Genomic DNA, 72089 nt, shown 5'->3' on the forward strand with positions numbered 1-72089 from the left:
TGATGCAAATGATTCTCTTGTCATTGAAGTTCAAGGAAGAAAACTGATCAACTTGGGGGCATAGATGATGTTTTCATTTCTGATTGTTGTGTCTTTGTGAGAAAAAGGAAGTCTTTGTGTTCTAGGAAGTGAAGTCTAGCTATAAAAATATGATTTAACAGCTCAATTCAATTATTTTTGTGTAGTTTTTGCAGCAAATTAAAAATTAAGCTCTAGGACAGAGTGTCAAGAATGTTTTTTATGTATTTAAGCATATGTTCTTGACCCTGGCAGGGTGGAGAGGGCAGCTGTGCAAGTTTGGCAGTCGCTAATTGCAGGATCTAATGAAGAATTTAATAATAAGTGTACGAATTATGCATAGTAGGGGTTTGATACACATTTGCTAGATGGGTGAAATCTGGATACTTAACTGAGAACAGAAGGTTACTGCAAGGCAAAAAAGACTTGGGAATAGGTTCAGAGACGTCAAAAAAGGGCTGGTACAATCCCCAAGTGGGACAGATCCTAGTCAGATAATTATGGTCCCCTTTGATACACTTGGAAACATGTGTGTGTGTGCGTGTTTGTGTGTATTAATGATAGAAAAGTTCCAAGTATTCAGAAGACCTGGACAGAAAGCATCAGGCATGCTGGCCTCCCCACAAAAGGAGCAAGCCTGGATTGGGGAAACTGTCAGCAGTAACTGATGCCTAAATTCTGGGTGGGTGTTATGTGATTTGACGGGACTTCACCCTGCCAGCACACTATCCTTGTCTGGTGGCATGGGAATCTCCTGATTATCCTCTCAATCTTCAGTCTACTTCAGGCTGTGGAAGTGGCAGTCAAGACCGGAGAATATAAGTGAGACAGGCACCACGAATGCCTTGGCCACCGAGTTACAGAATGAAAACATGTAGGGTGTTTTGACAGGAGTGGACAGTCAGTCTGGGGAAAATCTAGGAGTCATTTTTTTTTTTCCTTCTTCAGACCAAACCTAGTGGCAAAATCAGTTTGTTTTTCCAGTGGTAAGAGCTTCCAGTGACAGGGGATATTATAATTTTACTGTATTTCCCAAGCTTTCTTGGTTGAATGAGTGTATCTCATGTCACTGTAAGGTGGGGAACTGAAGGTTGCTTTCACGAATTGGGTAGTAGGGCTTTTGAAAACAAAATTGTCATGCAATCTTGTTTGCTTCAGGAAGTATATTTCCCCCCTTCCCTGTCATTCTATCTCATACTCTAAGGCTTGGAGGAATACCAGCAAGAACATCTGTTGCTCCAGGCCAGGTGTTTTTTGTGGAGGCCATCAGCTGGGGTGGCAGTAGTCAGGTGCCTTCAGATAGCTGTGGACAGAGGATTTCTAGGAGAAAGGTGGGATGGAAAAAGTTCAGACAGACTTGGTCCTCACCATTTGGGGCAGCAATTTTAGAAGACCATTCTGCATCACAGGGAGTGTCAGTGGGGGTGCAACACTGAGTGTGAAGAGGGAACACAGAGAAACCAACACTGGGAGGATGAGGGAGGAAGCCAAAAAACATGCAGGGATTGCAGGGAAGTTCAGGCACACCAGCTTGGTACACACTCAGCTGGCCTGAGGTCCTGGAGCCCAAGAGGTCCATGGAGGCTTGATGTTATGGGAGGCTGCTGTGTGTTACACTGAGGCCTTAGGGGCACATCAGCTCAAAAAACCTATAAGAAACTCCGTTACAGTGGTTTTAGAGCTGATGGGAACTCAGTAAAAGGGAACCTCATTTAGCAGATGAGGAAACTAGAATTCAGAGGTTCAGTGATGAGCCCAGGACCATCCCTTCAAGCTCCCCATGCGTCATAAGATGCCCTAGTTCTAAGTGACAGTTGCCTGGTGAAAATCCTTACTGTTAATATATAGTAGCTTGGTCTTCCAGATGCTCATGAGTACACAGTCCAGAACCTTCTTCAAAAATATAATAATTACCTCATTGGAAAAGAAGATTAGAAATCAGACTGACATCAGTAGGCACCAAGACAACCCTCTTAGAAGGCAAAATTCTAAGGTATTAAATAATATCTCTATCCTATTATTGCCAGCAGTGTGTATTTATACTTTCTTTTCATTGTGTAATTGGTTTTTTTTTTTAATAAAACAAAAATATCGGAATATCCCTGTACTGAATAGAAATATATGTCTTAAACTGGCCTAAACATTAAGAATATTAAAAAAAAATTTCCTAACAGGGAGGGCAAGCAACAGGCCTTCCATCATCAGGAGGCTTACCAAGGTCAGGGCCTCCTTAGTGGCAGGCTGCCTTCCTTGTGGTTACAAGATAGCTGCAGCAGGTCCAGGTGTCACATCCATTCTCTTCTGGTATGTCTCTTTTTAGGAATTACACAAATCTTTCCCAGGTACTCTGCCCAACCAGTTGTAAAAGTCAGCTATTGCCATAGTAATAATGAGTAACAGAGTACCCATTTGTAGTAAAGAAAAAGTATATATGTTTATACTTATAATTTAACTGTGGTTTGGCTCTTGTAGGCTGAGAAGATCTACTTTAGTTTACAGGGGCTTCTGGGAATAGCTCTAGGCTCTGGGTTGGCTTCAGGTCTGCTTCAGTGGTGTTTGTTTTGGGACATGGACTGAAGGACAGCTACTACTAAAGACACATCTCTTCTGATGGCGGATAAACTTGAATAAGAGCTGGGTCACACTGTACGTGCACATTTAAGCCCTGTGACTAGCCATCTACTGAATCCCACTGGCCAAAGCAAGTTCCATAGGCAAGTCTCACACAAGTGGGATGGAGATGTAAACTCCACTCAAAGTGGGAAGAGTTGGGTAGTGAATATTTAATGAACAATAATCCATATTATTACATTCTCTCCTCCCAAAGCTGATTTCGTCTCTTGGGATATAAACCAGAATTTCTAATTCCTAAAATAATTGCTGAAAGAGAAATGAGTATTATCAATAATGCTTAAACTAATCACCCTAGGGTTGTTGGGAGTCATGACCCCTGGAGGAATCTAGTGGTAATGTGCTCGGCACAAGCAGTTCATCAGTGCAATTCATCCATCATCACAGAGACTCACAGTAAGTAGAAACACAGGCACAGAGACGCAGTGGTGGCTGGCATTCATTGTGTGTCCTGTGGAAGGATGGAAAGTGCTCAGACATGAGAATTCTCAGAGTCTCTCTGCTCCTTGGCCCCAGTTCTAAGTTGCTAGTTCTACTGCTGTATATTTTCTGGCCTTCCCTTCCCTTGTTCTACGTTTTGCTATCACTTCCCACCTTTCTTTTGGGTCCATAATATGCTTTTGACCATGGAACCAGAAGAGTGATGCAGAGAGGGAAGATTGTGTAATAACCATAGTTAATGATAATTAATGTTTTCGCTGTTTTTTAAGTGCTAAGATATTTTTATCTCTACATCTTTTACTTCCCACAATGACATAATGAGGTAGCTGCTATTATGACTCTCATTTTACATATGAGTACATTGATGCTTCAGTAGGTCAAAGAAAGGGTTCAAGGTTACAAAACGAATAAAAAGTTGAGTTGGGATTCTAATGCAGGCATGCCTTTCTCCAAAGTTATTATCTTAACTGCTAAGAAATTTTTATATTAATAATTTATAAATAAAAATATGTTAGAATAGTTTGGAGATAAGAGAAATAATCTTATTCAGATAGTGAAAAATCATGGTTTAGTGGTACTGTATCTTTTTTTTTTTTGATAGCATGGCTAGAGCAGAAGGCTTTAAGTGAAAAAAAATGTCAAAGCATTATTTTTATGGAGTTGTTAATTGTTTTATGGTGTAAGCTCATAAAAGTCACAGACCACAAAACATAATTACAGAATGCACTTGACATCAATTACAGGAAGCGTCAATTTCATTAACTCACATTTTGTCCAGAAGCTATAAATTATGGGAAATAGGGAATGTATGTATATCTCCCTTCTGAATGGCTAATCATATGCCACTCACTGCTGCATGCATTATGGGGATGGGCTGAGCTGGCATATACCCTGTTACATGTCTCTCCCTTTAAGATCGAAGGAAACGTGTTTCTCTCAGAACTCACTCTTTGAAAGACCATGTACCTCTTGAGTAATCTTTGCTTTTGTTTTAATAGGACCTGTTTTTGCAGTAACTTTGTAGTCCTCAAAATGTCTTTCAGAGACCCATAGGGGTCCCCGAGACCTATTGAGGAAGTCCCTGAGGGAAAGACTGTGTTCTTCATAATACAAAGATGGTATTTCACTTTTGGACTCTCACTGTCTTATGGGTGTATGGTGGAGTTTTCCAGGGGCTACACACATGGTTATCACGACAGATGGAATGCAGAAGCACAAATGTGAGTCCAGCTGTCTTCTATTAAGCCCGACATTAATAAGATTGACAAAAATGTAAAGCCCAGCACCAGGTTTACAGTCCACCTTCAGCACAAGACACAAAGTTTGTCAATTAATATTTCCCTGAGCCTTATCTTACGTCTTGCTTATTTCCCTTGTAAAGATTTCATTACTTATTTATTTTCCACCCTGGTCTATTTAAAAATGTTGAGTCACAGCTTCACATAGGTTATTCTTGGCTTTTGGAAATGAAACTGTTGGTAGAAAGGATGCGTTAGTTAAGAGCATGGTATGGGGATGCAGTATTGAAGATTTTCATATAAATGTGCCTTCAAATTCAAATGCTTCTTAGAGACTGCAGGCAGGGTCCTCTTGGTTATTGTGGAAGCTGTTGCCACTCTATCTAAATGGACAGCACTTCCTTTCTGAAGGCTCTTCCTTTCTTTTCTCTAAATTACTCGTATCTCCTTAAGGTATGGCCTCTTTCCTCTCCTTCTCTCCAGGTCTCCTGCTTTAGTCCAGGAGGGTTTTTCCCCCCTTTTCTTTCTTCTGATTTACATTTACATTCTCTGTGACCTAGTCTTAAAACTTATTTTCTAATGCATTTCTTGAGTTCAGAATAAAAGGCTAGTGCTCGCAGCATTACTTCATCTTCATTATTAGCCTCTTGTAACTCTCTCTGATTTAAGGGTATTGTATAATACTTGCTCTCTCTGCTAATGTACATTATGTTGGCACTGCAATCAGCACGCATTTCAAGGGCTTCAGTCAACAACAGTACCCAAAGCTTTGAATTCAAATAAGTATAATTATTTTTGCAAATTGATGTCTAAATAGAGAGTGGGTACAATCAGTCTAAAGCATGCAATAAGGCACACCCTTTAACTTTAATATTCTGTGTGATATACAGATGACTAGTATGGGCATTCATTCATCAACTGTTATGGTTTTGACCAATGAATACTTTCGTTTCAGTTGAACTTCAGAATAACTTACTGTCTGTCTCTCTTCTATTTGAATACAATTATAAACCTTCAAAGGGGAAAATAAAACTCTGGTAATGTTAGACTCTTGGGACATTGTCTCTTTTTCTTTTTCATCACATTGTAATTTGTTTCTTCTTTACAAAAACAGCCTCATGAGAGGCCTCTGTTCCCATGAATTCACTGTGGTTGGTCTCTGTCACTGATTTATGTTGTCAAAAAAGTTAGCATTAGATTCATCTATATAGCATCAAAATAAGTTTAGATAAGTGAGAGAGACTCATCCATACTTGAGTGGAGTATCCTCAGGCTAATTTGCTCTCACTCTCAGCCTCCCTGAATTCAGCTCTAACCAACCTCCACTCCACTACAAAGAATTCAGAAAGCTTTCCCAAAAGGAACTACCCATTCCATTGGAGACACTGCCCTGAGTCTAACATTGTGTGTGTCTGTTGCTCGGGCATGTCTGACTCTTTGCAGCCTGCCAGGCTCCTCTGTCCATGGTATTCTCCAGGCAAGAATACTGGTGTGGATTGCCATTTCCTCCTCCAGGGGATCTTCCCAACCAAGGGATCCAACTTGGGTCTCCTGTATTGGCAGGCAGATTCTTTACTGTCTGAGCCACCAGAGAAGCCCTGAAGGAGTATGATTATATATGGATTACTGGTGATGGTGGTTTAGTGGGTGGGTTAGTCCCAAAGTCATGTCCGACTCTTGCGACTTCATAGACTGTAGCCCACTAGGCTCCTCTCTCCATGGGATTTTCCAGGCAATAATACTGGAGTGGGTTGCCATTTCCTCCTCCAGGGGATCTTCCTGACAAAGGGATTGGACCCAGTCCTGCACTGTGGATGGTCTTCTGCATTGCAGGTGAATTCTTTACCACTGAACCATGAGGGAAGCAAGCAGTCTCGCAGACAACAGGATAACTGTATTATTTTAAGTTTCCTAGCTAACTATATTAAATATTTCTTAGAAAATGATCCCTTGACTTATTACTTATGAAACCTACCAGTGAAGAGCTTTCAGACAGAGTGTACTTACGGCATGGAGGAAACAGTCCAAAAATTTGAGCCTGGTCTTTAAGGTCGTCTGTTTCCAGCTTTGTAATTATCACATGCTACAGTTCCATGCACTCTCTTCTGTGACTTGCTTGTCTTTTTTTGTGAAATACCTCAGTCCTCTTCTTCTCCCTGTTAATATAGAGCAGTGTCATCAAGTCCCACTGTTTGGCATCTTTGTGCCTAAACCCACTTACTGGACACTTACTAGCTATGTGGCCTTGTTGGATGGTTTCTAAGACTAGTTCATCGTTAATAATGTGAGAAAACAGCACAGACCTCATAGAATTTTTATCAGGATCAGATGACATGCTGTGCGTGAATACTTAGCACCATGCCTGACATGTAATAAGCATTACATAAATGGGAAGTATTATTTTTCCTTTTGATATCTCGATTGAATTCAAACCTTTTCAGTGAAAACTTCCAGATCTCCTAAGCTGGAATTGATTTTCCATCCCCACTTCTCATGGGATGCTTTTCTTTTCTTGTTTTCTCAGTTTTCCTAGGATCAGGATGAGTTGTGTACCTCCAACACTGGAGCGGGTGTGCCTCCAGGGCTGAATCTGTGCCTTACTGACCTGAGAATGTCTCACTCACACAAGAACACTCAGCAGGGTGCCTCGCCCATTGGATGAGCTAAACCACATTCTTGCCCTTGGCACTGACATTTGTGCATAAAGTACAGTTCCTGCCCTCAAGAAGCTTGCCATCTGTTACAGGATGATAAAGCTAAAACACACGGACTGCTTGAGAGAAGAGAGAACTCCGTGGAAACTTGCACTGTCAAGAAATGCTCTCTGGAGGAGGAAGAGCTTTTGGAGGGTCTGGATGAGCTAATCTCAAAGCAGATAAACATATTTCTGGAAGATGGACAGTGCTGATTCGAGACTCTTAGTACAGATACAATTTATGTACGATGAGATGCACAAGTCTTAAGAGTACAGTTGGATGGGTTTTGTTAAATGTATGTACTTGCCTGACTACCATCATTATAAAGAAAATTTCCATCATCTAGGAAGTTTCCTTCCAGTTCCAGTCATTTTCCCTCCCAGAGTACTCAGTTTTTTGATTTCCATTTCCATAAAACCAGTTGTTTTTTTTTTTGTTGTTCTAGGAGTTAATATAAGTGGGATCATACACGATGTATGTGGGCTTCCCTGGTGGCTCAACTGGTAAAGAATCCATCTGCACTGTGGGAGACCTGGGCTCTATCCCTGGGTTGGGAAGATCCCCCGGAGAAGGGAACAGCTACCTGCTCCAGTATTCTGTCTTGGAGAATTCCATGGACTGTGTAGTCCATGGAGTCGCAGAGTCGGACATGACTGAGCGACTTTCACTATACACTATGTATTCTTGTGAATCTAGTTTCTTTCACTCATCATGTTTTTGAGATTTATCCATGCTGTTTGTCAGTACTTCATTCATTTTTATTTTTATTTTTGGCTGTGCCGGGTCATTGTTAATGCACAGGGTTTTCTCTAGTTGTGACGAGCGGGGGCTACTCCTTGTGGTGACTTCTATTGTTGCAGAGCAAGGGCTCTAGGACTGGGGACTTCAGTAATGTGGCACGTGGGCTTAGTTGCCCAGTGGCATGTGGGATCTTCCTGGACCTGGAATTGAACCCCTGCCCCTGCATTGGCAGACAGATTGTTAACCAGTGGATTACCAGGGAAGTCCCAGTAACTCATTTTTTACTATTGAATAGTATTCCATTAATTGAGTATACTGCAGTTTTGTTTATTCATTTTCCTGTCGATGGACATCTGGATCACTTTTAGTTTTTAGCAGTTATGAGTCATGCATAATAAACATTCTTTGAAGTATTTTTGTGGATATACATGTTCATCACTCTTAGGGAAATACTAGATACACACATTTATAGATCAGATGTGCACTTTATGAGAGACTGTCAACTTTTTCTTAAGCAGTGGCACAATTTAATACCTCTACCGGAAAATTAAGAGAAGAAAAAATTCATTCATAATTATTCATATATTTACTATTCTTGGTGCTCTTTATTCATTCCTATGGATCTGAGTTTCCATTTGTTTTCATTTCTCTCAAAATATTTTTTTTTATAATTTCTTATCATTTTTGGTGATGAATGTCTTTATCAGTTTTCAGTGTCATGAAGTATCATGAAACATCAAAAAATATTTTCACTTAATATCAAATTCTAGGTTGATAGATTTCTCCCCTTTTCTCCTTATCCTTTAATTAAAAAGATACTCTATTGTCTTCTGGCCTCCACTGTTATTGATGAGAACTCAGTATTCTTTTTTATTATTTATTGTTTCCCTGTTCAGTTCAGTCGCTCAGTCGTGTTTGACTCTTTGCGAGCCCATGGACTGCAGTACGCCAGGCTTCCCTGTCCATCACCAACTCCCAGAGCCTACTCAAACTCATGTCCATCATGTTGGTGATGCCATCTAACCATTTCATCCTCTGTCATCCCCTTCTCCTCCCGCCTTCAATCTTTCCCAGCATTAGGGTCTTTTCCAGTGAGTCAGTTCTTCTCATCAGGTGGCCAAAGTATTGAAATTTCAGCTTCAGCATCAGTCCTTCCAATGAATATGCAGGACTGATCTCCTTTAGGATGGACTGGTTGGATCTCCTTGCAGTCCAAGGGACTCTCAAGAGTCTTCTCCAACTCCACACTTCAAAAGCATCAATTCTTCAGTGCTCAGCTTTCTTTATAATCCAAATCTCACATCCAACATGACTACTGGAAAAACCATAGCCTTGACTAGACAGACCTTTGTTGGCAAAGTAACATCTCTGCTTTTTAATAAGCTGTCTAGGATGGTCATAAATTTTCTTCCAAAGAGCAAGCGTCTTTTAATTTCATGGCTGCAATCACCATCTGCAGTGGTTTTGGAGCCCCAAATAATAAAGTTAGCCACTGTTTCCACTGTTTCTCCATCTATTTGCCATGAAATGATGGGACTGGATGCCATGATCTTAGTTTTCTGAATGTTGAGTTTTAAGCCAACTTTCTCACTCTCATCTTTCACTTTCATGAAGAGGCTCTTTTTTTCTCTCTCTGAATGCTATTATGATTTTTTTACCTTTGGTTTTCAGCTGCTTAACTATGATGTTTATATATGTGGTTTAAATTTTTTAAAAAATTCTGCTTGAAAGTCTATGAAATCTTGGAATAGTAAGTTAACATTCTTCTAAGCAATGAAGTTATTGGCTGAACTTATAGAGGCTTTGTTTTATTAAGATGGGTATGTTTACTTTTGCCCTTTGTATTGATAGGGTTAATACTTCAGAGACATACAAGTCAATCCTAAGACATGTCCTCCTTGGATTTCAGTGGAAGACCAAGGTATTTATTACCAAAAGCTTATAACTTGGAAACACTCCAACTTTAAACTCTTCCTGCTCTTCAGTGAGCAGCACCAAATATTCCTGCTCATCACCAGCCTTCCAGCTGTTGCTTTCTGCTGGATTTCTGCAGTCTTCCTGTGTAAATGTAACAGAGTCAGCCAATGATTTGAGAATAGTGTATATATCAGATTGAGGGATTCCTTTCTTTGATGCTTTCATTTTCTGGATTTCCTTTCTTAATCTCCAGCTACTCTGGAGACCCTGGACTCTGTTCTCAAACATCAAGTTCTACCTGCACATCCCTTGGGCCAAGGAGTTCACTTAAGAGAAAAGCTGTAAAAGGGATGCTCTCTCTTGGTTCAATTCTCCCATTTCAAGGGTTTACTGCCCTCCAGTTGATGCATACTTTTAGTTATTCTCTAGGGCCTACAGATCATTTTCTATTTTTAATAATTTTGTCCAGAGACTTTTAATTCTTAGTTGTAGGAGTCAGATTCTGATGTAGGCTACTGCTCCATGGCCGAAACTGCAGCCTCTCTGTGTTTGTTTCCCAGAATGTCTTTCTGATTAGAGATGAAATTCTATGTGCAGAAAAATTGGTTTGGCTCTGTGGGCTGGAGTATATAAGGCCTTAAAGGCCAGGCAATGGATATTTTACATGATGGAGTAGACAATAGGGAAAGGGTCATGTCTGAGTTATAGATAGCTTTTGTTTTTAAATATTAGAATGAGGCTGACATTTATTATAATTCATGGAAAGACTTGACATGTATTCAAATGAATTTGTATGGTATTTTCATCATTTACATGAAGCAAATGTCAGAACAGAAGTAAGACCTTCAATTTATCCTTGTAATTATAAGTCCTTCCCTCTGCTTATCTTCCTGTTCTCTTTTCTCCTCCATGCCCCTACCCCCTTCCTTTTCTGGTCTTTTCTCTCTCATTTGCCATTTTCTTTATTTTCTTCAAGTTTGTGATGAATGTATGAAAAAGGTACTAGAGCTATTTAAATTTATTTCAACAGTTGAAGTTTGATCTTCAAAAAGAGTCAAAAATATTTTACTCAGTAAAAAGCATTTATTTTTATTTTTTAACCTTATTATTCTCAGAGCTTAGCAAAATATTAAAACCAGAGAAATTATTAAATTATAATATATCAATTCAAAAAAACCTTTGTGAAGCTCCTGCAATTACACTTGGTAACTCTATGTTACAACTTGGAAAAGTAGTTTTGATCAAAGCATCATATAAAATTAAATGTATGGTGTAATGGAGACTATAAAATTAGGAGGGAATATACAAAAAGTTAATAGCTGTGTAATCAAAGGATTATAAATATTTATTTCCAAGCTATGCTCTTAAAATTCCTTTCTTGTTAGAAGAACTTCAGTAGGAATACATGGGGCATTTGAACATCAGGATTTAGATTTTAATTATTCCAGGATTCAGCAAAGTTATACCTTCAAAACTACAATTAAAGTTATACCTTCAAGCCTCTCCCCTGGCTAATATAGGTGCTGGTATAATTCTGGTTACCTAGTGCCATGGACGGAGGAGCCTGGTAGACTGCAGTCCATGAGGTCGCTAAGAGTCGGACATGACTAAGCGACTTCACTTTATTTTTTAACTTTCATGCATTGGAGAAGGAAATGGCAGCCCACTCCAGTGTTCTTGCCTGGAGAATCCCAGGGACGGGGGAGCCTGGTGGGCTGCCGTCTATGGGGTTGCACAGAGTCAGACACGACTGAAGCGACTTAGCAGCAGCAGCAGCAGCAGCAGTGCCAACCTAGGGATGGCTGGACAGGCAGGAGGCAGACATGCATCAAGATGTCTAGTAAAACCTGAGCCCTTCTGTGTTTTCAGATGGTGAATCACAGGTTCCAAGGGCACATAGGGAAAACATGGAATGCAACCTCAGGACAGAGGATTAAGTTTTTTACTAGCTGGCTGGTTGATCCTGCCCATCCTCATGCTCTTTCGTCCTCACTCTCAGGCTGATTATGCAGTGCCACATGGAGGATGAGGTCAGAGGACTATGATGTACCATACTGATGGGCTCCTTGTGGGTTCTGTAACTTATGGTAAAAAAAAAATGTTTCTGTTGGTGGAGGGCACGAGGCATCATAATAGTCAGAACTAGGGTTATCATGACATTTCTAAACATCTAAACTAGAGCCTGTTTTAGAGTTGGAGGGGATGCTACCAGCTGGAATAATAGGCACAAACTGTGATGTGCCAGGCAAACTGAAGCATAAGGGCCACCTACCTGTAGCCCAGGTGACTTTTGGGCTGCACTAGGATAGTAATGTCTTCCAGGTTGTTTTTTGTCTTCCTTTGACCCCAGATCTTGGGACATCACTCCAGACAGAATGAAGGAATTCTGTCCCAGATGGTACTTCCTAACTTTGGCTTTCCTCTGAGTAACTGAGGATTTTGAGCAGGGACTGGAATGAGTAACATGATGTTTCATGCAGAAATGCCTGGACCAAAGAATGTAGGATGGATTAGAAGGGCAAGACTTGTGAGTCACTGAGACCAAGGAAGAGGTGGTGGCAGTGACTCAGCTATTTTGTATAAGCAGATGTAAAGCCCAGTTATCAGCATGTCCTTTGTGGAGGGAGGGCAGTGTGATGAGAGTATCCATGCACTTCCATTGCCAGATACCCCCAAATTTATAACCCAGTGTGCCTTTTAAACAAGGCTTTTCCTTAATGGCAAAGATTTAGGGAGTCCAAATTATTGTTTGCCTTCTTAATCATTTAGAACAACTATTCATCTCATGTGATCTGCTGGCCTTTAGCAGTTTGAGAAGATTCTAAATGACCTAAAAGCTTAGTCTTATTGTGTCTATTTATCACTAAGAGCCTGACAGTGTCCCTGCTGTCACTTCTGGTGTGAAATGATAATTGACTTTTAAGCACTGTTAAAAGGTAGACCAGGTATTTGTATTTTGTTCAAGGTATTCCTTCTATTATGTAAACCCCTGGTAAATGTTTTCATGGTTATTTTTGCAGGTAGCTATTCAGGGCACTTGTTTTTCATGTTGATATAACCCAGTCAGTATTGCCTTATGTACTGAGGAAACCGGCTTGCAGCCTCTCACCTGGGAGACAAATGAAAGTCTTTGTCATTGCCATTGTATTGTGTATGTTTTGTAATGCTTCTTCTGATGTTCTTGCAACCCTTAGGTCCATCATAATGTTGAAATAGCAAGTATGTTAACCAATCTCTTTATACTTTTAAAATATTTATAGGAGGCTTATTTTACTTTCGGAATCTCTCTTTTGCTAGCTGTGTTTTGGTCACGATTTAGCCTCCTGGAGACTCAGTTTCACCGTTATCAGTAAAACGAAGGGACTGAGTAAATGACCAATTAGTCTATCTCTTGTAAAATTCTATGAATTTCTTTCTTGACTTGGTGATCATTCATACAGATGTGACAAGAGAAGCCACAGTCTTGGATGAATAGCCACAGGAGGATAGAACTTAAAGTCTAGCTATCAGTTAGAGAAAATGTAGCATAATATTTGTAGTGACCGTATTATCTGACCCAGAAACTAACAGATACAAGTACTCTTAGAGCAATGAAGGGACCAAATGTCCTCAAAACCAAAGCTCTCCTGGAAAATCTGCGTATGTGTCATAATTATAGATATGGAAAGTCCACTTAACTGGGCTTTGGTTATGGGTTGGAAATAGGTTATGGTTCCCAGTCTGTCACAGTAACTCCCATAACTTCAGAGTTCTTGTTTGAAATAGAGGGAATTGAAACAGATGGCTATCAAGCTCCCTTCCTGTCCCTAAACAGTAATTCTAAACTTCCTTGAAAGAAGCGTTTTATTTAGAGTTCTTTAAATCCCTGTGCTGTCCAAGAGAGAGTGTGTTTAGGGCAGGAAATGAAAGCAAGGAAGAGATGATTTCCAGATAGAGACATATTGAATCTTTTCATCTTTCTTGCCTGAGTTAGCTGAGAGGTTGACTGAAAAAACTCTTCTGATGTTTCTGATATATCATCAGATTTTGGTTTTAGAAATTTACCCCAGATTTAGCGTATCACCTACTATCATGCTAATTGTAGACAAATGCCATACAAATGCTTAAGCTCATTAGAGAGAGTCGAGGGAAAGAAGAATGCATGTCATCTATCCAGTCATCCCAAATGATTTATTATTACTATAGACCCCCTCATAGAGGTATAAATGTGCCACAAAGCCCTAGTACCTACCACCTTGTCCTCTGATCTAGTGAAGCCCTTTGCAATCAACAGATGTTGTCTATTCCATTGCCCACCCACCTCCCCTCTCTCCCAAGGTCCTTTGTGCTCTAAGATCCTTCAATACTCAGACAAAGTTGTTCCTTTGTCTTGATGCATTTAGTGAACCTTCTGATTACCCCTTTGCCTCACAGGATGGATGTGGAAATTAAATGAAGAAAGGATATATATTGATTCTCATTGTTCTTGGCAGGTGCTTTCTGTAAAGTGACATCAAATGCTGAATTAGCAAAGTCTGAACTGCTGCTCCTAAAGGAAATAGAGTTAGGTGCCTGTGAGCTCCTGGTTCACATTTCTGTCAACCGATCAATTCATTTGTTTTGTGTGGGTTTCTGTTTAAAGACACATTATTTAATACATAGTGTTAATTAACATTGAGCTCATGACCAATGGCACCATAACTCATGCTTGAATGGAATGTCTATAAAAAACATATTATCTCTGAAGGCATATCACAGCCTTTATGCCCTTAGAAATACTAGAAAACACTTCAACATCATGCTTTTGGGTCATTTTAAACAGTGAAATCACCAAAAAAGTACCCCAATATGTGAAAGATCTGACATTAAATTAACTGTGAAAAGGATACCTGTCTACATACAATATGAGTGCTGAAAGAAGGCAAAACGTCACTTTGTTCATCCTCAGCTGGGAACGTGTGCCCTGGGTGACTCAAATTTTCTTCCATTCTATGTAGATCTGTGAACAACCACAAAATTGTTCCATGAGTATTTATTTTGGGGTGATAAGTAAATTTTAGTGAATAGGTGGATTCATAAATGTAGAATCTGTGAGTAATGAGAACTGACTATATTATTAAGGACTTAGAGACTGTATAGCCATTTACACTTAATTAGGTATTCAGTGTCATTGTTAAAGGATTAAAACCAACTAGCTTTTATTAATTGTCTTCCAAATATCAGGTACCATGTGTGGCACTTCCATGTAATTTCTCTTTTTTACATAAGTCCTTGCAAGTAAGAAAAATGGAAACACAGATTAAATTGACTAAGGCCACACAGTTAATAAATACTTAACTGTCCCAGAGCCCATCTCTTTAGTTGGACAGCCATGGGACATATACTCACATTGTTCCTATCACTTAACTTGCATGAGTTTTGATTGGATAGGAGTTGGAGGAGACAGAAGGATGAACCTGGGGCTTACCAGAGTTATCAGGATCTCGGAGTGTGAGCACTTCCAGGAGGGGGTACGTTAAGAAGCACACCACTGTGATGTGTGAAAACCAAGTCAGCTGATTCTTAGCCTGGACCCTGGAGGGCCTTGCCTCAGGCACAATCAAAAAGAGAGGAAAGAATAGCTGAAATTATGACCATTAGCAGCCCAAGGAAGGTGTGATGAGCTTTGGAGTGACTTCTCTCTGATTTCTTCTTGTTGGGCATCCCTGTTTCTTAGTCTGTCTCTCTTTGGAGCTCAGCCTGGGTCTTCAGATTCCCACAGAGCATACTGGCCTAGGGAAAGAGGGTTATGTTTAACACATTTATATCTTTTTATGAAAGTGAGTCTTACCTCAACAGTTAAATTGTAAGGTTGCCAAATCTAGGAGTCACATGCTATGTTTCTATAGCCTTTCTAATACCTGGCATGCTGTCAGGCATGCAGTAGATACCGTATTTAGTAAAACCAAGGTTGACTGCCATCGTTCCTTGCTGGAGGTTTTATGGCTGTGAAGTTGGTGTGATTTGGGAGTTTACGCCATTGATTTTCAAAAGTGAGGACACGATCTTCTCTGGCCACCTCCTAGCAGCCCTTCTCCTTTAGCACTCTCACATTTGTCCCAGTGTGTTTTTCTCTTTCTGCATCTATGCCTCTGTCCCTGTGCTGTAGTCGATGGTGTCCTTCTGAAACATCAGGTCCTTTTGTCAGCCGATCCTGTCCTTGAACTGAACAAACCCCTCACAAGATGGCCACGAGTTGAGTCACTTACCTCTGTCTCCAGAGGAGTTGATCTCCCCTGACAAGGTTTTGTCTGGTTTTCGTGGCACAGTTAGTGACAGCCCATGCATGTAGCAGTGTGTGACCCGACTCCTTGCCTCAAACTGTGTAGTCGTCAGAACTGTCACAGCGTCAGAACAAGTTAATTCCACGCCAGCAGAAGGGCAGGCTGTAATAATATGGAGCCTCGGGAGATGGGGCTGTCAGGTGGTGTGTGAGCTGCAGCCGCCCAGCTGCTCACTTCTGTGGGCAGAGATGCACGCTGACAGGCGGCCTGCTATTCCCAAGGAGCCGGCTGGGAGCAGGCTTGGTGATTTCCTGTCGGTTCCTTGCTGCTCCGGGTCCTGCCAGCTGTAATCTGGAAATGACAGTTTCAACAGGGACCATTTTCAGCTCTAAAAAACCTGTCTTTTCCTGGCAGAGGCTGAAAAGTGCTGTTGACCCTTCTATCTTAGTTCTTCCTTTTGACATTATGGCTAATGAGAATGATGATGGGGTAGGTGTGTATTTGTGAGTTTCCCAGGAGACGATTGCTCATTAATGAGCATTTTCCTCTCACTGTCTTTAAGAAATCCTTGGTTTCTGATACTTAGGGGTTGGGGAATGAGCCTGTTTCTTGGAGATAGGACCGTTAAGAGTTCACCCAGGATAAGAAGGGAGAACATGTGTTGCGGGTATTTATCCATAATGGAAGTTTGAGGGTGTGAAGAAGTGCTGATGAGTATACAGCCCGGGGACTGTAGAGGTTCATGGCCACTCAGACACAAAGCACAGGCATTCAGTCAGCTGAAGTTGGAAGGCCCGTATTCCTGCTCAAGGCAGGAAGTCATAGTTACATCTTAGATTAAGGGTTACCAATAAATGTGGTTTTTCTTTTTCTTTTAGAAAGAGGAGATGAGTAAGGTGAAACACAGCAGACTTTGCTTGCAATTAAAGAGTAGTGAAAACCAGAATCACTTCCCTCCCCCCACCTAATGTTATATATGATACCTGGGGTTGTGTGATTCCTGTTAGAACACTTGCTTCTTTTGAGCTGCTGTAGTTTCTCCTGAAGTGATTATAGGAATTGGTGAGCAAAGGGCAGTCTTTCCTCATATATAAAGAGTTGTCTTGTTGAAGACCTGGTGCCAGATTTACTGACTCAACCCAGCGCCCACTAGACCAGCTCAGTTCAGAGACCAATCTGGTGTAAAGAAACAAGCATGCGATACATGATAGCCTGTTGTTTCTACTGTGTGTGTGTATACTCAGTTGTGTCTGACTCTTTGCGACCCCCTGAACTGCAGCCCCCAGGCTCCTCTGTCCATGGGATTTCCTGAGCAAGAATACTGGAGCAGGTTGCCATTTCCTACTCCAGGGGATCTTCCTGACTCAGAGACTGAACCTACATCTCCTGTGTCAGCAGGCGAATTCTTTACCACTGAGCCACCTGGGAAGCCCGTTGTTTCTACTAGTAGCTAGCTCTTCTCTAAAAGCGAAGATAGTCCAGAGAGATTCTAAAAGAAATTCACAGTGTAATACTAAATGGTACCAATGAGGAAGAAAAGTGAGAGGTGGCTAAGGAAACCAATATGACTGGTTTAGTTACTTTCCTAAAAAAACAAATCTGATCACGTCACGTTATTATAACAGCTCATGAATTTACATGGGATGTTCTCTTCTATGCCTTTCACATGTTCTCTGTACATTAAACTTCACTCAGCTTTTAAGATTCAGATCCAAAGTCCCTTCTTAAATGAAACAGTCACCCCCAGGAGAGTCTTGGGGCTTCTAAAGCTTGTGCTTATATATCATTAATATATTTATTAAATAGCATTTAATCCTAATCATTGTGTTAATCAGAGCATTTTAAGTCCTGATTTTTTTTTAAATTGAAGTATAGTTGATTTACACTGTTGTCTGTTCCTGGCATACAGCAAATTGACTCAGTTATACGTATCTATTCTTTTTCATATTCTTTTCCACTATGGTTTATCATAAGATATTGAATATAGTTCCCATTGTTATACAATGGAATCTGTTGTTTATCCATTCTATAAATTATAGTTTGCATCTGCTTGTCCCAAATTCCCAATCTTTCCCTCCCCTATACCCCTGGCAACCACAGACTGTTTTCTATGTCTGTGAATATGTTTCTGTTTCATAGATAAGTTCATTTGTGTCATATTTTAGATTCTGCATATAAGTGATAGCATATGGTATTTGCCTCTTTCTTCACTTAGTATGACATTCTCTAGGTCCATCCATGTAGCTGCAAATGGCATGTTGCATTCTTTTTTATGGCCGAGTAATATTCCATTGTATATATGCATGACATCATCTTTATCCATTCATCTGTGGAGGCTGAATTTTTTAATTGCCTACAGTGTTCCTCAAATGTTTGAACTCTTTTTTTCTACTTTATGGCATAATGTAGCACGTAGCAGGGAGCTACTTACAGAAGAAAGGTTCTGGATCAGGGAGCATGACCTAAAAAGACCCTTGGAGTCAAGAGGATATACAAGATAAGAGAGCATCTGGCTGCTTTCAGTACATTCAATTCTCTGGGGACAGAAAAGACAGGGTCCAGGATGCTGAAATTAGTAGGTGATTGCAGCCTCATTTGGAAGTCAAAGGGCCATAGTCTTGCTGCTGCTGCTGCTGCTGATGCTGCTAAGTCGCTTTAGTCATTTCCAACTCTGTGCGACCCCATAGACGGCAGCCCATCAGGCTTCCCCGTCCCTGGGATTCTTCAGGCAAGAACGCTGGAGTGGGTTGCCATTTCCTTCTCCAATGCATGAAAGTGAAAAGTGAAAGTGAAGTCGCTCAGCCGTGACTGACTCTTAGCGACCCCATGGACTGCAGCCCACCAGGCTCCTCCGTCCATGTGATTTTCCAGACAAGAGTACTGGAGTGGGGTGCTGTTGCCTTCTCCAATAGTCTTGTTGAGTCCTTCTCATTTTCTGATTTTCAGATCAACCCAGTTTTCTCCAGTCTTTCTTGTCACTACTGTTAGTCTCTATTTCTCAGTCAGTCATTCACTTCCCAGATTACTGAGGAGCTGAAATCCTTTCTCTGTCTCTAGACTTGGCTGCATTTCCTGTGTAGCCTTTGCAGGGATGTCAGAGTTATACAATTTTGATCCTGTCAAGACCGCTGCTGGGACTTTCCATTTCATCACTTCTTGTGGCTATTTGCCCTGCCTCTCATCAGTCTCTCTGGGCTTGACTCTCTCCATCTGTTCCCTCTTCTGGAGGTTCCAACCTTACATTCCAGCTTCTCAAGTATGTGTAATTTTCTCTGAGCCTTTGCACATGTTATATTAACTAATTCAAAAGCTATATTTGATGATCCTGGCCCTGTGTTAGGTGTTGGAAGATATAAAGGAGAATAAAAGAGAGAATAAAAGTAGAAAGAGTTGTGGTCTTTGTGAGGGAGATGATAATTACTCAAATAATGATTAAATAATCAAATAAACTGTAATGTTGTCACAGAGATAAGGAGAGAGATGGGGTCAGCCAGGTCAAAGAGTTCTACCAGGTCAGCCTGGTAAAATGGATGAGTCAGAATAGGCATTAACTAGGAGAAGAAGAGAAAGGAAAGGTGTCTCCAGTATAGGAAGGAACAAGATTTACGAAGTCCTGTCCAGCAAGGGAATCCTTAATGATGATGAGTCATCACAGGAAGTCAGTGTAGCTGGAGAGGGTGGAGGTGAGTCAGCACTATCAGATGGTGCTCAGCTTTGTAGGCTTTGAAAAAAGAATGTTTGTCTTTGTACTCAAGGTGGTTGAAAGTCACTGAGGCATTTCAAGCAGGGGCAGCAGGATAAAATGTCTGCAAAGGATCATTTTGTCTGCAGAATGAATATGGAGAGGGAGGCTGACAGGATGTGAGGAATGCATCTGTTGGGGAAAGAGGTGGTTGTAGTCCATGCAACTGATGCCCTGGTTTGGATTAGGGTAGTAATGGAAGATGTGGAGAGTAAGGGGTTGTTTTGAGAGAGATTTTGGAGGTAAAGTCAGTAGGACTTGGTGGTGGATTAAACAAGAGGTGAATAAAGGGGGCCTGTCAAAGAAAACTGCCAGGTGTTGGGCTGGGTCACTGGATGGCAGTGGAGACAGTCCCTGTAGAGGAGGTGATGGAAGAACACCAGAGTGACTCACATGTTTGGTGGACAGAGTCTGAGGAGCCTCTGAGCTGAGGAAGTGGAGAGGTCGGTGTTCTGCAGCTCTGAGGGGAGGTAGAGGCTGGAGACAAACACTGTAAGACACCCTGCAGAATTTGTAATTGAAGTTGTGGGCTTTAATACAATTACTTTGGGAGAGAACATAGAGTGTCAAGAGGAGAGGGCACAGGACCAAGCCTTGAGGAAAGTCAAGATTTAACAGAGAAAGAGAATGAAATTACAAAAAGCACCAAAAGTCAGAGTAATAAGGAGACAAGAAGTGTGTTGTGATGTCACATAAGCTAAGGGAAGCCAGGGTTTCAAGAAAGAGGGATTGCCAAATACACATGAGTGGCCAAGAAAAATGATGACTTCAAAATGTTTCTTAAATTTTTGCTCTGAAGGGAATGAAATCTTTAGGTCATAGCTGGAGGGAGAGAAGATGTTAGTAGCTGTGCCCTCTGCCTAAAAGATTGTTCCCTTTTTTCTTCATCTGGTTGATTCTACTCATCCTTCAGATCTACTGGCTGAGATCTTCTTCTAGGAAGTCCTACATGATTGCTCTGTGTATGTCATATTTCTGTAAGATCTGTTGAGTGCTTTTAAAATGTACTTCTAGAACATCAAACTTGCCATATTAGTATATATTATTATGCTTTATAATATCTCCTTGCTGTTGCCTATTTTTCCTGCCAGACTATTTTAGACCTGAGAGTGTAAGAACCATGTTCATCTTATGTTGCCATTGACTAGCAAAGTGCCAGACACTAAGGAGGTGCTTAAAACATACTTGTCAACTGAATATATTAAATATTGTTGATTTTTCAAATTATATAAAAAGCATGGGCTACTGAGTTTTATGGAAGTATTTCTCCAATGATAAAAACAAGCTTTAAACAGATGACTTATGATTACTTAGATAAGAAACTTATTACTGTGAGCCAATTTGGGGTCCTAGAACCGATCATTTCAAGCTAATGGAAACATGCTTCTTTTTTTAGAGGATAGGAAGCTAGTAGATCATGGGAATATCCAACAGTCACTCATGAGATCCCTTTAAACCATGCAGTTAGGCAGATTCCAAGCTGGCTGGGCAGGTTGGTCCGTGGTTCAGAACCAATTTTGGGGAAAAGTATTCTGTCTTCTCTTGGTCTTATTATGAGTGGAACTAAGATAAATGGTTTACAATCTGTCCCAAAGGCTTGGAGGCAGCTTTGTTTCAGAATTTATAGTTCTTACATTTTATAACGGTAATACAATAAACAGTGTAATATTTCTATTCACCTTACTCCATTGGCTCAGATTGCTGAGTTTCTTAAAAAATTTGATAATAACATAGATAATAACTGTGACATTTGTTTTTTGTTTTGTTTTAAAATTTATTTATTTTAATTGGAGGTTAATTAATTTACAATATTGTAGTGGTTTTTGCCATACATTGACATGAATCAGCCATCAGTGTACACGTGTTCCCATCCTGAACCCCTCCTCCTACCTCCCCCATGCCAATCCCATCCCTCAGGGTCGTCCCAGTGCACCAGCCCTTGAGCATCCTGTCTTATACATTGAACCTGGACTGGCGATCTGTTTCACATATGATAATAAACATGTTTCAATGCTATTCTCTCAAATCACCCCACCCTCGCCTTCTCCCATAGAGTTCAAAAGACGGTTCTTTACAACTGTGTCTCTTTTGCTGTCTCACATATAGGGTCATCGTTACCATCTTTCTAAATTCCATATATATGCGTTAATATACTGTATTGGTGTTTTTCTTTCTTACTTCGCTCTGTATAATAGGCTCCAGTTTCATCCACCTCATTAGAACTGATTCAAACGCATTCTTTTTAATGGCTGAGTAATATTCCATTGTGTATATGTACCACAGCTTTCTTATCCATTTGTCTGCGATGGACATCTAGGTTGCTTCCATGTCCTGGCTATTGTAAATGGTGCTCTGATGAACATTGACGTACGCGTGTCTCTTTCAATTCTGGTTTCCTCGGTGTGTATGCCCAGCAGTGGGATTGCTGGGTCGTATGGCAGTTCTAGTTCCAGTTTTTTAAGAATCTCCACACTGTTCTCCATAGTGGCTGTACTAGTTTGCATTCCCACCAACAGTGTAAAAGGGTTCCCTTTTCTCCACACCCTCTCCAGAATTTATTGTTTGTAGACTTTTTGATAGCAGCCATTCTGACTGGCGTGAAATGGTACCTCATTGTGGTTTTGATTTGCATTTCTCTGATAATGAGTAATGTTGATCATCTTTTCATGTGTTTGATAGCCATCTGTATATCTTCTTTGGAGAAATGTATGTTTAGTTCTTTGGCCCATTTTTTGATTGGATCACTTATTTTTCTGGAATTGAGCTGCAGGAGCTGCTTATATATTTTTGAGATTAATTCTTTGTTGGTTGCTTCATTTACTATTATTTTTTTGCCTTTCTGAAGGCTGTATTTTCACTTTGCTTATAGTTTCCTTCATTGTGCAAAAGCTTTTAAGTTTAATTAGGTCCCATTTGTTTATTTTTGCTTTTATTTCCATTACTCTGGGAGGTGGGTCATAGAGGATCCTGCTGTGAGCTATGTCAGAGAGTGTTTTGCCTATGTTTTCCTCTAGGAGTTTTATAGTTACTGGTCTTACATGTAGATCTTTAATCCATTTTGAGTTTATTTTCGTGTATGTGGTTAGAAAGTGTTCTAGTTTCATTCTTTTACAAGTGGTTGACAAGTTTTCCCAGCACCACTTGTTAAGAGATAGTCTTTTCTCCATTGTATATTCTTGCCTCCTTTGTCAAAGATAAGGTGTCCCTAGGTGTGTGGCTTCATCTCTGGGCTTTCTATTTTGTTCCATTGATCTATATTTTTGTCTTTGTGCCAGTACCATACTGTCTTGATGACTGTAGCTTTGTAGTGTAGTCTGAAGTCAGGCAGGTTGATTCCTCCAGTTCCATTCTTCTTCCTCAAGAGTGCTTTGGATATTCAAGGTTTTTTGTGTTTCCATACAAACTGTGAAGTTATTTTTTCTAATTCTGTGAAAAATATTGTTGGTAGCTTGATAGGGATTGCATTGAATGTATAGATTGCTTTGGGTAGTATATTCATTTTTACTATATTGATTATTCCAATCCATGAACATGGTATATTTATCTATCTATTTGTGTCATCTTTGATTTCTTTCATCAGTGTTTTATAGTTTTCTAGTTTTCTATATATAGGTCTTTAGTTTCTTTAGGTAGATTTATTCCTAAGTATTTTATTCTTTTCATTGCAATGGTGAATGGAATTGTTTCCTTAATTTCTCTTTCTGTTTTCTCATTGTTAGTGTTTAGGAATGCGAGGGATTTCTGTGTGTGTTACTTTTATATCCTGCAACTTTACTATATTCATTGATTAGTTCTAATAATGTTCTGGTGGAATCTTTAGGGTTTTCTATGTAGAGGATCATGTCATCTGCAACCAGTGAGAGTTTTACTTCTTCTTTTCCAATCTGGATTCCTTTTATTTCTTTTTCTTCTCTGATTGCTGTAGCTAAAACTACCAAAACTATGTTGAATAGTAGTGGTGAGAGTGTGCACCCTTGTCTTGTTCCTGCCGTTAGGGGAAATGCTTTCAATTTTTTACCATTGAGGATAATGTTTGCTTTGGTTTGTCATATATGGCTTTTATTATGTTGAGGTATGTTCCTTCTATTCCTGTTTTATGGAGGGTTTTTTTTTTTTAATCATAAATGGATGTTGAATTTTGTCAAAGGCTTTCTCTGCATCTATTGAGATAATCATATGGCTTTTACCTTTCAATTTGTTAATGTGGTGTATCACATTTATTGATTTGTGGATATTAAAGAATCCTTACATCCCTGATAAAGCTCATTTGGTCATGATGTATGATCTTTTTAATATGTTGTTGTATTCTGTTTGCTAGAATTTTGCTGAGGATTTTTGCATCTATGTTCATCAGTGATATTGGCCTCTAGTTTTCTTTTTTTGTGGCATCTTTGTCTGGTTTTGGTATTAGGGTGATGGTGGCCTCATAGAATGAGTTTGGAAGTTTACCTTTCTCTGCAATTTTCTGGAAGAATTTGAGTAGGATAGGTGTTAGCTCTTCTCTAAATTTTTGGTAGAATTCAGCTGTGAAGCCCTCTGGTCCTGGGCTTTTGTTTGCTGGAAGATTTCTGATTACAGTTTAAATTTCTGTGCTTGTGATGGGTCTGTTAAGATTTTCTACTTCTTCCTGGTTCAGTTTTGGAAAGTTATATTTTTCTAAGAATTTTTCCATTTCTTCCAAGTTGTCCATTTTATTGGCATGTAGTTGCTGATAGTATTCTCTTATGATCCTTTGCATTTTTGTGTTGTCTGTTGTGATCTCTCCATTTTCATTTCTAATTTTGTTGATTTGATTCTTTTCCCTTTGTTTCTTGATGAATCTGGCTAATAGTTTGTCTATTTTATTTATCTTCTCAAAGAACCAGGTTTTAGCTTTGTTGATTTTTGCTATGGTCTCCTTTGTTTCTTTTTCATTTTTTTCTGCCCTAATTTGTATGATTTCTTTGCTTCTACTAACACTGAAGTTCTTCTTTTTCTAGTTGCTTTAGGTGTAGAGTTAGGTTATTTATTTGATTTTCCTCTTGTGTCTTGAGATAAGCTTATATTGCTATGAACATTCCCCTTCGCACTATTTTTACTGAATCCCATAGGTTTTGGGTTGTTGTGTTTTCATTTTCATTTGTTTCTATGCATATTTTGATTTCTTTTTTGATTTCTTCTGTGATTTGTTGGTTATTCAGAAGCGTATTGTTTAGCCTCCATGTGTTTGTATTTTTAATAGTTTTTTTTCCTGTAGTTGACATCTAATCTTGCTGCATTGTGGTTAGAAAAGATGCTTGGAATGATTTCAATTGTGTTGAATTTACCAAGGCTAGATTTATGGCCCAGGATGTGATCTATCCTGGAGAAGGTTCCATGTGCACTTGAAAAAAAGGTGAAATTCATTGTTTTGGGGTGAAATGTCCTATAGATATCAATTAGGTCTAACGGGTCCATTGTATCATTTAAAGTTTGTGTTTCCTTGCTAATTTTCTGTTTAGTTGATCTATCCATACGTGTGAGTGGGATATTAAAGTCTCCCACTATTATTGTGTTACTGTTAATTTCCCCTTTCATACTTGTTAGCATTTGCCTTACATATTGCAGTGCTTCTATGTTGGGTGCACATATATTTATAATTGTTATATCTTCCTCTTGGATTGATCCTTTGATCATTATGTAGTGTCCTTCTTTGTCTATTTTCACAGCCTTTATTTCACAGTCTATTTTATCTGATATGAGTATTGCTACTCCTGCTTTCTTTTGGTCTCCATTTTCATAAAATATCTTTTTCCAGCCCTTCACTTTCAGTCTGTATATGTCCCTTGGTTTGGGGTTGGTCTCTTGTAGACAGCCTATATAGGGGTCTTGTTTTTGTATCCATTCAGCCTGTCTCTGTTTTTTGGTTGGGGCATTCAACCCATTTACATTTAAGGTAATTATTGATAAGTATGATCATGTTGCCATTTACTTTGTTGTTTTGGCTTTGAGTTTATAAACCTTTTGTGTTTCCTGTCTAGTGTCCCTTAGCATTTGTTGAAGAGCTGGTTTGGTGGTGCTGAATTCTCTCAGCTTTTGCTTGTTTGTAAAGTTTTTGCTTTCCCCTTCATATTGAATGAGATCCTTGCTGGGTACAGTAATCTGGGCTGTAGGTTTTTCTCTTTCATAACTTTAAGTATGTCTTGCCATTCCCTTCTGGCCTGAAGAGTTTCTATGGAAAGATCAGTTGTTATCCTTATGGGAATCCCCTGTGTGTTATTTGTTTCTTTTCCCTTGTTGCTTTTAGTATTTGTTCTTTGTGTTTGATCTTTGTTAATTTGATTAATGTGTGTCTCAGGGTGTTTCGCCTTGGATTTATCCTGTTTGGGACTCTCTGGGTTTCTTGGACTTGGGTGGCTATTTCCTTCCCCATTTTAGGGAAAATTTCAACTATTATCTCCTCAGGTATTTTCTCATGGCCTTTCTTTTTGTCTTCTTCTGGGACTCCTATCATTCATACGTTGAGACGTCTGACATTGTCCCAGAGGTCTCTGAGGTTGTCTTTATTTCTTTTAATTCTTTTTCCTTTTTTCCTCTCTGCTTCATTTATTTCCACCTTTCTGTCTTCCACCTCACTTATCCTATCTTCTGCCTCAGATATTCTACTGTTGGTTCCCTCCAGAGTGTTTTTGATCTCAGTTATTGCATTATTCATTATTGATTGTCTCTCTTTTATTTCTTCTAGGTCCTTGTTAAACATTTCTTGCATCTTCTCAGTCCTTGTCTCCAGACTATTTATCTGTTACTCCATTTTGTTTTCAAGATTTTGGATCATTTTTACTATCATTATTTTGAATTCTTTTTCAGGTAGACTCCCAATCTCCTCCTTGGTTTGGTTTGGTGAGCATTTATCATGTTCCTTTACCTGCTGAATATTTCTCTGCCTTTTCGTCTTGTTTAGATTGCTGTGTTTGGGGTGGCCTTTTTGTATGCTGGAAATTTGTGGTTCTTCTTTATTGTGGAGGTTCCTTGCCGTAGGTGGGGTTAGACGAGTGGCTTGTCAAGGTTTCCTGGTTAGGGAAGCTTGCGTTGGTGTGCTGGTGGGGGGAGCTGGATCTCTTCTCTCTTGAGTGCAATGAAGTGTCCAGTAGTGAGTTTAGAGGTGTCTATGGGTTTGGTGTGACTTTTGGCCGCCTGTTTTTTAATGCTTAGGGTTATGTTCTTGCATTGTTGGAGAATTAGCTTGGTATGTCTTGCCCTGAAACTTGTTGGTTCTTGGGTGGAGCTTGGTTTCAGTGTAGGTATGGAGGCTTTTGGATGAGCTCTTATTGATTGATGTTCCCTGGAGTCAGGAGTTTTCTGGTGTTCTCAGGTTTTGGATTTAAGCCTCCTGCCTCTGGTTTTCAGTCTTATTCTTACAGTAGCCTCAAGACTTCTCCATCCATACCACGCCAATGATAAAACATCTAGGTTAATGGAGAAAAGATTCTCCACAGGGAGGGACACCCAGAGAGTTTCACAGAATTACATGGAGAAGAAAAGAGGGAGGACAGAGATAAAGGTACCCAGGAGGAGGAGAGGGGGAATCAAAAGGGAGGAGAGCAATCTAGCCAGTAATCAATTCCCTATGTGTGCTCCACAGTCTGGAACACCCAGAGAGGTTCACAGAGTTACACAGAGAAGAGAAGAGGGAGGAATGAGATAGAGGTGACCAGGAGGAGAGGAGGGGGTTTCAAAAGGAGAGAGACGGATCTAGCCAGTAATCAGTTCCCTAATGTTTTCCACAGCCCAGAATACCCAAAGAGATTCAAAGAGTTGGATAGAGAAGAGAAGGGGGATGAAGGAGATAGAGGTGACCTGGGGGAGAAAAAAGAGAGTCAAAAGAGAGAGAGGGCAGTCAAGCCAGTAATCACATTTCTAAGTAAAAATGGGTACTGAGGATTGGATTCTTAAAGGTACAAAATTGATAACAAATATCAAAAAACAAAGATTAAAAATCTAGAGTAGAGTTTAGACTCTCAAAAATACAATATTAAAAAAATAAAATCACAAAAATTATAAAAAATATATATGACATTTGCTTTAAAAATAGGTTCTTTTTTTTGTGAGGTAACAGAAGGTTATAAAAATGAAAATTAAAAGAGTAATAAAGGACTCAAAAATAAAACAAATTTAAAAAATGATAATAGTAAAATATATTTAGGAATTTCTCTGGAGCTGTTGAGGATAGTGTGGGGTCAGTTCAGTTTCAGATAGTTCCTTGTTCCAGGTTATGCTTCTTTTCATGGTCTACAGGCCCCTTCCAATGTAGTTGGTGCTAACTACAGGGTTATAATATGTTGCACCTGTAACTTCCAAAGCAGTTCCCTCTTCTTGGTTTATTTTGGCTTCCTCTGGTTGCAAGTCTCTTCAGTGTCTGATTTCTGCCCTGACACAAGGGAGTGAAGGTGGTCACTTATTTAGGCCCACTTGTTCAGTTGTGCTGTGGGGAGGGAGGAACACTGCAAACAAATATCACTGGCGTGTGTGGGGCATGTTCACAGTGTCTGAGCCACACTGGGTTTGCCCCTACTCACGGTGTGTGTGCTTTCCCAGTCTACACTTCTCAGGCTCCAGGTTGCTCTGCAGGGGAACAGTCTAAAGTGGGCCCTGGGTTGCATGCACGTCCTAGGTCTAAGCTGCTCAGGTTCAGGTTCTTGGGTACTCCACAAAGGCACAGACTCGGTTGGGTCTGTGTTTTGTGCCCTTCCCAGGTCCTAGCAGCTCAACTGACCAGGTGCTTGGTGAGCGCACTCTCCCAAGGTGGGCGGTGTGTCTTATCACCTCCTTGGTCCCAGCCGTTCAGCTTCCTGGGTGTGCAGTGGGAGCACTGTCCCAGTTGTGCCATGTGTCTCCTCTGGGGAGCTGATCTCTGGCTGCGAGCCTCCTGGCAGATTTCAACTGTCCAGGATCCCAGGAAGACTTGGTTAGCAACTGGGAGCCTGCTTGCAGTTTGGTAGAGGTTGTCATCTCTGGGGCTGAGATTGCCCCTTGCCTTCTGGTTTTGGCTGTTGCCCACCTGCCTGTCTGCCTCCAGCGGGGGATGGGCCAGTCCGCAGCCGGCTAGCTCTCCTCTGGTATTTGCTCAGTCTTTTGTTCTGTGAGTGGGCCTGGCAGTGCCTTACGTTAGAGCTTTTTGTGGGAAAGTTCTCTCTCTCTCTCTGTTTTCCCCCTCTCTCAGGGTATCCCGCAGTTTGGGTTGCTGTCTCATGTGAGCTCCCTCAGATTGTCCTCAGGGCGTTCAGGCCCAGTCTGTCCTTACCCTGAGCAGTGCTGCCTGTGCCTCCCTGTTCAGCCCCTGCTTACAGGTGGTGAACGTAAGCGTCTGGGCTACTTCTCTGCTGGGAGTTGCGGTTAGGCCCATAATCTGTGTGTGTGTGTGTGTGTGTTTCCTCCTGGTTATGTTGCCCTCTGAGATTCCACAACTCCCCACAGACCTGCCTGTGAGAGTGTTTCCTGGTGTTTGGAAACTTCTCCTCCTTCACAACTCCCTCCCTGGGATGGGTCTCCATCCCTAACTGTTTTGTCTCTCATTTTATCTTTTATCTTTTGTCCTACTTCCTTTTGAAGACAATGGGCTGCCTTTCTGGGTGCCTGGTATCCTCCACCAGCGTTCAGAAGTTGTTTTGTGGAATTTGCTCAGCATTCAATTGATCTTTTGATGAACTTGTTGGGGAGAAAGTGTCTCCCTGTCCTATTCCTCCACCATCTTAGGACCTCCTCCTAAGTGTGAACATTTGTATCTCACTTTAAATGCTACATTTGACCCTCATATCAATTCTGAGAAGTAGATAGTTGCCCCACTTTATGGACTGGAGAAGCTAAAGCTCTGAAATACAAAAACTGAATCTTACCTTCAAAGCACATTTTTAGATTCAAGCTAAATGTTCTTTAACTTTGTCTAACCTCTCAGTTCTAAGGTGATATATCCCAGGCCATTATATAATGTCTGTGTGATTGCTTGTCTGTTTATAAAAGCTGACACACAAACTTGGGCAAGTCATTTAATGGCAGAAACCATGTTATATTCATCTTTGTATCTCCACAGATAAAAAGGTATCCTAATATTTGCTGAATTAATAACCTATTTATGTCAAGATTTCCTCATTGTTTGTGAATTTAATCATATTAGAAAGTAAAACAGAAATTGAAACGAAATTTTAGCTCATTAAAAAGCAATAATATGTATACTACATTTTAATATACAATATACTTCATGCAGTGTAAGTTATTTTTCAAAAATAAAAATAAACCTAGAAGAATGGCATCATTTTACAAATTTGCAAATATCTTTCATGTCTGGCTTAATAGAAAAACTGCTGGATTCTCATATCTGCTTCTACATTCAATCTGTTGCTATATGTTGTTTTTGTTGAACTATATTAAGAAAAGTAGGCCTCACATAGATGTGTAGTTGCAAAGGGGTAAGTATATTAAAGCATTTTTAGGAAATTAATTTTGGAAGTTGTATTGAAACTTGAAAAATGGTAGTTTCTTTATGTTAGTTGTGTGGTATCTGACTGAAATCGTACTAATGACATTTTATTATTTGGTTACATTAAAATCCATTAGTCTATCTTTCATTTTGAAACTTTTCTTCATGCATGATTTTGGAACATTGTGTATTGTTCATTTGGTTTACTGAGTTATGAAATTGACATAGTTCATCAAACATAAAGGAAAAAAATCCTATTTATTAATGTTATCACTGATTTTTATCAGAAGTCTTTAAGTATTGGGAAGTTGTTAGTAAGCTCATGGTGGTGTATACAAATTCCCCCAAATTTGAATGTTCACTTGACAGCTCAAATTTTGTCATTGACTACTGCTTTTTAAAATTTTTCAAGTAAAAATTGTTTCATAAGAAAAGTTATTTGTGCATTTCAAACACTTGCACATGTGCTTTCCTTTGAGATAGCCATCACACTTGGGCATATAGCAGAAGTACTTGATGTATACTTCCCAGTTTGACACATAAAATATTAAAAATGTGTCCTCAAGATTTGGAATTTAATAAAAATAATTTTTATTACTTCATCAAGAATTCTTAAATGAACCTACTCTACTCCCCTGGCCATCCCACCTCTTTTCTGGCTGTGAGTGCATGCCTTGATTTATGCTGAAATACCAGCTGTTTTTGTACCATCTATGCAAATGTCAACATTATGAACAAGGCAAATAATATTTTAGTTTGATTATAAAAATGTTCTTGACCTCTTTAGTTCCCCTGAAAAGGATGTCAGGGGCCCCTAGATATCTGTAGGCCACACTTTGAGAACTGCTGGACTGACCATTGAATAGTTGATATATATTTTATGGTGTTACCCACCTCCTAGTGATGTGTTGTGGAAGCGGAAATGGTGAATGATAAAAGTTGGTCAGACCCGATGTCATTCTGTGTCACTGGTGCTGTGGCTAGAATATACCAAGAAAATGAACAACCAAGCCCAGTTCATTCATATGTCTGTCCCTTTCATCTGTTTTCTTGTCTCATTGGTGTTTGCACATCAACCTGAAGTTGGTTGTGGCAGAGACGCTAGATGTTTCTTAAATCCATTGTATCTTTTTCCTAGACAACTTTTCTTGCATCAGACTGAGGTTCAGTAACATTAATGGAAAGGCTGTGTATTATTTCCAGGGCTGTCCCCTACCCACCACCCATTCTAGTCTTGTTGTTTGCCTCTCAGTGGCTGAATGTGGATCAGGAGGAAGGCCAGTGAGTTGGGAGGAGGGACATTGGAATGATCATGTAGAGGAGAGCTGACTGCATTCTGAAAATGTGTGAACATTATCCAGGACTGTTAAGTGAGCAAGAAATAAATTTCTATTGTTTTAAACATCACGTGTTTGGGTCTATTTATTACAGCAATTAGCCTACCTTGAACACTGGCTTGAATAATAACCTTTTAATTAGAATTCACAGTGGTTCATATTCCTCAACGACATGTAAATTGAAACTGTACTAAAGGGTAACATCATTAATGACTTCTTTTCGCAGAGATAGTCTAGAAAAGGACATGCTTTTCTAAATTTATGGCAAATTCTGCTTTTATCCTCTCAGCAAAGATCTATTTCCAAATTAATGGGTAATGCAAGGTGTAATCAGGAATAAATATTTGTCCTTTAATTATTTGGAAGACTACAGTAGTACATTATTACTTTACATATGCACCAACCCCAAATGCCAAGGCTTAGATATCCATGAGTTGTAGACAGGGAATTAAGCAGGAAATTGGAAATGTATTCCATGAAAGATACAGTGAGAAAAATAATTTCAGATAAAGCATTATGAATAGGATGACTCAGGAACTTGAAAACTGCTTTCAAAAAAATGGATAAAGTTTTTCAAGAGGAAGTAATTGAGTGTATTCCAAGAAAACCTTGGGGAATGGGTTCTTCCCCCCTAATTACTGATCCTTTCTCCTTGGTTTGTGAATATGAAACTAATTCTCCCTAGTGTCATTTCAATAGAGATGCAATTACAAAAATAATGGATGTGACTCAGGATGTTATTAACTTTTTTCACTTTGCTCTTATTTGTATTCAGTGCAAGTTAGCATTTTAAGCAAATAACTGGGCTCTTTACATGGTTATTGTAGATCATAGCACATGACGTATGATCTATGTCCCAGCCAGTGATGTTGCTTCCGTTGAGTCCACGATGACCATTTCCTATCTTGGTGGCCTGCAGTGATCAATTTTCTGATTATCTCATAATTTTTAAAAACAGCACCTAAATTGAACTTTCCTTAGGTTCATTATTAAAAACTCTCTAATAAACATTTACTGAGCATGTACCATGTGCTGGGCATTGGAGACACAAAAATAGATAAGCAACTCTTATAAGGAGCTCACAGCCCAGGGGGAGCTAACATATTGTAATAGCCAGCTAGGCTAGATTATAGAGCAGTAACAAAGAATCCTCCAAATCTCAGGAGTTTAACACATTTATTTTGTGTCTGCACTTGACATCCACATGAAGTCAGCAGGAGGCTTTGTTTGGAACATCCACAGGACATGGCCACTGGTTGACCCTCACTCCTCCCCTCTCCTTGGAATGTACATTTCACCTACTTTTCCCATGCTAGCAGCCATTTCAAAGCTATAGTGTTAAGAGATAGTATAATGTTGAGATCATCTGGACCCTGTTATGGACTCTATATGAACTTTTAAGATTCTGGCAGGTGGAGATGGAGATTCACTTGCGTAGCTGCCACCTGAGACAAGCCTCAAAAGTTCCTCTGCTTATGATAACTGTCACCTACCTTCTGGAGTGGCCTACCTCTTCCTTCCATCTCTCCTTGTTCTCCATGTACAGGGTCCAGTCTCAGATTTCCCCTGGAAAAGCTCCTGAGGTTGCAAACCAACAGGCTCCCAGGCCCCAGGCGGCTTCATCTTGTCACATGACCTCTGGTCTCTGTGGCAGGGTCTCTGTGGTGACCATGGTCACTTGCATCCTGGCTTCTAAAGCTTCTTTCTGTAGGTGACACATGCTATTTTTACTCAAATTTTATTGTCTGGCACCAAAGATGATTCCTAAGGAAGAGTGGAAAGTCCAGTTCTAACATGCGCCGTGGAAAGGAGGAGAGTGGGATGTTTGTAGACAGTCATGTGACAGCCGCATGTGAACACAGTTACAGTGCAGAAGTGCCCAGATAGTCACAGCCCTGGGAGATGAACACCATGATAAGTGTTATGAAGGAGGTCCACACATGATACTGGTCCACACTGAGGCAGGTTGAACTTCAAGTTAGGGGAGTGGAATTGAGTGAATCATCTGCTTAGAAACTTCTTCCTTTAACAAGCTCCCTTGGGCCCCTGGACTCAGGTCTCTGTCTGTGCATTCTTTCTCCTCTTCTCTGGTGCTTTTTGGTTTAGCATCCACCTCCCCTGACAGATGATCATCTCCATGAAGGCAAGGACTGTGTCACTCCTTTCATAGCCATGTCCAAGAAGAGTTAGCAAAGTGGAATTCTGGATATCCAGGTCAAGTTAGTCTAAGGCTCAAGAAAGGGGAGAACAGTACAGTGTGAGGGTCATCCAGACACATTGGGGTGAAGGCCTTTAGTGGAAAGGCAGGTGCCGAGTTTGTGGTCAGCTGGTTGCCCAGAAAAGGCCCCTTTCTGCAGGCGTGGCTTCACTGTTGTTTGAAGAGAAAGTGAGCCAGTATTCCACTTTGAAAGCCCTCTGGGTACCTAACCCTGCTTTTTCTCATGTCTTGCTCCTTTAACGAGCTGAGACCACCAGCCCAGGGAGGCTTCTATAGACTGTGGATAAATGTCCACAAGGGGGGATGACCAGGCCCCCAAGCTCATTTTCACTTGTGATTCAAGCCCAAACTTTAACCTTTCTCCAGAGGAGTAGTTAATGCATTAACACCTCACACCCTCCATCGGCTGCCAGAGCACAGTGAGGTTTGCTGCCTCCCAGATCTGAGTGTATCTCCCCCTTGCTTCTGATGACCACTGCCCAGGAAATTACTTTACGCAGGAGGGAGGGGCTGTGGAGAGTGATGAGGAAGGATCTCTCATGGAAACGGAACTGTGTTCTCCAGGTACATCTTACTTTGGGATGTCTTCCTTTACAGTAGTCAGGGAGGTGGAATTTCTCCCCCACCCCTCTTGACTCCTTGTGGCTGGACTACTTAAAAAAAAAAAAAAAACTGACACAAGGCAGGTGAACTGGAAACAGAAAAATTTTAATCATATTTAGGGCTTCCCAAATGTCTCAGTGATAAAGAATCTGCCTGCCAATGCAGGAGACATGGGTTTGATCCCTGGGTCAGGAAGACCCCCTGGAGAAGGAGATGGCAACCCACTCCAGTGTTCTTGCCCAGGAAATCCCACGGACAGAGGAGCCTAGTGTCCATCTTGCATTGGCCATTTCTTAAGTAACTGCAAAATGATAAGCCATTGAGTCACATTCTGAGACCAGCACAGTCATTAAGCAGTTGCATTTGGAGTCCAGAGGGGTTGGGGGTGAAGGGGTCCTCCCCTTCCAAATATGCTCCCAGCAATCACCCGATTATTGCACAGTTGCTGACGAGCAAACTCCTGGTAGTTTTGTTGGGGGTTGGCAGCAGCGTTTCTCCAAGTGGGAACTGATGGCTCTTGGTCAGAAATCTGAAATGGAGACTTCATGTTCATGGGAAGAAAATGGACTGTTTGATAGGGGAATATTCACTTACATCAGAGCTGAATGATCAAATGGAAGCAGATGGCAGGCCTTGTCTCTGCCCCTTGAGCATCTGCCTGGCTGACTCATGATGACAGCTGATGTGTGCAGCTCAAAGGAGTGGTCTGGGGATGTTACTGAATATTTCATCTGACAAGAGGAGGAAGTGATTTTTTTTTTTACAACTTACGGTGATTAAATTAAATGGCTACCTACATATATATTTTATTCAATGCAGCACATTTGTTCCTCTTTTCATATTGAGAAAATAATAATAACTCTGGACCCTTTCAGTCTGCCCACCTGGCATACAAATAGCTTATACCTGCACTGATTGCTCCTCAGCAAATGGGGCTACTTAAATTTAAATGAATTATAATTAAATAATTTAAGATGCTAACCTCCTCAGTTGTACTAATCACAATCTCCATAGCCATGTGTAGCTGGTGGCTGCCATAGTGGACATTTTCCTCTTTCCAGAACATTCTGTAGGGCTGCATTGACTTAAGATCATTGTTCATCCAAACAGTAAGGCAGCCCTTTGTACTGGAATAAGAAAATATCAAAACCTGTGTTCATGCCACTTAGTTGCAGAAAGTAGACTCTGAGATAGTTTAACAGACAGGGGGTGTTTTAGAGTGTGGCTATTGCTGAACTTCTGTGGAGGGAGTGAAGGAAGGAGGGCTGGGGAGGACAAGAGGAAAAAGCTGGGCTGTGGTCCAGTCCCAGCAGACAGCTCAGCTCACCCGCAGGGAGCTGTGAGTCAGGAAAGCTTTTCAGAGACCTCCTGAGTCGCCGAGAGGGTGCCACCCACCTTAGTGACCAGTCCTGGATGCAGGCAGTCCTGGAAACAGATGTGACCCTGCACAAGGGAGCTCTCTCCAGCTGCTGGGAATTCTTTCAAGTCTAAAGGGGAATATGAGTGGTGCTTCCGTGTCTGTGCAATTTGGTTCCCTCGTATTTGTTTTGAAAGTTCAAAACTCAGTGCAGGGATAAATGGATATAACTTACAAAGGAATATGTGAACATTGAATGAATATGTGAACATTCATGCTATATATAATTTACTGACCAGGATGTACACACCAAAAAGCTTGGAAATCAACTTGTTTAGACTGAGAATTGGAACCCAGATTTTATGTTTGAATGCTTAAAATACTCTTTGCAAACTTTTGGCCAGCTGTTCTAACCCAGCAGAATAGTTGGTTAATTCATAGTAGCATTTCTTTCTCTTTTAATTGCTTGTGAATGACTTTAGGCTGTGGACTGCTTCAGTTTGCGGTTCACCATCTAAATAACTGCTTCAGTTGTTTTATCATTGTCTTACGCTTGGTGATTTCACACATTTATATGGCCTACTGGGACCCTGAAGGCCTTTGAGTTAGTAATCCCTGGTTTGCACAATAGCAGATGGGGACAGAGTGTCCTGTGCAGAAAGCAGTGGAGAAAAAAGGAAAAGAAGCATAGTAAGGGAGGGGAAGGATTTCAAAGACAAGAAATGGGAACAAATGAGACTAAAACATGGAGTGGGGTTGGCTACACGTCACTCTCCCTGATGGGTGAAGAGGCGAAGCTGAGAAAGCTCCTAGAATGTTAGAGACCAAGGCCTGTGTCCTAGGAAGAAGGGGACGTTGTTAGCATCTATTTCTGTTATACAGTGGGCACTTGAGGGGATGAAAGTGAAAGTTGCTCAGTCATGTCCGACTGTTTGTGACCCCATGGACTATACAGTCATGGAATGCTCCAGGCCAGAATACTGGAGTGGGTAGCCATTCCCTTCTTCAGGGGGTCTTCCCAACCCAGGGATTGAACCCAGGTCTCCTGCATTGCAGGTGGATTCTTTACCATCTGAGCCACAAGGGAAGATCTTTGAGTGGGTAGGCTACATATGTGTCATTTATTTTTTATTTTAGTACCCACTGAGCTAAGTCTGAGTATTGTGGGATAGGAAAGATAGGAGATACTGTTAGATTCTCAATCACTTCCGAGGTTTTTAGCAGAAAGGCCCTGCAATTGTTTTTGCTTCCCCTACCTTTGGAAACCTGTATTTTGATCTTGGATCTCAAAGATTTTGCTGCAGAGTTATTGGTAAGTCAGGGACCCACAACTCCAGTGCTTTCTGGAGGCTGACAGGCAGCAATGTGGTCCAGTGTGAGACAATAAGGGGAGGTGGAGACTGTGGTAACTGAGTCCATGTTCCCTCTGCAGGAGGTGGCAGCTGTGGCTGTGGAAAACTGGGACAAATGTCACCATATGTCTGTTTTCAAGGGATGTCACTGGGCATGTCACTGAATGTGGGAGAGGTAGTGAAATATGATGATACTAACCTATTGGTACTTAATTCAAATCTGGGCTAAAGTCAACTTCTGAGACTCCTGATGGCTGGGCAACTGCCCAACTTGAAGAAGACAGAGGCTCAGGCTTGAGAAGTTGGGCAGCCATTCACATCCTCTTTTCTCCCAGAGAATGCTTATCCTGGAGATATCAGTTCAGAGACTAGCATAAATACTGGAGAGCTGGTGAGCATGGCAACTCTGAGCAGGTAAGGCTTGAACTCTTCACTTCCTGAGTCAATAAAAGTGTGCACAGAAGTTGTTGGAGTTGTATTACCATATTTCCTGACTACTGCTTCAGCTTGTTTCGGAAAACTGGGCTGGCTTCAGACTGGTTTTAAATGCGGCCCTTGATGTACTTCTGTAGACTCCTTGGCTGTCCCTGAATATCACTCCGGACTTGCAGACTGAGTGGTGACCGAAATGGCTCCATTGTTACCACTTGTGAGCACAATGTGCTTGCCTGTGTGATAAGTCTCTTCAGTTGTATCGGATTCTTTGCAACTCCATGGACTGTTGCCCACCAGGCTCCTCTGTCCTTGGGATTCTCCAGCAAGAATACTGAAGTGGGTTGCCATGCCCTCCTCCAGGAAATCTTCCCAACCCAGGGATTGAACCCTGAGTCTCTTATGTCTCCTACATTAGCAGGTGGATTCTTTACCACTAGCACCATCTGGGAAGCCCTTGAGCACAAATACATTGAGTCACTGGCAGTTGAGGAGGGGTTGGATCTCTGGCTTGGGAAGGGTGGAAAGCAAGAAGAAGGAAACAGTAAGGGGAATGAAAGAGCACCCTCTTCAGGTCCCACTTTGTGATGGTGGCTTTGCACCATCCTCACTCTTAATTAACTTGAGTTCTCCCCATAGAGGAAGATGTGAAAGCATTGAACAGTTAATTCTCCCTGAACCAAAAGCCCACAGCCCTGGAAATGCCCCCTAGAACAACACAAGTCATAACTAGTGCATAGTTACTTTGGGGTAGTTAATAATTTGTTCTTTTGAGGAATGGGTGATGGATGGGGATAAGTCTGTAGTACGTTCTCTTGTAACAGAAGCCTGGGGGAGCTCCAGAACCCTTTTTGTTACCATTGTGTGGTGCTGAAAAGAGGGCTTTTTGTGACAACTATTTTGTTTGAGGCTTTACTATTTAATACAAGATCCTCAAAGAAGTCTTCTCTATACAGTGTGTATACTTTCTTTATTTAATAAAGTGTTTACAGTTCCTTCTTTAGTTGTAATTTAATTGTTCTTAATAGGTCCTTTGACCTGTCCTTACAGCCTCTTGGTGGCTCAGATGGTAAAGAATCTGCCTGCAATGTGGGAGTCCTAGGTTCAATCCCTGGGTCGGGAAGATCACCTCAAGAAGAGAATGGCAACCCAACCTCCAACCTAGTATTCTTGCCAGGAGAATCCCATAGACAGAGGAGCCTGGTGGACTACAGTCCATGGGTCACAGAGTTGGACACACAGAGTAACTAACACTTCACTTTACTAGGAAGCAGGAGAGAGTCTCATTGGTGTGGTTAGAGATAGTTATCTTGGACAGGGAGGACCCAGATGGTAAGTGGAATTGCCCTACTGAATGAGCAAAACCCTACCCACAGCAGCACATTGTCTGAACCAGGCCTCTTCCTGTGTGCTGTGACCTCTGTTAACATGGCCACTGTGCGTAGTAAATTATGCAGATGTGGCCGCTTCCCTGTTATATGTGACAGGCAGACAGACACCCATACATATCTTTTCAAACAAGTTGGTAAATGTAGCCCTTCTACTTTGTATGGGACAGGAAATGGGAAAACTAAGGCAGGGATGTTCAGAGTTTGGCAATAAATATCTTTTTTAATAGGCTTTAAGCAAATTCGTTCCTTGAAGGAGGAAAGATGGAATTTCAGAAGCTCTTTAAAAAAACGAGAGACGGAAATGGAAGGGTATTCCATACAATATTATGGCATTTATCTTTCCATCTATCCATCCAACCAATATTTGCCAAGTTCCTGCAGTAATTACTGATAAACCATAAATATATCAAGATGATGCTAGTGTAATGCTGAATTGCGACTTGACTAACAACTTTTGTACCCTATTTCTTTTGGGGTCATCACCTCTCTTTTTGAACCCCTTCCTCACCATAACCTGTGTCTGTTCTATGTCTTGGCCAGTCGTGTATCCACCGCTCTGCCCCTCCTGTGAGTGTGCCTCTAGTGTCACATGGATCGCCTAAAGAGGGCTCTGATATTAGCTGTCTGTGCCTTGTCAGTTCAAATCAAGTTGTGGTGGCTCAAGACCACCCTGCAGGCAAGTGCTTGACAGCTCTTCTTGTCAGCCCACTGCTGAAAGGCAGGCAGCAGCAGTGAGTGGGAACCAGTTAATTAGCAGTGACGACTACCAGGTTGGGATTTTTTTTGTTTAATGCTTAGTTAACTTCACAGTAATTGAATTTAGACTTGGCTTACAGAGTCTGGGGTGAAAGGTTCTATGTGGAGCTGCAGCATCTTCCAGCAGGAGAATGAAAAACCCTATTGTTCTGAGGCCTGCCTGGCCTGCTCTCAGGAACTCTGTGAATGTTTGGAGGCCTGGAATTTCCCACAGGAGGAGTTTTAGATGCTGGCCAGCCAACGAGAGTGCAGAAGCTCCTTCCTGTGTGAGGGACGGGCACCTGCATGTCTGTGCAAAGAGGAAGCAGTGCATCTTGGGTGATTCCTAGGTGCTGGTCACAAGGGTGGGCTCTGTGCTCACATTCTCTCATGTCTGCCCACACCATCCTTGGGAAGTAGGTGATGTTGGTGTTATTCTTATTCCTTAGATGACAAAGGTGAAGTTCAGAGTTGCTGAGTAACTTATCAGAACACGAGTAGGGAGTAGGTCCAGGGTTAGAATTTGAGTGGTTCTCACTCTGAAGCCAACTCTTTGAACCTGATGCTTCAGAAGAGGAAAGAGAAGCTAGGGAAGTTCAGTTTATCCACCTCTTATGGGGAAAGTGGGGGTCAGAGTTTTAACTTCAATGGGGACTGCTGCCCAGTGTGTGGAAGGATCTTGTGTGCTGTTTCTTCCAGCCACTCCACTCTTCCTGGTGCACGATGGTATTCATTCAATGAAGCCGGCATGCTTGTATTCCTCATTCAGAAAACTATGTTCTTATTGTCAATGTATCCAACATATTAATCAGGATATTTTAGCTGCCACCAGCATAAGCCTAACCATATATAGCTTGGGTTTAACATGAATGATACCACTAACATGGTTGGGAAAAAACCAGGGTACCAAGCAAACAAGAGAAATCAGCTGAAGGAGGTGTGGCCTCGGCCTGGAGCTGTGGATGCAAAGCCTGGTTGTTCAACTGTTTCTCCTCTCTGTTAGGATCTGATTTTATGTGCCATATGGACTTAACATGTCTGTGTCCCTGAACTTCATATACTGAAGCCTTAAATCAATGTGGCTGTATTTGGAGATAATATCTCTCATCTCACACGCTAGTAAGGTAATGCTCAAAATTCTCCAAGCCAGGTTTCAGCAATACGTGAACCGTGAACTTCCTGATGTTCAAGCTGTTTTAGAAAAGGCAGAGGAACAAGAGATCAAATTGCCAACATCCGCTGGATCATTGAAAAAGCAAGAGAGTTCCAGAAAAACATCTATTTCTGCTCTATTGACTATGCCAAAGCCTTTGACTGCGTGGATCACAATAAACTGTGGAAAATTCTGAAAGATATGGGAATACCAGACCACCTGACCTGCCTCCTGAGAAACCTGTATGCAGGTCAGAAAGCAACAGTTAGAACTGGACATGGAAGAACAGACTGGTTCCAAATAGGAAAAGGAGTATGTCAAGGCTGTATATTGTCACCCTGCTTATTTAACTTCTATGCAGTGTACATCATGAGAAATGCTGGGCTGGAAGAAGCACAAGCTGGAATCAAGATTGCTGGGAGAAATATGAATAACCTCAGATATGTAGATGACACCACCCTTATGGCAGAATGTGAAGAACTAAAGACCCTCTTGATGAGAGTGAAAGAGGAGAGTGAAAAAGTTGGCCTAAAGGTTAACACTCAGAAAACGAAGATCATGGCATCCAGTCCCATCACTTCATGGGAAATAGATGGGGAAACAGTGGAAACAGTGACCGACTTTATTTTTGGGGGCTCCAAAATCACTGCAGATGGTGACTGCAGCCGTGAAATTAAAAGACGCTTACTCCTTGGAAGGAAAGTTATGACCAACCTAGATAGCATATTGAAAAGCAGAGACATTACTTTGCCAACAAAGGTCTGTCTAGTCAAGGCTATGGTTTTTCCAGTGGTCATGTATGGATGTGAGAGTTGGACTGTGAAGAAAGCTGAGCACTGAAGAACTGATGCTTTTGAACTGTGGTGTTGGAGAAGACTCTTGAGAGTCCCTTGGACTGCAAGGAGATCCAACCAGTCCATCCTAAAGGAGATCAGTCCTGGGTGTTCATTGGAAGGACTGATGCTAAAGCTGAAACTCCAATACTTTGGCCACCTCATGCGAAGAGTTGACTCATTGGAAAAGACCCTGATACTTGGAGGGATTGAGGGCAGGAGGAGAAGGGGATGAAAGAGAATGAGATGGCTGGATGGCATCACTGACTCGATGGACATGAGTTTGAGTGAACTCCGGGAGTTGGTGATGGACAGGGAGGCCTGGCGTGCTGTGATTTATGGGGTCGCGAAGAGTCGGACACGACTAAACTGACTGAACTGAAGGAAGTAATTAAGATTAAGTGATGTCATTAGGATAGGGCCTTGAGGTGATCAATCCCTGGCTTGGAAAGATCCCCTAGAGAAGGTAATGGCAACCCTCTCCAGTATCCTTGCCTGGAGAATTCTGTCACAAAGAGTCAGACACAACTGAGTGACACCTACACTTTGAGGTGATAGGATAGTGTCCTTGTAAGAAAACACATTAAGGCTTTCTCTGTCTCTTTTTCTACCTCTCTTCCTCTTTATCTCTGCTCATACACAAAGAGGAGGTCATCTGAGGACCCAGCAAAATGACAGCTATGTACAAGCCAAGAAAAAAAAAAAGCCTCTGTTTTGACCTTTGATTCCACAACCTCCAGAACTTTGAGAAATAAATGTCTGTTATTTGAGCCACCCAGTCTGTGGCATTTTGTGTAGCAGCCTGAGCAGACGTGTTGGCTTATTTTCCTTGTCTGTACAGTATTCCCCCAAGTGGCCATCTTTCCTGACCACTGGAGCTCCAGATGGCAATGGCCCCATTTAACAATGTAACGGATAGAGATTGTCATCTGGAGATGGTCTATACCAGTCAGGATCACTCTGATATCACACACCCATATCCTGGGCCAGTCATTGACTGGGAGGGATGAAATGGAGATTAGATTATGATTGGTCAAGACTGTTACCAGAAAAAGGGGATGAGAACACTGCCAGTGCTGTGTGTGTATTAGTTGCTTGGTTGTGTCTGAATCTTTGCTACCCTATGGACCATAGCCCACCAGGCTTCTCTGTCCATGGAATTCTCCAGGCTAGATTACTGGAGTGGGTTGCCATTTCCTTCTCCAGGGGATCTTCTCATCCCAGGGATCAAACCTGGATCTCCCGCATTGAAGGCAGATTCTTTACTCCCTGAACCATCAGGGAAGCCCTTGCCAGTGTTGACCTAGAGTTAAAACCAATAATGACAATGCACCGCACCCAGGGGGAAGCACTATTTTGTGTCTTTACGGAGGAGTGAGCATTGATTTTGAAAATTACTCAGAGTGATCACAGTGCTGGTGGTAGTGACTGATAATCATGATGACTGCCTTTCAAGTTGATGACCTGAAGGAAGCCTCAAGATGAATCTGTTTCATGTTGTTGGCATCGCACTGGGTAGCCTCCTCAGAGGGTAACAATTTCACTTTTTCGATGGTGTTTGGATGGGTTTTGGTGGAGCTGCATGTAAGAACAGGGTTGTGATTTTCTAATGGTGAACCGGAAAGAATTGTGTAAGCAATTCCAGCATGGACACAGTGAAGGGACACGTTTGTTGAAGTTGTCTTCCCACCAAAATACCCCCTTCTCCCTCCAGGTGCAGTGTAAATCCCTTACCATTATGCTAAGAATCCCTTTTCATAGTAGTCCTGCCCCTGAGACAGGGTGAGCAGAACCTCTCTGGTAAGATGAAAAATCTCTGTGACAGAAGATAAAAATTTGAAAGCCTTTTGTGTCCCCACAGAGCAAAATCCAAATGGAACAAAATCCCAATTCCAAAATTGTCCCTGACACACTAAAATAGGATTATAAACATCTAATTAATGAATTTAATTGACAAACACTGTGCAATATATCCTTCTATTTGCATCATGTCATCATGTTTAAAGAAATATAAATTAGCTAATATTTTAATCATAATTGCTGAATGGAGAAACTGATTACACAGAGTTCTGTTGATTTGCCTAAGGACTCATAACTCAATGAAGCTGACAGCATTGTTGGAAAGAACCTTGAATAGTCTTGCCAGAAACTCTTAACTGTAGCTAGGTCTTTCAAATTCTTCTTCTTTTTTTTTTTTTAGCTTATGGAAGTAGTAGCAGGTTATGGTTGGAATGCGCTGTCTATAATCAGAATTGGTGGTGGATTTTAGCTTTCTAGCATATTAGTTGTGTGATTTTTGGGAAAGTCATCAAGTCTTTGAATCTCAGCTTTCCCATCCTTAAACTCAGAACAATAATAAATTCTTCTCAGTCTACTGTTCAGGGTTATTTTGGTCAGGGACTCAAAGTAGTTTCTTCTGACTAAGAACATGAATGAGAACTGCAAAACTTTTCTAAAATCTTCAATGGCCCCTTCCCTTTCCCTTTTCTGTCCTTTTTTCCCCTTCGTTATTGGGTCAAGGAAGACCGTTTGTACGTCTTGGTCTTGATTGTGGGTACACAGTTTGCCGTGTGTGGTGACAGAGCAATGATACTGTCACAGTTTCAGAGTGCATGGCTTTCGTATGTATATAGTATTGAGTTGGCCAGATAGTTTGTTTGGGTTTTTCCATATAAGGCAAACTGCAGTAATCTTCAGAGGTTACTATTCGTTCTTTTGAGACAACATGTTTTGAGTCGGTGAATCAGCCTTGAGGTTTTTATAATTTGAGACTGTGATTTTTGTTGTTTGGTTAATAATTCAAAGGACACCATTATGAGAGTCAACCCTGTGATTACAGAGTCAGTATATCTCAAGGGATAGACAATGGGCCTTGTGGTGATCATCCCTGTCAGCACTTGGTACTCATCAGTAGGGTGTTCAGTACAGCATCCTGGGAACTATTCTATGGTTATTCTGTCATCGTTCTGATCTTCCACAGACTTCACACTGATGGAATGGAGAGGAGTCTTTATCTTGAGCTTTAAAAAATCTGTAAGAGTAAAAAATCATTCAAGGGAAAAGTGTACAATATAAATGAATCTACTCATTAACTATTATTCCCCCAATATATGAAACTCTTCTGAGAGCTCTTTTAATTTCTTGTTAGACTGTCCTTTCCTTTCATGGATACAATAGATTCTTTTATCTCTGAGGGTATCTGAGGATATTAATAATATATTTAAAATTTTAGGTTTATTTTTCCCTGCAAAGTCTACATTTCTTCTAAGTTATTTTTGTTCATTTATTTTTCTATTTTTCTCCCATTTTAAAGTCTTCCCTTGATCTTTGGTAATCTTTGGTTGCTTGCTCATGATTTGTAGTGAGGGACTGAAAAATACACTGGCTCGGAGCCTGTGGGAACTGAGAAACTTGACTTTGAGCTTCACTCCAGAGTGATGTGGGTGAATTATTTTCTGTGGAACCCCTGATGTCATTTTCTTTCGGTTTTTCCTCAGGTTAGGTCAGCTTCCCAAAGAAATACCTACAAAGCTCCTATCTTAAATAAGGGTCTAGCTGCTGATGCTCCTGTGGGTGGTGCTGGGAGGAGGCTGAAGGTCTCACTATTACAAGCATGTGGTAGCTAATCTAAATATATATATTTGGTACAGGATACAGGCCTTCAAATGTACTTTGCATACCCAAGTTCAAAGACTCTCTGTTTCACACAGAATAAACTTGGAGAGCTTTGTCAGAGTTGGAGAAACACTACCAGCCATTGGCACTGGGGAGGGGGTGGAGATCTAGGACCTAACTGATTCTCAAACAGGGTTCACCCAGTCCTTCTCCTTATTGGCTTCTCTCTCCTCCCTCCCCAACTCTTAGCCTCCTGTTCCAGAAGTAGGTGGTGCTGTTTGTTCCTTAGCTTTATGATTCTGCAAATTAATCTGGGCTTTAGAAGGACAAAATTAGATGATAATTTAATTAACCATTTTAACCCAGAGTGCTGTATCATGGGTTTTAATTCTTTATTTCTTTGAATATACTAAATATTAAGTATATTAAGCATTCAATATATTTTATACTTGAGAATCCTAATATCTGAAGTCTTCTGGGGCCTGCTTGTATTGATAGTTATTTCTGTTGACTCTTGTCTAAGGTGCCTTTTTCTCTTGTGAACTTTGTAAACTTAATTGTGAGTCTATGTTAACTGGAACTTTGAGAGCATTCCTTGAGGCTGATTTGACAGGTGCTTCTGCCAGGGCCCTAGGAGCACTGTCACTTTGGGTTCACTTTAAATTCTCACTTTCGGATCCTTCTGCCCACAAATGAGAGTAAGGCTTGGCCTTTGGGCACAGATGCCTAACTGCATGTTTCTGCAGCACAAACTTTCTGTTAGCTCTTGTCTAGTGGGTGTGGCCCTTTGAGAGTCCAGCTTCATAAGGGGTCTCCAGTTCCGTTCTCTGTCTGGGGTAGGGCCCAGGTTTTACTTTCTTTTTCTAAAATGTGAAGTTCCTAAACAGAGAGCTCCAACCCCCAAGATTTGTGTCTGCTATTTGCAGAGCTGGCTTATTTTGTGGGCTGCCTCCTGGGCTTTATCTCTGTCCTCAGAGAATGTCTCCTGCATACATGTTCAGATACGCACTTCAGAGTATGCTTACAAGGAGTGGGTACCTGTCTTCTTTTCTCCACTTCTGCATTGTTGAGTGGATTGAACAGAGGACGTTAGCTTTGTCTGTCAGCTCTGCCCACTGCTGCCAAGGCTCACCAGCTCAAGTTCAAGGTCACTTGCAGACAACTGCTGTAGCAGCCTCCATACCACATCCCCAGCCCCTGTACTCTGCTGCAGACTCCTTATTTCTGTCCCACTCAGAAACCTTTGGGGTTCCCCATTTGTGATTCATGTTCCTCTTCTCCATCCTGGCTGTTCCCCTAACATGTCTTGTTCTCTGTTCTTTCATTCTTACAGTGCCCCTTCCTGGGAACACCACTGCTTGCCCACTCTCAAACCCCTCTGTCCCTGCTAATTACCACAATGGCATTCATATTACTATGTGTCAATGTGTCAAATCAGCATGTTCACCTTAAATTTATACAGTATATCAAACATATTTCAATAAAAAGCTTAAAAACAGTGAAATCACCCATGAAAAGTGTAAAGACATGAGAACTGTAGCACTAAATAGAGTGCAAAACGGATGTTTGTTTACAGTGTGAAAGCTGAAACAGAAGGCAGAGCATTGGCTTGTTTGGCCTCCGGCAGAAATGGATTTGAGTGACTCAAATTGCATCCCATTCATACCCCTATCCACAGATGACTGTGAAACTGCCACAAGTATTTTCTTTTTATTGAAGTATAGTTGACTTACAATGTTGTGTTTCTGGTGTATAGCAAAGTGATTCAGCTGTACATATAAATACATATGCCTTTTCCTATTCTTTTCCAATATAGTTTATTTCAGGATATTGAATCTAGTTCCCTGTGATATATAGTAGGATCTTGTTGTTTATCTATTTTATATGTAATAGTTTGCATGTAATAATCTCTAATTCCCAATCCATGCCTCCCCTTCTCCCTTTGTAACCAAAAGCCCATTCTCTATGTCTGTGAGTCTGTTTCTGTTTGGTAAATAACTCTGTTTCATATTTCCAATCCCATATATAAGTGATGTCATATGGATATTTGTCTTTGTCTGATTTACTTCACTTAGTATGATAATCAGTAGGTCCATCCCTGTTGCTGGAAATGGCATTATTTCATTCTTTTGTTTTTATGGCTGAATATTATCCAGTTGTAAGATTGTATCACATCTTTATCCGTTTCTTTATCCATTTATGTTGCTTCCATATCTTGGGTATTGTCACTCGTGCTGCAGTGAACATTGGGGTGCATGTATCCTTCAGATTATGTTTTTCTCCAGATTAATGACCAGGAGTGGGATTGCTGGATCACACGAAAGTTCTATGTTTTTAAGGAACCTCCATACTGTTTTCCATAGTGGCTGCATCAATTTACATTCCCACCAACAGGGTAGGAGGGTTCCCTTTTCTCCACATTCTCTCTAGCATTTACTGTTTGTGGACTTTTTAATAATGGCCATTCCGACTGGTGTGAGGTGATACTTTGTTGTAGTTTTGATTTGCATTTCTCTAATAATTATGAGTGCCGCAAGTATTGATTTTGTAGTTACAAATTAATTAAGTGAACTTGCAAATATGCAAATATCCTCATGACAGTTTGTATGAGGATGAGGATAGTTTGTAACCTACTTGATAACAGGCTGTATGTCCTACTGTTTGCCTATTTCTAGTGCTTAGCATATGGTGAGTAATAGATAATTGTGGAATAAATGAAGAAGGAAAGCTTAAAAAAAACCAACACTAAAAACCCTTGGTTCTAATCTTTTCTTAACATTTCCTCCTTCATGGGTGCCCAGTTGGATTCCTCCACTTGGCATGTCTTCACTTTACCTGCCCCATTTGGCTATTTTATATCTTAACCAACCTTCATGACTTGATTCTAAGACCACTTCCTGCTGGGAGCCTGACTTGATTCTCCCACTAAAAACAAGCTCTCCCCTGATACTTTGTAAGTTCTACTTCCCTTTTTGTGCCATTTCAAAGTAGTACAAACATTTTTGCATGCATAGTGGCTGGGAAGTTAAAAAAAATGTTCAAGGGAGATTCAGAAAAATGTATTATCTTGAAAATACTTTAAAAGTCAGCTAAGTTGAAATTAATAAATAATATAAAGCATGTTTAGTATTTAACTTTGTTTAAATATGTATTTAACAGTCACATTGTTTAAAAACTTACTTATAGGAAAATATACACATTTTAAAAGTAAAGCTTCCTGAATTGTTATGTATATACCTCTGTAGCCCCAACTCAGATGAAGATAGAAAATTTCCATCATTCCAAAAAATTTCCATTCATGTCAGTAACCTCCTCCGACCCACCTCAAGGTAACCACTTCAATGGAAAATACAAGAGTTAAAAATCTAATCTCAGCATTTCTTTCTTTGAGCTGTTGAGTTTATTTATTTTTGTAGTTGTTACTAAAACATTTGGATTTATTCTATTGTATAGTAATTTTGTGTTCTCTATTTACATTGCTTCTATTTTAAAATCACTTTCTCCCTTATATTAGTCTAACTTGTTTGCTCTTTGAGACTTAGATATGCTATTCTTTTGATGAAACAATTGCCACATACATACTTTGATTAAAGCTAAGAATCAGTATCTCTATATTCTTCTCCAAAACTGTAAGATCTTAGAATTCTTTACTTCCAATATCTTCCCTGTATTCTTTCATATTTATATCTAGCTTAGTTTTCACTTTAAGAAAAACTCCTAGAATTAGTTAATATTCTTGACTTTTACCATCGATTCATGCTTAATTTCTAACTTTTTACAAACCAATTTATTTGTTCATTGATGCTTCTCACATCTTCCTCCATATGTTTAGAATCAGTTTTCTTCTTACTCTTGTACATCCTTTCATATTTCTCTCAGGAAACATCTGTGAGTAGGAAACTCTCATATTTTTGAATGAAAATGTTTGTTTTACTTTCACTTTTGAAGGAGAATTGAGACATCTAAATTGACAGTTTCTTTTTCTCAGTATCAGGCCAATGGAAGTTTTTTTGTTTCTGTTTTAATTTTAATTTCACAGATGGAGCAGCCTTTCAAGACTCAGAGCATTTTCAAGGTGATTGTTTCTGGCTCTGGTCAAAATGCATCCAAAGCCATGCTTTGGTCCATGGGGTGGCCTTAAAAAGAAACTGGCCCTTGTGCCTTGGACCCACATCTTTTCTGATAGCTTTGTGGCCCAGCATAGCGCCACCTTACTGCTTTGGCATTGAATAGCTTTACAGATTGCGCAGACAGTGTGGTTGCTGTGCCCTTTCATGTCAGCTCTGCCCATCATGCTTCTGAAAGTATCTGTCATGCTTTCATCCCTGTTGCTTTTTCTCACATTTGCTTTACCTGCCTAACCCCTGAAGGTGTCCGAGTTTATCCTGTTGAGGAGCACAGGCTCAGTGATGTGGCCTGAGCGCTTAGTTGCTCCAAGGCATGTGGGATCTTCCTAGACCAAGGATCAAACCTGGGTTCCCTTCACTGGTAGGTGGATTCTCAACTACTGGACCAGCAGGGAAGTCCCTCATTGCAGTATCTTTTAGGCATCTACTCTATGTAAGATGTTGGGGATAAAGCAGTGAATGAAAGAGGTGCAAATCCCTGATCTTGTATAGCTTACATTCTGGTTTGGGGAAGCATGCAATAAACAAATAAGATGTATTGTTTCAGTTAGTGGTGACTGCTAAGGAAAAGAGTAAGTCAGGGAAGTGGGGTGCAAAGTGCTGAGGTTGGGGTGGTTGCTAGTTTAAATAGGTTGTCAAGGAAGGCCTTCCTGATAGAGTAACACTGGAGCAGAGACCTAAGGCTAGGGGTGAGCACACCTTGCAGGAACCTGAGGGAGGAGCCTTCACGGTAACAAGGGAACACTAAGTGCACAGACCTTGAGGCAGGAACATGAAGACCAACATCACTGGTGTCAGAGTCAGGGCGAATGGTTGCACATGAAGTCAGAGAGGGAGCCATGCCAGGCTGACAGAAGCTATTAGAAGGCAAAATGGAAAAAGAAGTCTTGGTGTTTCAATATAGGAAAATATACTCATGAAATATTTGACAACTCCGGGTAAAAGTAAGTTTTACCTGAACCATCATTCAAACTAGGAAAACAAAGCCTTGAATGATGGTTGAAGATCACTGATGCCCTATTTCATCTCAGCCACTTGAGTTTTTCAAAGCAGGTGGATGTACTTAAAATCTAATCAAAAGGAACTTGAGAAAAGTGGTCTTGCTACCTCTTAGGAAGAGTAACTTGAATAAGTTTATTAAGAAGCACTGTTTTATTTCATGAGACTGTTAGTATGTGGCCTTAAGTGTCCATTATTTTTTATTTCTCTTTTGCTCACCATGAGAGCCTGTTTTTGGGGATGGACTGATGACCAAGATTTAATTACTATTTGAACAATGTTACATAGATGTCTTAGTCCATTTGGGCTGCTATAGCAAAATACCAGAGACTGGCTTATAAACACAGAAACTTATCTCTCACAGTTCTGTAGGCTTGGAAATCCAAGATCAAGGTGCCAGCAGATTAGATACTTGGTAGAACCCATTTCCAGGTTGATAGACAGCCATCTTTTTACTGTGTCCTCACATGGCAGAAGGAGCAAGAAATCTCTCTGGGGTGTCTTTTATAAGGGTGCCAGTGACATTCATGATGATTATACCCTCATGACCTAGTTTCTCTCAAAAACCCTACCTCTAAATACTCTCACATTGAGGATCAGATTTTCAAAATAGGAATTTTGGGGTGACAAACATTCAGTATATAGAAATATAATTGTTTATAGTCATGTAATATATGCATGATTCTGTTCTGCTGTTAATATACCATATTTTACTCTACTATTGCCTCATAATAACTGTTTTCTTTTCCATGTTGAGCATCTTAGAATTTGAATTATGACAAGCTCAGGGAATCTCAGTGGTGGGAATTTCTTTTCTCTGCTGCTATTGATGATATTGATAATGATTATCTATTATCTTTTAACTACCATTTACTAGGTGTTCCACAGAGCATTAGATACACACACACACACACACACACACCTCTTACTACTCAAATGGATAAGTAAGCAAATTGATTTGAGTTTACTGTGTCATTAGTAAATCCTTGGACATGCATAATGAAACTAAGAAGAAAAATATATCAGATTAAATAAACCATATGCTAAGTTGGTAAAAATCAACCCTAAGAGAATACCTGTTCATTTTCCATATTTATCTGCTTGAAAAATTTGTGGGAGATTCACTCTTATTCATATATTTTTCAAGTTACTATCTAATGTTTTCTGAAGCTCATCATAGAAAAAAAGCCAGTTGGTGCAATTCTTAAAAGTCTCTCTTTCTCCTGTTACAGAGAAGGAATGCCAATTCATTTAATTTGTGCCCAGAAGGAACATTGTGTTTAAGAAAATACAGATAGAAGAATGAAGGTGTGAAAGTGGCTGTGAACCAGTTTCAAAGGAATCTGGTCTCCTTCTGTCTGGTTCAGTTCAGGAGTCATCATAATTTAAGTGTGGACTTGTAAGGTGGACTCATTTTCAAGTGGCTTAAAGTCTGGTTTATTAGATAAGATATGATTCATGAAAAAAGAGCCATGTATCAGAAAATAAAGTCAGCTGATACAATGAATGTAAGAGACTTAGGTTCTGTCAGGAGAGAGGAGGAGAAGCGCTGAGTGGGTTGGAGTGCTCAGGGAAAGGGAACATGAGCAGGACTGCATGGGTGCACAGGAGTTTGGTGGTCACAGAGCGGGGAAGGGCACAGTGCAAGTGAGGAGAACATAACAAAGGCCTCAGGCAGGAATGAACACGACATATTTAGGCAACAGAAAGGAAATCAATTTGATTGGAGTGGGGAATTCTGGTAATTGGAGGAGGATGAGAAGAAAGTAAGTGATTAGAATATAATTTGGGGACAGATTGAATCAAATCGAAGAATTGGGATCTTAGAAAAGGAGGACTTTTGGACTGACTTGAGTGAAACTGATAGAATAAATAGCTCCAAAAATTCTCTTGTTTCATTTTTCCATGAGAAAACTGGGGAAAAAATTGCCAGGATCAACTTTTCAGAGCTCTGGAAATTAAACAAAAGCTTATAGCAATCTGAGGAGCATTTATTCAAGAAAACTGGCTGAATCTCAGTAAGAACAGTGATCATTGTGGCATTGAATTTGCCTTATTCCTGTTCCCCTCACTTGAACTTTGCGGTGAGTTTAAAGCCAACAGTCCACAATCACACTGAAAACCTGTTACCCAGGAAACCACCAAAGGGCACAGAAGGGAGCTGGAGTTCTTTCAAAGCCTTATTTCTAGAAAATTGTTATTTGACTTGTCTGGCAGTTCCCTGGAGCACCCCACTTAAGGCTACCTTTATTTGTTCTGACTCAAAGCTCATTTAGCAATAAGTTATTTTCCAAGGGCATTTGTCAAAAGTATTTTTAGTTTAGCTTTGAGGATCCCAGAAGTGGGGATAATAGTTAGGGCAAAAAAAAAAAAAAGTAGACAAATGCTGAAAGAAAAAGTTGAGGAATGATATCTCATCAGGGTTTTGAAACACTTTGATGTATTCTTGGGAATCTGTAAGGCCACACACAGATGTAGGCTGTGTGCATGCTGAGGGATCTACACACCAATAGTAAAGGCCCAAGAAGTCCCCACACTCTCACTCTGGCAGACCTTGAGACTCTGGAAGTGAAGGCTAAGGCAGAGTTGTCAATTACCTGGCTGAGAGAAGAAGTCATGCCCCTGGGACACTGAAAACTACAAAGCATTATTGAAAGAAGTTAAAGAAAATTTCAATAAATGGAAAGACATCCTATGTCACAATGAGGTACCATTTTATACCCACTAAGATGTGGGAAAAGATGTGGAGAATTTAGAACCCTCATGTGTTGCTGGCAGGAATCCAAAATGATGTGATCACTTTGACAAACAGTTTGGCAGTGTCTTAAATGACTGAAAATAGATTTACCCTATAACCCAGCAATTCTACTCCATGGTAATATCCAAGAGAAATAAAAACATACACTTACACAAAAACTTGTACATAAGTATTAATAGTTCTATTTAAAGTAGCCCAAAAGTGGATACAACTCAAGTTTCCATGACGTCATGAATGGATAAGTAAAATGTGGTATAGCCATAACATAGAATACTATTCAGGCATTAAAAGGAATGAAGTATTTATACGTGGTACACCATGCATGCACTTTGAAAACATTATGCTGAGTGAAAGACGCCAGATAAAAAAGGCCACAGATGATATGATTCCACTTATGTATAATGTTTTAAAGGCAAATTCAGAGAGACATAAAGTAGATTAATTTTTCAAGGGAGGGGGAATGGTAGTGACTGCTAATTGATGTGGGGTTTCTTTTCTGGGGTTAAAAAATATTCTGTAATTAGATAGTGGTGATGATTATACAACTTTGTGAGTATAAGAAGCATGGAATACCATGGTTTGTAAGTGGATATTTTATGTAATATGAAATGTGTGAGCTATACTGCATAAAAAAGTAGAGGAATCTTTGAAGCCTTTTCAATATCAAAAGAGGATATACCTGCCTAAATAAGTAGTTAATAGTGATAGATGAGGTCAGAGCCCAAGGAGATTAGAATCAGGAGAATACCAGTTAGAAAAGAAGATTGCAGGAGAGGAGCTAAGATGGTGGAGGAGTAGGACAGGGAGAACACTTTCTCCCCCACAAATTCATCAAAAGAACATTTAAACGCTGAGTAAATTCCACAAAACAACTTCTGAATGCTGGCAGAGGACATCAGGCACCCAGAAAAGCAACCCATGTCTTCGAAAGGAGGTAGGGAAAAATATATAAGACAAAAAAAGAGACAAAAGAGGGAGGGACGGAGCTCTGTCCTGAGAAGGGAGTCTTAAAAAGAGAGAAGTTTCCAAACACCAGGAAACCTTCTCACTACCGAATCTGTGCCGAGCCTTGGAAGCACAGAGGGCAACATAACAGGGAGGAAAAATAAATAAACAATTAAAACCCGCAGATTATGAGCCCTACGGTAACTCCCCCAGCCGAGAAGCAGCGCACGCCACTAGCAAGCGGGGGCTGGGCAGGGAGGCGCGGGGCGGGCTGCATCGCTTAGAGTAAGGATCTGGCCTGAATACTCCGAGCGCTATCTGAGCGAAATAATTTGGGCTAGCAAACCAGACTGTGGGATATCTACCACGCGAAAAGCCAGCCCTAACCTAAGACACCGCCAGGCCCGCACATGGAACAAAGGATTGTACAGAGATAGCCGGCTGCAGACCTTCCCCCTCCGGTGACAGGCAGCCAGAGCCGGAAGGGGGCAATCGCGGCCCCAGAGAGACATTATCTATAAAACTGTAAGCAGGCTTCTTTGCTAACTAAAACTTCTTGGGGGTCTGGACAGTGAACATCCGCCTGAGAAGGTGTGTCGGTTGTACACCTAGATAACCAAGCGGCGGGGAGGCGATAAGTTGCAGCAATTGTGCTTGCCAAACACCTCATCACCTGAGCTGCTTGGACCTGGGAAGAGCACAAAACGCAGGCCCAACTGAGTCTGCGCCTTTGAGGACTACCCGAGTGCCTGAACCTGAGCGGCTTGGACCTGGGAGGTGCAAGCAGCCGAGGGCCGGCCATGGATGGTTCCTGGCGGAGCAACCTAGAGCCTGAGCAGTGTGGGCAGGGAGGCTACACACGCTGTGAGCGGGGGCAGGGCCAGTGTGGCTGAGGCACTGCGAGCACACGCCAGTGTTATTTGTTTGCAGCGTCCCTCCCTCCCCACAGCACGACTGAACAAGTGAGCCTTAAAAAAAAAAAAAAAAAAGTGTCCACCACCGTCCTCTTTGTGTCAGGGCAGAAACCAGACACTGAAGAGACCAGCAAACAGAAGAAGCTATAACAGAAGGAACCACCTGGGAAGCTACAGGCAATAGATTAAAACCCTGTGGTTAGTACTGAATACACAGGAAGGGGCCTATAGATCTTGAGAAATATAAGTCAGACCAAGGAACTAGCCGAAAATGAACTGACCCCACAATACGCACAACAAAACCAGAGAAAGTCCTAGATATATTTTTACTATTTTACCATCATTCTTTCTTTCTTTCTTTTTAAAAATTTTTTAAAAAACATAAGTCCTCTATTATTCCTTTAATTTTCACTTTTATAACCTACTATTACTTTGCAAAAAAAAAAAAAAAAAAGACCCTATTTTTTTTTTAAAGCAAACTTCATATATATATTTTTTATAATTTTTGTGACTTTTTTCTTCTTCTTTTCTTTAGCATTGTATTTTGGAAATTCAAAACTCTAGATTTTTAATTTTAGCTTTTTGGTATTTGTTATCAATTTTGTACCTATATTTTTTAAAAATAATTTTTGTGACTTTTTTTTTCCTCTCTCTTTCTCTTCTTCTTTTATATAACATTGTATATCTGAAATTCCAAACTCTACTCTAGATTTTTAATTTATGCTTTTTGGTATTTGTTATCAATTTTGTACCTATATTTTCTTTATAATTTTTGCGACTTTGTGTGTGTGTGTGTGTTTTTCTCTCTTTTTCTTCTTCTTTTTTTAACATTGTATTTTTGAAATTCAAGACTCTACTCTATATTTTTAACTTTTGCTTTTTGGTATTTGTTATCAATTTTGTACCTATATTTTCTTTATAATTTTTGCGACTTTTTAATTTTTCATCTCTTTCTTTTTCTTCTTCTTTTTTTTAACATTGTATTTTTGGAATTCCAGAAAAATTTCTGGAAAATCTGAAAATCTCTACTCTAGGTTTTTAATTTTTGCTTTTATGTATTTGTTACCAATTTTGTACCTTTAAGAACCCAATCTTCAGTACCCATTTTTCACTAGGGAGCGAGATTACTGGCTTGACTGCTCTCTCCCGCTTTGGGAGACGCTCCTTTTTGGATGCTCCTTTTTCTGCACCAGGTCGCCTGTGTCTCCTCCCTAACCCCTCTCTACTCTACGCAACTCTGTGAATTTCTGTGTGTTCCAGACGGTGGAGAACACTTAGGGAACTGATTACTGGCTGGATCTGTCTCCCTCCTTTTCATTCCCCCTTTTATCCTCCTGGCCACCTCTGTCTCCTTCCTCCTTCTTCTCTTCTCTGTATAACTCCATGAACATCTCTGAGCGGTCCAGTTGTGGAGTGCACATAAGGAAGTGATTACTGGCTAGCCCACTCTCTCCTCTATTGATTCCACCTCATCTCATCCGGGTCACCTCTAACTCCCTCCTCCCTCTTCTCTTCTCCATGTAACACTGTGAACCTCTCTGGGTGACCCTCATGGTGGAGAAACTTTTCATCTTTAACGTAGATGTTTTATCAATGGTGCTGTATAGAAGGAGAAGTTTTGAAACTACTGTAAAAATAAGACCGATAACTGGAAGCAGGAGGCTTAAGTCCAAACCCTAACTCTAGGGAACTCCTGACTCCAGGGAACATTAATTGACAGGAGCTCATCAAACGCCTCCATACCTACACTGAAACCAAGCACCACACAAGGGCCAACAAGTTCCAGGGCAAGACATATCAAGCAAATTCTCCAGCAACACAGGAACACAGCCCTGAGCTCCAAGATACAGGCTGCCCAAAGTCACCCAAAAATCATAGACATCTCATAACTCATTACTGGACACTTCATTGCACTCCAGAGAGAAGAAATACAGCTCCACCCGCCAGAACACCGACACAAGCTCCCCTAACCAAGAAACCTTGACAAGCCACCTGTACAAACCCACACAGAGTGAGGAAACGCCACAATAAAGAGAACTCCACAAACTGCCAGAATACAGAAAGGACACCCCAAACTCAGCAATTTAAACAAGATGAAGAGACAGAGGAATACCCAGCAGGTAAAGGAACAGGATAAATGCCCACCAAACCAAAGAAAAGAGGAAGAGATAGGGAATCTACCTGATAAAGAATTCCGAATAATGATAGTGAAATTGATCCAAAATCTTGAAATCAAAATGTAATCACAGATTAATAGCCTGAAGACAAGGATTGAGAAGATGCAAGAAAGGTTTAACAAGGACCTAGAAGAAATAAAAAAGAGTCAATATATAATGAATAATGCAATAAATGAAATAAAAAACACTCTGGAGGCAACAAATAGTAGAATAACAGAGGCAGAAGATAGGATTAGTGAATTAGAAGATAGAATGGTAGAAATAAATGAATCAGAGAGGATAAAAGAAAAACGAATTAAAAGAAATGAGTACAATCTCAGAGGCCTCCAGGATAATATTAAACGCCACAACATTCGAATCATAGGGATCCCAGAAGAAGAAGACAAAAAGAAAGACCATGAGAAAATACTTGAGGAGATAAGAGTTGAAAACTTCCCTAAAATGGGGAAGGAAATAATCACCCAAGTCCAAGAAACCCAGAGAGTCCCAAACAGGATAAACCCAAGGTGAAACACCCCAAGACACATATTAATCAAATGAACAAAGATCAAACACAAAGAACAAATATTAAAAGCAGCAAGGGAAAAACAACAAATAACACACAAGGGAATTCCCATAAGGATAACAGCTGATCTTTCAATAGAAACTCTTCAAGCCAGGAGGGAATGGCAAGACATACTTACAGTGATGAAAGAAAATAACCTACAGCCCAGATTATTGTACCCAGCAAGGATCTCATTCAAATATGAAGGGGAAATCAAAAGCTTTACAGACAAGCAAAAGCTGAGAGAATTCAGCACCACCAAACCAACTCTCCAACAAATACTAAAGGATATTCTCTAGACAGGAAACACAAAAACGGTGTATAAATTCGAACCCAAAACAATAAAGTAAATGGCAATGGGATCATCAGATCAGATCAGATCAGTCACTCAGTCGTGTCCGACTCTTTGTGACCCCATGAATCACAGCATGCCAGGTCTCCCTGTCCATCACCAACTCCCGGAGTTCACTGAGACTCAGGTCCATCAAGTCAGTGATGCCATCCAGCCATCTCATCCTCTGTCGTCCCCTTCTCCTCCTGCCCCCATCCCTCCCAGCATCAGAGTCTTTTCCAATGAGTCAACTCTTCGCATGAGGTGGCCAAAGTACTGGAGTTTCAGCTTCAGCATCATTCCTTCCAAAGAAATCCCAGGGCGGATCTCCTTCAGAATGGACTGGTTGGATCTCCTTGCAGTCCAAGGGACTCTCAAGAATCTTTTCCAACACCACAGTTCAAAAGCATCAATTCTTCGGATCTCAGCCTTCTTCAGAGTCCAACTCTCACATCCATACATGACCACAGGAAAAACCATAGCCTTGCATACTTATCAATAATTACCTTAAATGTAAATGGGTTGAATGCCCCAACCAAAAGACAAAGACTTGCTGAATGGATACAAAAATAAGACCCCTACATATGCTGTCTACAAGAGACCCACCTCAAAACAGGGGACACATACAGACTGAAAGTGAAGGGCTGGAAAAAGATTTTCCATGCAAATAGGGACCAAAAGAAAGCAGGAGTAGCAATACTGATATCAGATAAAATAGACTTTAAAACAAAGTCTGTGAAAAGAGACAAAGATGATCACTACATAATGATCAAAGGATCAATCCAAGAAGAAGATATAACAATTATAAATATATATGCACCCAACACGGGAGCACCACAATATGTAAGACAAATGCTAACAAGTATGAAAGGGGAAATTAACCATAACACAATAATAGTGGGAGACTTTAATACCCCACTCACACCTATGGATAGATCAACTAAACAGAAAATTAACAAGGAAACACAAACTTTAAATGATACAATAGACCAGTTAGACCTAATTGATATCTATAGGACATTTCATCCCAAAACAATGAATTTCACCTTTTTCTCAAGTGCACACGGAACCTTCTCCAGGATAGATCATATCCTGGGCCATATATCTAGCCTTTGTAAATTCAAAAAAATGGAAATCATTCCAAGCATCTTTTCTGACCACAATGCAGTAAGATTAGATCTCAATTACAGGAGAAAAACTATTAAAAATTCCAACATATGGAGGCTGAACTACACGCTGCTGAATAACCAACAAATCACAGAAGAAATGAAAAAAGAAATCAAAATTTGCATAGAAATGAATGAAAATGAAAACACAACAACCCAAAACCTGTGGGACATGGTAAAAGCAGTCCTCAGGGGGACGTTCATAGCAATACAGGCATACCTCAAGAAACAAGAAAAAACTCAAATAAATAACCTAACTCTATACCTAAAGCAACTAGAAAAGGAAGAAATGAAGAACCCCAGGGTTAGTAGAAGGAAAAAATCTTAAAAATTAGGGCAGAAATAAATGCAAAAGAAACAAAAGAGACCGTAGCAAAATCAACAAAGCCAAAAGCTGGTTCTTTGAAAGGATAAGTAAAATTGACAAACCATTAGCCAGACTCATCAAGAAATGAAGGGAGAAAAATCAAATCAATAAAATTAGAAATGAAAATGGAGAGATCACAACAGACAACACAGAAATACAAAGGATCATAAGAGACTACTATCAACAATTATATGCCAATAAAATGGACAACGTGGAAGAAATGGACAAATTCTTAGAAAAGTACAACTTTCCAAAACTAAACCAGGAAGAAATAGAAAATCTTAACAGACCCATCACAAGCACGGAAATTGAAACTGTAATCAGAAATCTTCCAGCAAACAAAAGCCCAGATCCAGAGGGCTTCACAGCTGAATTCTACCAAAAATTTAGAGAAGAGCTAACACCTATCCTACTCAAACTCTTCCAGAAAATTGCAGAGGAAGGTAAACTTCCAAACTCATTCTATGAGGCCACCATCACCCTAATACCAAAACCTGACAAAGATGCCACAAAAAAAGAAAACTAGAGGCCATATCACTGATGAACATAGGTGCAAAAATCCTTAACAAAAATTCTAGCAATCAGAATCCAACAACACATTAAAAAGATCGTACACCATGACCAAGTGGGCTTTATCCCAGGGATGCAAGGATTCTTCAATATCTGCAAATCAATCAATGTAATACACCACATTAACAAATTGAAAAATAAAAACCATATGATTATCTCAATAGATGCAGAGAAAGCCTTTGACAAAATTCAACATCCATTTATGATAAAAACTCTCCAGAAAGCAGGAATAGAAAGAACATACCTCAACATAATAAAAGCTATATATGACAAACCCACAGCAAACATTATCCTCAATGGTGAAAAATTGAAAGCATTTCCTCCAAAGTCAGGAACAAGACAAGGGTGCCCACTTTCACCATTACTATTCAACGTAGTTTTGGAAGTTTTGGCCACAGCAATCAGAGCAGAAAAAGAAATAAAAGGAATCCAAATTGGAACAGAAGAAGTAAAACTCTGACTATTTGCAGATGACATGATCCTCTACATAGAAAACCCTAAAGACTCCACTAGAAAATTACTAGAACTAATCAATGATTATAGTAAAGTTGCAGGATATAAAATCAACACACAGAAATCCCTTGCATTCCTATACACTAATAATGAGAAAACAGAAAGAGAAATTAAGGAAATAATTCCATTCACCATTGCAACGGAAAGAATAAAATACTTAGGAATATATCTACCTAAAGAAACCAAAGACCTATATATAGAAAACTATAAAACACTGGTGAAAGAAATCAAAGAGGACACTAATAGATGGAGAAATATACCATGTTCATGGATTGCAAGAATCAATATAGTGAAAATGAGTAAACTACCCAAAGCAATTTATAGATTCAATGCAATCCCTATCAAGCTACCAATGGTATTCTTCACAGAGCTAGAACAAATAATTTCACAATTTGTATGGAAATACAAAAAACCTCGAATAGCCAAAGCTATCTTGAGAAAGAAGAATGGAACTAGAGGAATCAACCTGCCTGACTTCAGGCTCTACTACAAAGCCACAGTCATCAAGACAGTATGGTACTGGCACAAAGACAGAAATATAGATCAATGGAAAAAAATAGAAAGCCCAGAGATAAATCCACGCACATATGGACACCTTATCTTTGACAAAGGAGGCAAGAATATACAATGGATTAAAGACAACCTCTTTAACAAGTGGTGCTGAGAAAACTGGTCAACCACTTATAAAAGAATGAAACTAGACCACTTTCTAACACCATACACAAAAATAAACTCAAAATGGATTAAAGATCTCAATGTCTTTGACGGAGGGACGACCCAGAGGGATGGTATGGGGAGGGATGAGGGAGGAGGGTTCAGAAAAAAAAAAAATAATAAAGATCTCAATGTAAGACCAGAAACTATAAAACTCCTAGAGCAGAACATAGGCAAAACACTCTCCGACATACATCACAGCAGGATCCTCTATGACCCACCTCCCAGAATATTGGAAATAAAAGCAAAAATAAACAAATGGGACCTAATTAACCTTAAAAGCTTCTGCACATCAAAGGTAACTATTAGCAAGGTGAAAAGACAGCCTTCAGAATGGGAGAAAATAATAGCAAATGAAGCAACTGACAACCAACCAATCTCAAAAATATACAAGCAACTCCTACAGCTCAACTCCAGAAAAATAAATGACCCAATCAAAAAATGGGCCAAAGAACTAAATAGACATTTCTCCAAAGAAGACATACAGATGGCTAACAAACACATGAAAAGATGCTCAACATCACTTATTATCAGAGAAATGCAAATCAAAACCACAATGAGGTGCCATTTCACACCAGTCAGAATGGCTGCGATCCTAAAGTCTACAAGCAATAAATGCTGGAGAGGATGTGGAGAAAAGGGAACCCTCTTACACTGTTGGTGGGAATGCAAACTAGTACAGCCACTATGGAGAACAGTGTGGAGATTCCTTAAAAAACTGGAAATAGAACTGCCTTATGATCCAGCAATCCCACTGCTGGGCATACACACTGAGGAAACCAGAACTGAAAGAGACACGTGTACCCCAATGTTCATCACAGCACTGTTTATAATAGCCAGGACATGGAAGCAACCTAGATGCCCATCAGCAGATGAATGGATAAGAAAGCTGTGGTACATATACACAATGGAGTATTACTCAGCCATTAAAAAGAATACATTTGAATCAGTTCTAATGAGGTGGATGAAACTGAAGCCTATTATACAGAGTGAAGTAAGCCAGAAAGAAAAACACCAATACAGTATACTAACGCATATATATGGAATTTAGAAAGGTGGTAACGGCAACCCTGTATACGAGACAGCAAAAGAGACAGTGATGTATAGAACAGTCTTTTGGACTCTGTGGGAGAGGGAGAGGGTGGGATGATTTGGGAGAATGGCATTGAAATATGTATAATATCATATATGAAACAAGTCACCAGTACAGGTTTGATGCACGATACTGGATGCTTGGGGCTGGTGCACTGGGACGACCCAGAGGGATGGTATGGGGAGGGGGGAGGGAGGAGGGAGGAGGGTTCAGGATTGGGAACACATGTATGCCTGTGGTGGATTCATTTCGATATATGGCAGAACCAATACAATATTGTAAAGTTTAAAAATAAAATAAAATTTAAAAAAATATATTAAAAAAAAAAAGAAAAGAAGATTGCATTCTGGCAAAAGAGCACTCGATCAGGAGTCCAGACGATTTCAAAAGTTATTTATAAGATTTTCTGGTCACAAGCTTCTAGTATCAGTGCTTGGCCATGAAACATGTCAAATACATTTTTATTGAACTTTAAGTCGAAAGGCCTGTGTTGTAATCTCTAGGGGTGTGTGTGTGTGTGTGTGCGCGTGTATGTGTGTGTGTGTGTGTGTGAGAGAGAGAGAGAGAGAGACTTCGTATACTGCAACACTGCAACACAGTAAGTTTTCTTCTCTAGAAAATAGAGAGTCTTTTTTGGTAAGAGGCAAATTATGTCCATGTTTAAGAATATGATTTAAAAAAAGTCTCATGTATTTATGCAAAGTACTCTCAATGATAAGCATAACAGTAACAAAAGTGTCAATTGAATAATAAAGGAGCCTGTACGTTGGTAACTCGAGCTCTGGCAGTTTGGCTTGCCGTTGAAGATTGTTTTCTTAGAAGTGAAAGTTTTTGCTTTTTCCAGCTTCAATATTATCTACTTGACTTTACATACATTTTAATGTGTATCTTATATATTGGATATTGGATAATGTATAATGGATATTATAAATATATTGGTTATAATAATATATACTGTCCAGTGTATGTTGTATATTAGCCTATATATATATATGTTTATGTATTATATAATTATATGTATACATAGATATGCTATGAAATTTGGAGAACTAATGCTTTGTTTAAATTGGGTAAGAGTCTTATCAGTACTATTTAGAGATGCCCACGTATTGAATATGTTCCTGATTTTTTTTTATATGAAAATATAAAAAGCCCCTCTAAGAATAGGAAGCCAGTTTGGGAATAAAACTTCCTCTCTTGCTTAGAGGGTTGTGTTTTCCTATGCAAATACAGCAAAGCCCAGAAATTAGCAGTGACTGCTAAATTAACACACTTGAAGAGCTTGGCTGCTTCTAATAGGCAGTCAAATGGTCTTGTTACATTGTAATGGTGCCAAACTAATTGAAGTGATTACTGTTGCTCATGAGCAGCCTTTTTGAAGTAGAAGTCTTTTAAATTATCTATAGACATTAAATGTCAGACAGTATTGTGTAATTATACTTTGTAAATGCTGAATGTCATAAGGCATCACAGGTAATTGAGGTTTACAGAGAAGAGCTTTTTCTAAACCTAATTGGGCATCAACTCTTTGTCACTTTTTCTAAATCTAATTGGGCATCAACTTTTTTTGCCAGGGGACACTCCACTGCCTCACAGCCTCCCTTTCTTCCCCACCTTCTCCTACTAGACTTACTCATGGGGCCCCACATGTCATGATGGTTCCAAATCATTGAGCTTAAACACCTCTCTGTCTGTATCATCCTCTGGGATCTTCGGGGTTGCTATACTTGTTTGGAATATCACAGGCTGAATCTATCTGGAGAGCCAGGTGTGGCTATCTGATGGCAGAAGGGGGCCATTTCAATGGAATATTAAGTCCTTTGAAACCTCGGAGTAGTCCCCAGTATTCTGTGTGTTCTGGGATTTTCATCTGTTGTTGTCATTGTGTGTGTGTGTGTGTGTGTGTGTGTGTGTGTGTGTGTATGATTTGGAGAAATATCTTTTCATGATATTAGTAATAGAGGTTTTCATGGTCCTCCATGGAAACTTCACAGTGGAAGTACAATCCATATTTTGTCCCATTGTTTTTATTTCTTAGATCATATTAGAATACATGTTAGGATTCCAATTTTAAAAGAATTAATAGAAAGCCATTTTCTTCTTGGCAGTTGTCATAGGGATGTTTATTATGAACCAAACTTTGGAAACTTCAGATGTCTTGCCTGTGTAAGTCATACACTGAGAGTGACCAAACAGGCAGATTAGACTTCAGAATACAGACATCAAGATGGCCTGCTGTTGGCTATGCGTGTTCCAGCTGGGCTCACCGGGAATACTGTCTCGATTTCTGACATCGCGGCAGGTAAGAAATTACAAAAAGGCATTCTTACTGCATAACTCTTAATACATGTGTTCAGTTGGTCACCGGGTTTTATTAAATAAAACGGTTATTATCTCACTGTGATTTTATGACAGGGCCCTCATTGTGTGCTTTCAGCAGGTAGCAATTTATGAAAGTCCTGGCTTATTTGTAAAGCTATCTTTATCTGTGCTTTTTTTTTTTTTTTAAAGCCTTCATTATTCTCTATGATATATTGAGTTCTGATTAAAGTGTTTTCTGTCCCACACAAGGAGACTTTGGGAGAATTGTCAGTGCGTGTAATAAGAAGAGTGTGTGGATATTTTCAATGCTGTGAATAAAGAGGACTCAAGTCAAGTCGTGCTGAGTGTGTTCCAGAGAGTTTGCTGGTTTCTGGAGGTGGATGCAGAGATGCTACATAGATACTCTGAATGGTCAGGCCTTATTACAGGCTTCAAAAATGCATTCTTATTCTTTTATTTTTTTCACTGTGATATTGAAAAGGCAAATTAAATGGGTACTTTTTACACATTACAAGAAGTGTTCAATACTTGTTGGAAATAACACTAAGCCGTAAGTGTAATTTTTCTAGCATCACTTTTGAAGATGGCTTTTATGATGTGCCTGTTGAAGAATCAGGTTCAAGGATATTATTAAAGTTCAACAATTTAAAGCGATAATATGCAAGGTGTCACACAAAATGTTGAATTAGACATGGTTTTGCACAATGAGCATGTGCTCCTCTTCTCATTTTGTTTCCCTTCTGAACAAATTCCATCCCTCTTGGTACAGTTCTTACCCCTGTGGCTTGGTAGCCTTGCCATTGCTCCAGGCATAATAGGGTGACTTAAACTAGAGGCCAAAGCATCGTTCTTACTGATGTGCTGTCAGTGGCTTAGGTGTTCAGGCACTCAGGATTAGCCACAATTTTAAAGAACTGTTCAGTTCTCTTATACTTCTCTGCTGCTGCTGCTAAGTCACTTCAGTCGTGTCTGACTCTGTGTGACCCCATAGGCGGCCGCCCACCAGGCTCCACCGTCCCTGGGATTCTCCAGGCAAGAACACTGGAGTGGGTTGCCATTTCCTTCTCCAATGCATGAAAGTGAAAAGTGAAAGTGAAGTCGCTCAATCATGTCTGACTCTTAGTAACCCCATGGACTGCAGCCCACCAGGCTCTTCCATCCATGGGATTTCCAGGCAAGAGTACTGGAGTGGGGTGCCATTGCCTTCTCTGTTATACTTCTCTAGCAATTCTCAAATGAACTCAACAAAGTAGAACTCTTCCTTGTGCAATGGCTGTGAATAGAAGCTCTCCTGTACCTTATCCATCCAGCTGAAGATCCAGGGAGCACATCAGGAAAGTAACCATCACTGGCTGCTCTTCATGCTCCAAGGGCAGGCTTAGCATTCTCAAGGTCAAGTGTCGCTGGCCTCATGAGGGTGGTCATCAATGTTATTACTTGTAGTTCTTTGTCTTCAGGCACAAGGTGGGCTTGTGTTTACTTGTGGTTGGATTGGGGTCATATGATTAATTTTGGTTTATGAGTTGTGAGTAGAAGTGATATGTGGCATTTTCACACTGAAACATTCAGTTGCCAATGGGAGATCACCTCTTTATAGAGTCCTTGTTCTGCTTGTATTGTAACTGGTATATTTGAGATGGTAGTTGTTCTGTTAGCCAGATCTAAGAAACCTGGAGCAGAGTCCACTATTACTGGACATGTAGAATGAATAAGAAATAATATTTGTTGTTACTGGGCTTTTCCTTATTGCAACATAATTTAGCCTACCTGACTGATATACTACCATTAGTTCATATACTTACTTAGGACCTGAGTCAGGAGTCACAAATGTGATTGCCTTTGAGACCCAATATAAGTGATTGAGGAGGATGGGATATAAGAAAAGACACTGATGTGATTTGTTTGCATGCTCAACATACCAATGTATGCATTGCCTTTTTAAAGGCTTATATTCTCTATTTAGTTTTTTGAAACAAGTAGCCTTTGTATTCTATCTTTTAATCTGTCTCCTGTGATAGATTGATAGACCCAGCAGCCATTTCTCTATTAGTTGTAAAATAGCAGTCTAGTATGACAATAAATGGGTGGGCTTCTCTGGTGGCTCAGTGGTAAAAAATCTGCATGACAATGCAGGAGATATGGGTTTGATCCCTAGGCTGGGAAGATTCCCTGGAGGAGGAAATGGCAACCCATTCCAGTATTCTTGGCCTGGAAAAATCCCGTGGACAGAGGAGGCTGGTAGGCAGTAGTCCATGGGGTCATAAAGAGTTGGTCACGGCTGAGTACAGCACAGCATGTGACAAGAAATGACCTCTGACACTCAGTTGAAATGTTGGGAACACCACAAGAGGGGTGGTGATATAGCAGATTGGACCACACAAAACCCATCTGAAGAAGGCAGCTGGTTTTATTTATCCCAAGGCAGTATCTGGCCTGCAGGAATGTGAGCACAGAATCCCTGGATTTTAAGGTTTTCCAAGAGAAGTTTGGAGTTCAGATTTTATGTGACATGTTCTAATTTTGAAATAATGGTCAATTAAAAAATAATTCTGATGGATAAAAAATATATCCTAAGGTCAGTACTCGATAAACCTTGACCTATGTTCCCCACGGCTTTTGGGGAATCTTCATTTGAAGAGATTACATCTTCGACACAGGGCAAGCATATATCAGTTGACAATGTAATGAGGACAGAATAATAATAAGTAATCAGGAAATAATTGTTGGTTTCTTCCTATTTGTTAAATATTATGTTAGGTGCTGTGAGAGATACTGAAAGAACATAAAGGATTGGTCCTGACTTTGGGAAACTCAGTCTAGTTGGGGAAAAATATTAAAAGAAACAATATAAATAATACAAAAAGAAACAAAAGAAACTGTATTAGGGCTCTCCGAGAAACAGAGATATCTATATATCTTTCATATATATCTTTCTGATAGCTCTGATAATCAGAGATATCTATATATCTTTATGGATGTGTGTGTATATATATATATATATATACACGTATATGTTTCTATATCTATATACACTTACATATGTGTGCATTTATATATATCTATCTAGAATATACACATGCAAGGAGATCAAACCAGTCAATCTTAAAGGAAATCAGTCTTGAATATTCATTGGAAGGACTGATGCTAAAGGTTAAGCTCCAATACTCTGGCCACCTGATGTAAAGAGCTGATTCACTGGAAAAGACCCTGATGCTAGGAAAGATAGGAGGCAGGAGGAGACAGGTTGGATGAGATGGTTGGATGGCACCACCAACTCAATAGATATGAATTTGAGCAAGTTCTGGGAGCTGGTGAAGAACAGGTAAGTCTAGCAAGCTATAGTCCATGGGGTTGCAAAGAGTTGGACATGACTGAGCGACTGAACAAGAACATACACACACATATCTAGAAAGGGATTTACTATAGGAATTGGCTCAGTGTTATGGAAGCTGAGATGTCTTACTGTCTGCTGTCTGCAAGCTGGAGACCCAGAAAGAGCAGTGGTATAGTTTGACTACATAAGAGCCAGGGACCCAATGGTATAGTTTTCAGTCTGAACCTGAGGGCTCTGAAGACCTCTGGCACTGAGGACAGAAGATCAATGTTCCAGCTCGTGCATTCAAGCAAAGAATAAATCCAGCCATCCCCTGAGTTTGCATCCGTTCAGGCCTTCATCTGACTAGATGATGGCTACGCACCATGGGGAGGGCTGCCTTCTTACTCAGCTTACCAATTCAAACATTGATCTCTTCTGGACACATCGTCAGAGAAACACTTGGAAATAGTGTAGACACACCCAGAAATAATGTTTAACCAGCTATTGGAGTATCCTGTGGCCCAGTGAAATTGACACAGAAAATTAACCATGACAGACACTAAGAATGTATAGTTAGTGGCCACCCTGTAGCTGATATGTGATAGGAGAAGAGAAAACGAAGGTGGGTGCGAGTGGAATAGTCATAGGAGGCATGGAGGGAAAAGTGGGGATTGAGTAGAAAGTTGAACAGTGGGTGGGAAAAGTGATGGGGTAGGGAATAGAGGATTTTGTATGTGAAGATAATGACACTTGAGGGGCACAAAACAAGGAGAGGGATGCTCACCTGAAGTAGAGGGCACCCAGGGAAGTGGGAGGAGCATGGCTGGAGAGACTTGAGTTGCAGGGTGCCACATTAAGAAGGACCTTAAGAGTCAGGCAAAGGCATTGATCATGGACACTGTCAGAAGCAGAGGTTCATTCCTGCAAGCAGGAGATCAAGAGGAGACTAGAGACTAGAGTTGAGGCCAGGATGTAGAGTCAAGGCCAGCTCTGTCTCTGGCAAACATTAGCTGTGTGGCCAGGGACAAGTTGTTTAACATCTGTTGTCACTTGTTTTCCTGTATGTGAGATGAACCACAGCAGTGTTGCTGCTGTTGCTGCTAAGTCGCTTCAGTCGTGTCCGACTCTGTGTGACCCCATAGACGGCAGCCCACCAGGCTCCACCATCCCTGGGATTCTCCAGGCAAGAACACTGGAGTTGGTTGCCATTTCCTTCTCCAACGCATGAAAGTGAAAAGTGAAAGGCAAGTTGCTCAGTCTTAGCCGACTCTTAGCGACCCCATGGACTGCAGCCTACCAGGCTCCTCCATCCATGGGATTTTCCAGGCAAGAGTACTGGAGTGGGGTGCCATTGCCTTCTCCACACTGGACTCATACATTAAGCCTCTTAAAAATGAAAATGATTTGGCCCCTAGTCCCCAGTGTTCTGAGGATGGGAATTTTGAGTGATTCTACAGAGGATTTGGACACATGCTAACATCAAGAAGTGCTGGGCTGACACTATGGAAGACGGTATGGAGATTCCTTAAAAAACTAGGAATAAAAGCACCATGTGACCCAGCAATCCCACTCCTAGGCATATACCCTGAGGAAACCAAAATTGAAAGAGACACATGTATCCCATTGTTCATTGCAGCACTATTTACAATAGCTAGAACATAGAAGCAACCTAGATGTCCATTGACAGATGAATGGATAAAGAAGTTGTTGTACATATGCACCATGGAATATTACTCAGCCATAAAAAGGAACTCATTTGAGTCAGTTCTAATGAGGTGGATGAACCTAGAACCTATTATACAAAGTGAAGTAAGTCAGAAAGAGAAAGATAAATATCATATTTTAATGCATATATATGGAATCTAGAAAAATGGTACTGAAGAATTTATTTACAGGGAAACAATGGAGAAACAGACATAGAGAATAGACTTATGGACATGGGGAGAGGGGAGGAGAGGGTGAGATGTATGGAAAGAGTAACATGGAAACTTATATTATCATATGTAAAATAGATAGCCAATGGGAATTTGCTGTATGGTTCAGGAAGCTCAAACAGGGGCTCTGTATCAACATAGAGGGGTGGGATGGGGAGGGAGATGGGAGGGAGGTTCAAAAGGGAGGGGATCTATGTATACCTATGGCTGATTCATGTTGAGGTTTGACAGAAAACAGCAAAATTCTGGAAAGCAATTATCCTTCAATTAAAAAAAAAAGTGCTGGGATAAGAGATGCAGGGATTAGCCAAAAGGAGGGTGCTGAGCTCATTAAGCTGATGAGAAATACATAATCAGGGCTGTGGAGGGATTTGGTATTGGCATTGCCCGTTGTATTAGAGGAAGAAACAACCAGGGTCTGATTTCTGACCTGTCCCCTCCCCATCCAAGCCAGGTTAACCTACCTCCTTACATTCTCCTCTGTGTGGCTTCAGCTGATCTAGTTCAAAGATCTTAATTTGGGGCCACTCTTAGGTGCATTCTTGTGTTCAGTTCAGTTCAGCTCAGTCACTCAGTCGTGTCCGACTCTTTGTGACCCCATGAATTGCAGCACGCCAGGCCTCCCAGTCCATCACCAACTCCCGGAGTTCACTCAGACTCACGTCCATTGAGTCATTGATGCCATCCAGCCATCTCACCCTCTGTCGTCCCCTTGTCCTCCTGCCCCCAATCCCTCCCAGCATCAGAGTCTTTTCCAATGAGTCAACTCTTCGCATGGGGTAGCCAAAGTACTGGAGTTTCAGCTTTAGCATCATTCCTTCCAAAGAAATCCCAGGACTGATTTCCTTCAGAATGGACTGGTTGGATCTCCTTGCAGTCCAAGGGACTCTCAAGAGTCTTCTCCAACACCACAGTTCAAAAGCATCAATTCTTCGATGCTCAGCCTTCTTCACAGTCCAACTCTCACATCCATACATGACCACTGGAAAAACCATAGCCTTGACTAGATGAACCTTTGTTGGCAAAGTAATGTCTCTGCTTTTCAATATGCTGTCTAGGTTGGTCATAACTTTCCTTCCAAGGAGTAAGTGTCTTTTAATTTCATGGCTGCAGTCACCATCTTCAGTGATTTTGGAGCCCCCAAAAATAAAGTCTGACACTGTTTCCACTGTTTCCCCATCTATTTCCCATGAAGTGATGGGACCAGATGCCATGATTTTCATTTTCTGAATGTTGAGTTTTAAGCCAACTTTTTCACTCTCCTCTTTCACCTTCATCAAGAGGCTTTTTAGTTCCTCTTCACTTTCTGCCATAAGGGTGGTGTCATTTGCATATCTGAGGTTATTGATATTTCTCCCGGCAATTTTGATTCCAGCTTGTGCTTCTTCCAGCCCAGCATTTCTCATGATGTACTCTGCATATAAGTTAAATAAGCAGGGTGACAATATACAGCCTTGACGTACTCCTTTTCCTATTTGGAACCAGTCTGTTGTTCCATGTCCAGTTCTAACTGTTGCTTCCCGACCTGCATACAGGTCTCTTAAGAGGCAGGTCAGGTGGTCTGGTATTCCCATCTCCTTCAGAATTTTCCACAGTTTATTGTGATCCACACAGTCAAAGGCTTTGGCATAATCAATAAAGCAGAAATAGATGCTTTTCTGGAACTCTCTTGCTTTTTCCATGATCCAGTGGATGTTGGCAATTTGATCTCTTGTTTCTCTGCCTTTTCTTAAACTAGCTTGAATGTCAGGAAGTTCACGGTTCATGTATTGCTGAAGCCTGGCTTGGAGAATTTTGAGCATTACTTTACTAGTGTGTGATATGAGTGCAATTGCGCGGTAGTTTGAGCATTCTTTGGCATTGCCTTTCTTTGGGATTGAAATGAAAACTGACCTTTCCAGTCCTGTGGCCACTGCTGAGTTTTCCAAATTTGCTAGCATATTGAGTGCAGCACTTTCACAGCATCATCTTCCAGGATTTGAAAGAGCTCAACTGGAATCCCATCACTTCCACTAGCTTTGTTTGTAGTGATGCTTTCTAAGGCCCACTTGACTTCATATTCCAGGATATCTGTCTGTAGGTGAGTGATCACACCATCGTGATTATCTTGGTTGTGAAGATCTTTTTTGTACAGTTCTTCTGTGTATTCTTGCCACCTCTTCTTGATATCTTCTG

This window comes from Bos indicus, chromosome 8, assembly GCF_029378745.1.
Source record: "Bos indicus isolate NIAB-ARS_2022 breed Sahiwal x Tharparkar chromosome 8, NIAB-ARS_B.indTharparkar_mat_pri_1.0, whole genome shotgun sequence".
Classification (NCBI taxonomy): Eukaryota; Metazoa; Chordata; class Mammalia; order Artiodactyla; family Bovidae; genus Bos; species Bos indicus.